We start from the raw sequence: 72,089 nt of genomic DNA, 5'->3' as shown, positions 1-72,089 counted from the left end.
CAAGATTAATACAGATTTTTATACTTAAAAATTAAACACTAAGCAACCAACAAGAACAAGCTCTCCAATCAACTTCCTAATTGAAAGTCGCAATTTTCAGCCGCGTTTCACTCGTTCCCGTTGGATGACGAACCTTGCAGATGAGCGTTTTACCATTATCGCCGGGCAGAACCTTTCGCTGCAGCACCTGCTGGACCGTGGTCCTTCCGAAGCTCGAAGACAGAAACGGAACAGACAGCCCCTCGTAGATCAGTTGATCATCTGATGGTGGGGTGATATTTATTATTTATTAAAAAAAAAAAAACAGTAAAAAATTGAGAATTTCTAAGTTACCCAAGAACCAGAGAAAGCTGGCAGCTGGTTTTCCGTCTCTGGAAATGCACTGAACAACCATGTCCGATCCAACTCGGAAGGCTCCGTCCTTGGTTTGGGTACTACTGGACACCAAAAGCTTTGGCAAAGTTGGTTTCACCGGAACAACTTTTGTTTCATCAACTCGAATGGCATTTTCATTACCGTTTGCTAAATATGAAATCAAACTGTTAATAGAAATTTAAAATTACATTGTGAACTGATAAACATACATTTCCGAAGCTTGATGGGCAGCTCAACTTCCATGAATCCATTAGGATATGCAACATGTTCGGCGCGACAAATCAAGCGTTTCCGGTTGTCCTCAACTGTGATAGGCTTCCGGAAGTACTGTTGAACTGTCGTTCGTCGATTGAATGTTTCAGAGAAAGGACCTCCTAGATCGGTGGTGACTGGAGTGCTATCCAAGTACCAGGAAAGTTTAGCACCTGGCCAACCATTTCGAGAGATGCATCGAACTGTTAGTGGTTTGCCGAAGTCCAACTCTCCATTGCTGTTGTCCACATTGCTGGATACCTCGATTTTCGGAGGCTCAGGGGCCACTGAGAAGAATAAGATTTTTTTTTCATAAATGATTTTGAAATTTAGAACTTAATCAAACCTTCACCTTGCACCACAATATCGATCGAACCCTTGTACAGCTGACCCTTGATTGATACCGAACACTCAAAAGTACCGTCATGTTCCGGCTTGATACTGTCCAAGGTAACTCCACAAGATCCTTTGCTCCAACCCTCGCCATAGAATTTGATTCCCTCGACTGGTGTCGGTAGACGATCTGAACTAGCGAAAGGGGCCTTAACTCCAGGAACATTCACACTAAAACATTGAGGAAACTTGTTAAGTTTATTCAAAACTAATATTTTCTCAACATCAGCTTACATGCAGAAGTCAATCGATTCTCCTCCAGGGATTTTGCACAGTAAGTTCACATTTTTCTGGTTTTCTGCGACCGTTGCTGTTCTCGGGAATGTCAGTACTTGTAACGCACTCGAGAAACCTTTAAAAAATTTAAAAACAAGTCGTCAATCACAACAATGGTAAAGAATTCGTTTTTAAATAACCTGTTGATGCTAGAATCACAACCGATAAAATAACCAAGCGCGACATTTTCACTTTCTGATCCTATTTTCGATGATTCAACACTTTTAAAAATACCCAATTTGCTTCACAAATAACTGATTTTACTAAACTGTATGTGAACTATCGCCCGGTTCAATTCGACTCGACTGGGAAGCGTCGCTCGATTGAATTGTTGGCTGCTCGATAACCTGTGGCTCTTAAATAGTACTTTGCTGATCGCGGGCTGCGGAAGTCAACAACTAATTTTGCATAAATCACTAAACGACGGAGGATCCCACGAGGATCGATATGCTACTGGTATTGGTGGGGATAATAGGAAACTTTTTTTTTTCGGGCATATCTTTGGCAGTCGTGGGTAGTGAAAAAAGCTGTTATGAATGTTTTCTAACTACGATTAGGGCAAATAAATATTTTTATGTATTTTTGTGTGAAATAAATAGTAAAGTCTTTGAAAATACAATAAGTTCTTTTCATATATTGGATTGTTCATATATATAAACTATCCAAGTTGGTAGCAAAAGTTCCTAATTTATTTCTTCTTACTTAATCACTAAGAAGTCATGCACACAGTATGCACCGTTCTATCCCACAGAATTACGTAATTTTTTGAATTATTTTTTATGAGGAACATTTTCGTACTTCCAAAAGTATTAATATTTTTGCAAAAAAGCAATCTTTTTTCACTTTACAGATATATTTAAAAAAAAACACCAAGGTTCTCCAGTGACGAAAATATTATTATTTTTGAGCACCGGAAAATAAGCACTTATGATCGTTAAATGATTATGATCAATAATGCACGCACTGCAACATGATGCATCTACACATTGTTCCTCAATTTACACCATCTTAAAATTTTGATTTTTCGCTACAATCAATTTTAACAGAAGTTTTTACTTTAACTTGTTTACCTGGGGGAAAACAGAGCCCCAATTGGTTGGGGTACGATAATCATTTTCTACCGTAGAATCTAGCAACAAATTCAACTCGATTAAATCAACTGAAATAGAGAGCTACAGCTTGACTAGCTTATACATGGCGATTTAGCCTATTAGAAAGGTGTAAGAGAGGCAAACAGAAAACTCGAGTTCAATTCCTGGTAAAGGCGATTTTTTAAATTTACCGTTCATAATCGAATATTCGTCGAGAATATCGACGAGCGGGGGCGCAACGAGCGAGGGGTTAGACGAAGTGGAGCGTGATCTGGCGAACGTGGGGTGCCCGAGAAATTGGAGAACGGTTGCCATGGACCGAGTGAATTATAGGAATTATGTTCGTCAAGTTATGTCGTGAGACGGTATACTATGTAAATAAATAAAATCGAATATCGAATAGTATACGGCTAGTATAAAGTTTCCAGAATTTTTTCAGCGCCTATCCAGGCCGGACAAATTTGAGCAAATTTATATTCAAACCAGGCAGAATTCGGGCATTTGATTTCAAAATTGAAGACCAACAATCTGGTCAATACCCGGGAGAATTTTGTCAACATCCAGGAGTTACTCAAAATAAACCAAGAAAAAAATTTAAAAAATAGTTCCATTAAAATTCATTGACATTGACATTGACAAAACCTTTCATATCTATTTTTATACAGCAGGCTCCTCAAAATTTTGTTTTTGAGGCATAAATAAAAACATTTTACAACACTGTTGAGGATTCAGGGGGTAGCTTACCGCTTAATGTTCGAATCGGAGGCTTTACCAATTGCTGCTTCCGTGTCACAGCAAAAAACGACAGCAGCGGGAGCACCTACTAGGCCGGTTAACTTCTTCTGTGCTTGATACGGGAGTTTGTTCAGCACCTTTGGACCAGTTTGGTTATGCCGCAGTACCACACAGCAAACGGGTCGGGAGGAAGATTTGTTGCACTCGATTGTTTCAGTCCACACGCAATTCGCGGCACAATAAACGTTGATCAGGGTTTCGGATGCGCTTTTGGAAACGCAATTCAATGCAACCGGTATACACAAAACCAAACAACACTTTATTTAACTATCACTCGACCGACAAAACAAATAAGTACGGAGAAGATGTTATCACTTCGAGTTTTATCTCAGACTGACTTATGCTGACTTTTTTGTTGCTTTGGTCAGCTGGTTGGTGAGTTACCGTTTCCAAACAGTTCATTCGGTAACTCACTGGTATGTTGTTTCTTATACTAGACTGGTTCAATATTTAAAGTTTTAACATTAATACAAATAATTTAAAGAAATTTAACATTTAACAAATAATTGAATTCTAGGTTTGGTTACAAACAAACACTTTTTTTTTGTTTGATTTGCCAAATAAAGTGGCTAATCCGGGAAAAATCCAGGCATTTTTCAAAGGGCCCGGGAAACCGAGTCGGGCCGGACTTAGAGAACCTTACCAATAGGTCAAATGAAACAAGTCAAGCTGAAGCTCTATAATTTAGTTGACTTCATCGAGTTTAATTCGTTACTAGATTCTACGGCAGAAAACGCGCATTGTTGCCCGATTAATGGTGCCCATACTGCCTCAGGGGAGTTCACATTATACTCCTACAGTGACTGATTTTCAGGTTTCGAAAAAAAAAGTTCAAATGTATCTTTAAATGGTTTTGGCTAATTTTCGAAGCCGATTGGAGGTTTTAGACAAAACATGAGGTATCAAAGAAAGAAAGATTCTGAAGTATCTGTTCAGTGGTATCTGTTCAGTAGTCTCTGTTCAGTGGTGAAGTATCGATTTAGATTTTCGTTTGAGACGCATAAATAAAAAAAATTAAAACACAATATTTGTTTTTTTAAATTTGATTTGGAAAAAAGTGAATAATTCCGACCAAAAAGTTGACTTTTTCAATGAAATCCAGACAACCGGGTCGGACTTTTCCCAAGTTTTGTTTTAAATATTTGGGTAAACCCGGATAAAACCAGGCAATCTGACAACCTGTAACCAGCATAACCTGTACTGCCTAGTTCAGTAGGGATCTGGAAAAAAAATGGAAATTACTGTCTTAAGTCTTAGTATTATACTGATTTCTAAAATTCATAACTTGACAACAACCATGGTTCCAGACAGTTTCACGTTAACAGACTTTCAATGTTTCATAATATAATTCTACTTGAAAGAGAAATATTCTAGAAAAATTTGTTCGGGATGAGTCGTTCCAATAAACAAGTATGAAAAAGTCTGGTCTCTACATCTACCTCTCTACCTCTACCTTCCTATCCACTTGCTGAAAATAAAAAAGCGATTTTTCTATCATGAAAGGTAAAGAACAGCAAAATAATAAAGTTAAATGTTTTCTACTTCATTTTCCTATTTACAGTTAATTATGGATGGTTCGACCGCCATGTGAATGCACATGTGTCGAACGGACAAAAAATTTTTAGCATGTGGTTGCTCTGTTAAGTCTTCTATTGTGCGTTATCATTCGTTTCCTATTTACTTTTTTCTCAGATTTTTTTTTCTTCACATTATTGAAAAAACTGAACACCCTAGTTAAACGGAAGATTTTTTCAGAATTTCTTGAATAATGTTCTCAAGTTTATATTTTACTTACGGAATGGCTGTATGAAGCTTTTTAAAACACAAGTTTTGCTGGAACACATGAAGTCATTAAAACAAAAAATAATGATTTTTAACAGCTCTAAAACGCATCAATATTCGAAATGAGACTGGGCAAAAATGTATGCAACTTCGTTTTTCGTGTACACGGATGTCCAATACACGGTTTGAAAGATCTGTTTGAGATGAGAAAATATCACTTTGGGCTTAAAACAAATCTACCATAGGAGCAAAAATTTATGAAACATAGAAGTTATTTCGGGCTTGAGATATAGCTCAGTTGGCAAGTCAGTTGCTTCCTGAGCATGTCCGTGAGTTCGAGCCCAATAGTAAACATCGAAAACAGTTGTACGGGATAAGTTTTTCAATAACTTTCCGCCAACAGCAACGTTGATAAAGTCGCGAATGCCACAAAGATGGTAAAACGACTATAATCGAAACAAAAAAAAATAGAAGTTGTTTTCAGTTCAAAATCAGTAAAAAAAAACAGTACAAGATTTGGAAATTGGCCTAAATGGGCAATTTGGTTTTTGGATAAACACAAATGATTTGATTTGATTTGAAATTCGTTTATTTGAAAGGGTGCCGTGTGCTTTTCCGATTAAGCACTCTTAACACTAGAAGGACCGGCAAATTGAATATACCTATTCGGACCGTGACCAGTCAAAATGACTGGTAAAGGGGAAATTTTTTCTATCAAAATATTTTTAACTTTTTTCTTTTGAAATTATTTTGTTATTTATTCGATAACATTTTTGTTATAAAATGGAAATATTTTTTCACCATGGGTGCCCGGAATCACCTCATTTTGGCATAGTTGACGAATGCGTGTATGTCATAAAATGAATATGTCAAATAATTATCAAAAAATTAAAACACATTATCAATCTTATAATAAAAACATGTTAAATGGCTATGAGTATTGACCATGGGTGCACGGTTTCACTTCAGTTTTGTTTTAGTAGATATTTTCTAGCATCCATCGCTCTGAAATTTTTCAACCCGATGCCTATAAATTTTACCTGATATTGTTGGTTTTGAAGCATATTTTTTATATAAGTAGAGCAATTTACCATGGGTGCACGGATTCACCGCCATTTATCCAAAATTAATTTTTTTGCATGTTAAAGGTAAAGAATAAAGACTTTTAAAGATTCAAATGAAAATTTGTGTTATATACATGGTTTTTCACTATGGGTGCACGGATTCACCGCGTTTTAATCAAATATTGGACTTTTTGCAATTTTTTAAAAAGCATTATTACAAATCTTAACTAAACCAAAGTCGAAACCATGTCTTTCATGTTGAGACACAATGATTTAAGTTCCGTTTTTTCATTCGTGGAAAAGAAATATTTCAATTATATCTTGAAATAATAAATTTATTTATTTATTATTAAAAAACAGGTTTTTGCATTCGTATATTTATCTGATAAGATCTGATCAACATCCAGTGAATTTTAGGAATTATATGCATCAAGTTATGTCGTGCGACGGAAATAGTGGAAATAAAAATAATGAATCAACATTGTCAAATGTACACATTGATTTGTTTTTCCTTAAAAGATTTTCGATAGACTAATATTGCATTTCAAATGCCTACAATATCTAACTCAAAAATATTTTGTGGTCTGAAGCTAGTTAAATACTATTTATTTCTATATAATTAACAAAGGCGAATTTACAGCCATTCCGTGCACCCATGTTGAAATATCTTAGCGCCGATGTGGTCTATCAGATAGACTGGCGTGAGTCTAGTTTAGGTATGCCAGGTGTACTGGGTTCGAGTCCCGGTATCGGCAAGAAAACTCTAGGGTTCAAACCCCATAAGTTGCCGACAGGTAAGATGTGTTTCCTCTTATAATAAGAATGTTCAATCAGTTGTCAGCTGGCCATTTATATACACGGGTGCCGGAATACCTGTAAGTGAACTTGCATTGGAAATTTGTCGAGCCTAATAATCTAAGAATGCAAGTGAATACATACTTGGGCAGAAACTGCGGTGATTCCGTGCACCCATGGTGGGTAACCAACATATAAGAATATATCGTGCACCCATGTTGAAATATCTTTTTAATTATTCAGTTTCATAGCTGACGTCTTCAAATTTGAATAAATAAGTACTCAATTCATAATTATTTTACTCATTCTGATTTAGTATAAAACATATTTATCACCTAAAACTACTCGATTACTCGAATGGACATGTATTAAATCTAACATAACTTTTACAAATCTTGATAAAATTTCGCCAAATTTTGACAGAAAGTTTGATTAAAGCTGGGCAACAAAACAGACAAAAAAAATTGGGAGTCAAGTGCTTGAAGCGCCACACAGCGGCCAATCCGAGAACTTTTTCTTCAAATTTTCATGACTTCGCATCGAAAATCAATAATTTCATAACGAATGACAAACTTCTGCCCACCATAAATTAACTAGGACTCATTGTCTTGAATGTAGCTTGCATATGAAACCAAAAGCAAGCGAAAAATTTTTATCTTGTTTGAGTTATAGGGTTGTGAATTTTACCAGTCATTTTGACTGGTCACGGTCTGAGTGTCCATGGCGAAATTTTTCTCGCTTACTAAAAGAGCTAGTGAAATAAAAAATACACAGTTTTGTAGAGATTCAAAATTCATGAAAAGTCGTATTTTTTGCGAATTTTTAAAGCGAAGTATGCAAAAGATATTCAACAAACAAAGTGTCCAACCAGTCATTTTGACTGGTGCGGTCTTTCTAGTGTTAATAAACACAAATGAGCTCTTACGGTTCGAAAGATCTTGTTGCGACTAGAAAAATTACTTTGGGGTCAAGAAAATCTACCGTGGAAGGGCAAAGTTGAAGAAATTGTATTATTTCGACGAAAGAAGTGGCAAAAATGTTCAGTGGGAGACCACGGTAGATTTTCTTGACCTCGTTGCAACTTTTTCATGTCTCGCCAAGATCTTTCGAAATCAATAATAAAAGCAAATATCATCATCGTCATCAGACGAAAACAATAATTTGCTTGTCTATAAACTATTATAATTGGCAATTGCGTCAAATATTACATTCTTCCCTTATGACCTATATTCGAAAACCTACTCTTTTTCTGTGTGAAATAAAAAGTCTTTTGAACTCAGCCAAAGTATGAGCACATTTGATTTCTCGCGGTAATGAATTGAAGTCGCTTATTCCTTCATATTACAATGAACTTTGAGTTGCGCTGAGGATAAAAGTGGGTGTTCACACTTCCGAAGCATTTCTAGTGTTTTATCTATGGATATCACTTCCTCTGATTATACGGTTACTTAAATACGATGGCAATAAATTATTTAGGTACTATTTTGTAAATGAACACCATTGTCAAATATTTGATTCTTTGTTTAATAGACAACCATTGTAGAGCGTCCAGCATGAAACGAGAAGAAGTATTTCGACTACATTTCAAATTCAAACGCATTGCGCATTCTGTAAGCGCTGTAATCGTGATAATTGACGAACAGAAATCAATGTGTGGAGATATTATAGATTTATACAACTGAATTTCACTGGCAATCGTTAAATCATTCTTTAATCGGTATAATACTCCATATTTTTAGCTAATTTTTTGATAACATTGTCGATGTGATTTTTAAACGTTAATTTATCATCAATCGTCACACTAAGATACTTAATTTCACTTACTCGATCAATCGGTTCTCCATGAAGGTTGACATTGAAATTGGAAACATCAAATCGTGACGAGATTACCATATATCTACTTTGTTTGATTTACATTCAATTTTAATTTTTTTTAAACTTGAGCCATTTAACTAGATAACGTAAACTTCATTTAGATGTGACAAAACTCTAACCACGTCGCGTTCTGCCATCAGTGTTAATTACTGGAAAAGTCAAAAGCCTTTCTAATTTAATATAATTATTGTTTTTGAAACATGAATGATTATCTTCAGCACCACTCGATTTCGCAAATAATAAACCATATACTATATAAAAAAATCAAGTTGAAATGTCTTATAAACATTATAATGGTAAACATGAAAATTTGTGCGAGCTGTGGTTTTAGTTTCAAGTTTATTCTTAAACAAATCAAATAACGCAACCGATTTTCCGAAAAATTATTCGGTATGGAGACAAAAGCCTTTAGAAATTTTGTTTTCCTGTCTTCATTAAATTTTTGTTTTTACTTATGTATCCTTAAGAACAGTTTGCTAAAAAAAATCAAGTCTTTAAAACTCCATCACTTCGTTCAAACTTTCTAAACAGTCAAAATAGGGTAACGTGTAGTAATACTAGTACGCCAAAATAAAATGTATGAAAAAGAATGTGTTACTTAAAGACAAGTTGTTTTCATCGTCAAAAAAATTATCTGCAGATTAATCTTTCGAATCTTTTTCCTTGTTCCGCATTCCTGTATGAAGAATATTTTTAACGGTTGTCCAAATTCGCGACGCGATTCTGCTAATAGACCGGATGTGTCACGAGCAGCAGACAAAAAAGTCTGATATTTTAAGATCCCACTTCGTCTGCTTCAGTTTCCTCCAAAACAAAAAAAACCTATCCAGGGTTGATCCCCTAAGCCAATCAAGCGGCCACACAACCTTTCCCAAGATCTATGGTCACCGATCATGGAAGCAGATCAAACGTCGATGACACAGGTTGACAAATGTCGGCGCTTGGGTCCACCTCAATCTGAATATTAATTAGCACCTCTTAGGTATCTTCCTTCAGAACAAAAAAAAAAAAATACAAAATTGATATCAACTCATCAAACTTCTAAGAGCTTGTATTTTAGTGGCATTTTATGGGTTCCCATTGACTCACACCGTTAGGATCGGTCGAGGGGGCAAAACAATCAGTTTCTCTTCAAACAAACGGCGGAAGAGACTATTTGGCAAATCGATCCTCAAACTAGTTCCCGATGAGACGCAAAAACTTTTTATCGAATATTTATCGAGAATGGTTTGTTTGTTTTTTTTTCGGCCAGTGGGATCATCATAAGTTTTATTCCCTTGATGATTAGATTTTATAGGCGATTAGATCTTAAAATCTTCGAATAAGATCGGATCGGAACGATTGATTGCACCGGCATGCGATGTTTTTCTGAATCGGAGCATAAAATCTCGAATGTGTTGCGACTAATGGTGTCCACGCAGTGTCGATCTTGAACCTGATTAACAGTCGTAAGGAACCGGAATAAATTTTACGATGCTTTAATTTTGCATCCATTATTATCTGCTTCCAAGTACGCCTCTGGATTGGGCCCCAATAAATCACGGTCGTATGGTCGTTGGATGCTTAGCTCTGGTTAGTTCTCATGAGTTTATGGCGTTGATATTAACAGTTCTTTTGATTTGAGGAGATTTTCACGCGAACTAGCATTATCTCTAGAGCCCTTCTGGAACAACTCATCGGCTAAGAATAATCACTTCGTAACCCTCATAGAACCGTAATATGTACATTGAAGTGGAAAAATTTAGATCACCAAACATTAAGAAGTAAACCTTAACATGAAGTATGAGTGACCGAAAGGTCATGGTATGGGTCATCGGGTCCAGAAGATTTCCAAAAGAAAGCAATATTCTGCGGCGTTGGAAAAAAGGAATGGCACAACAAAAATTAGAACAAAAATTTTCAATAATAACGCATACGTAAGCAAAGTGATGCGAAATTTTCGGTTTTTCCAGAGCCAAACGACAAGCCGACTATTTTCAGGTTAGCTAGCTCAGATTCTACCTTCATCTAACTCGATATCAAATAAGCAATCAACATCATCTCCCCTCAATTCGTAAATTGAACATGCTGAACAACTTCGTATGCCTGACCTTCGGTAGCGCCTTCGTGAACGCATCAGCTGGCTGAACCTCAGTCGAAATGTGTCATAAAGATAGCTGACCGCTTCTTAAAGCTATACGATCTCCCTGATGAAAGCATCCAAGTTCTTTATCCGCTGATGGGTTCGCACCTCCTTTAGATACTGGATAGATGGGATGTTGTCCTCCATAAATGTGAAAAGAATGCTGACCACACCGAAATAATAGACTCCGGAAATTTGACAACCAAAAACCTTCCTTGACTACATGGCAAAAGGCTCCTATCTCATCTTCGGTCGATGATAGACTGACCGTCTGCTGACGTTTCGTTGACCACGAAATAAGATTCACGAAGATCATGTAAGCGTGACCCGTTTTCGGTTTCACGTTTTTGCGGTATAACGACGCGATATCGGTCATATGTCGAAAGGTTCACAGAATATGCTTCAGACCTCCAGTGGATATCCGCCGGTCTAGTCTGGTATATATTTAGTGCGTTAACCGCCTCAAAATTACTGCAAAACATGGATCAAATCGTTGAACAGCTACTCAGTGATAACCTCACTTAGTCCTGCCCGAGTCTCGTTCTCCTTCGTGGCTGCCATTCTCTTGTTGATGGTGGTCATTCGAAAAAGTAGTCCCCTTGGCCCTTCAGCTTGCTATCGCGTTTCTAGGCCGGTTCGGGATTGACGAAATCTTGATGATCATCGCATATTCGTCATCGCTATTCTCGTAGTTGCTCGCGTCTCGCGCCATACGCTGACTGGAACTGGAATCGATGATTCTTACCGCAGCGCAGCTACCAAGCACGAGAATAATCCTCACGATTTCAAGGTTCAGAGTTTTCGTTCCGCTGTTTCAACGCTTCAAGCGCTCTAAAAAGCCGGAGACAATGCTCAGCAGCATGAGTCCGATCTGGTTCTGATGCGTTTCTGAAGATGCTAGCAACTAACCGTCGCCCAAAACACCTACTCCAAAATCACAGAAAAATCGGTCTGTAGGCTTAGATGAACTTAAGCGTACTGATCACAGCGTAGCTCCACATCACAAGAGTAACCCTCACGGCAAACAGCTTCTTCCAATCTCCGACTCGGGCTGATTCTCCATCTGTAGCATTCGGACCAATCCTTATTGCAGATCCCGAGAGTCCTCCTCCTGGCAGTCGGTAATGATCACACGCTGCTAACCACATCGTGGCTCGAAAGTAGCTATCTCAAAACCCGACTCCCCTGCCTCGAACTTCAGGAGCACCTTGTGGCTGACCTAGAGCATACCGTAGTCGTCGTCTGTGCCTCTATCAGTTCCTGTATACTGACCACAGCGCCAAACCAACATATGAGAGTAACCCTCACGGCTATCAGTTTAACCTTTTTGTTCCGGGGTGGACTTCCCGACCTTCGCGCTAAACCATTCCGGTAGGAGATCTTAAGATGCTTCCGTGTCGTTGAACTTGAGCTCACGCTTGCTAACTGCGAAGTGGCTCGTGACGGCTTGGAGAGTAACCCTGTCAATCCGTGAATTGAGGAGAGGCGTTTAAACCCACGATTTGCAATACACGTATTGACGATCGCTCTGGTGAAATTCACAATCGCTAGTGTAGAGTGTTGTAGCCATATATTTAAGGACCTTACTGAGATAGCAAATAAACGATAACTCTGTTCCACCACTGAAACCTGCGTTTTTCACAAAATTGCTTAGCACCTGTTCAGACGGGGGCCGGACATTCGGCCGAAGGCCGATAGGCTGAAAGATGTTAGGCCGAAGGTCACTAGGCCGAATGCGAATGGGTTAAAAGGCCGACGGATGTTCGGCCGAATAGGACAAAAGGCCGAATGCGACATTAGGCCGAAGGTTATTTGGACGAATATTATTTGGCCGAATGGATATAAGGCCGAATGGTCATCAGGCCGAATGGACGATAGGCCGAATGGACGATAGGCCGAATGGACGATAGGCCGAATGGTTATTAGGCCGAATTGTCATTAGGTCGAATGGTCACTAGGCCGAAAGGTCACTAAGCCGAATGGTCATTAGGCTGAATGGTCATTAGGCTGAATGGATGCTAGGCCAAAAGGTCGTTAGGCCGAATGGTCGTAAGGCCGAATGGATGCTATAAGGTCATTAGGCCGAATAGCAACTAGGCGGTTGGTTGTGGCCGAATTTATGCTGGGCCTATAAGACATATTATCTCTTTCTTGCATATTTGGCCGATCAGTAGTTAGGCCGAATGGTCGTTAGGCCGAATCGTCATCAAGCCGAATGGTCATCAGGCCTAATGGATGAAAAGCCGGATTTGCCGTTCATTCGGCTTTACGACCATTCTGTCTAATAACCATTCGGCCTTGTAACCATTCGACCTAGTGAACATTCGGCCTAACAGCCATTTGGCCAAACGACCATTCTACCTAGCATACAGACAGCTGTAAAAGATTTCTCTTGGACCTAGCAACCATTCATGACGATCAATCAGCCTTATGACCATTCCGCCCAACGACCTTTCGGCCTAGCATCCATTTGGTCTTACGACCATTCGGCGTTGCGACCATTCGGCGTTGCGACCATTCGGCGTTGCGACCATTCGGCGTTGCGACCATTCGGTCTTACGACCATTCGGCCTTACGATTATTCGACCTTACGACGTTTTGGCCTTACGACGTTTCGGCCTTACGACCATTCGGCCTTATGACCATTCGACCTAATGACCATTCGGCCTAATGACCTTTCGGCCTAGTGATCATTCGGCCAAACATCCTTTTGAGCCTTGCGTCCTTTCGGTCTACCAGCATTCGGCTGGATAACCGTCGGCCGAATAACCCATTCGGCCTAGTGGCCTGTTCGACCAGATAGCCCATTCGGCCTAACGTCCATCGGCTGAATGACCTTCGGCCGAATGGCTTTCGGCCTCATGACTTTCGGCCGAATGACCCAGCCTCGTTCAGACATGTTTTGTCCAGATTTCACTGGAGTTCATTCTTTCTTTTCAATAAACGCCCTAGAAGCGACAAGAGAAGTGATGCCCTCCCAGTAGTTGATGAAATTATGAAAACTATTTGATCATTCCATGTAAGTGCGCTGATATGAATTTTTAAAATCTTGGATGGACGAGATATCCATTTTTGAAGTAAATTTAAGGCAATACAGATCGAGTTGAAAAAAATCGACTAAAAAACTTAGATGGAAAAATAGAAAGAAAATGGAAGTAATCGCTTTTTCTCTTTTTAAAATTTGACAAAAAATTTGACCGAATATTCGTTTCACCTAAAAGTTGGAAAGGGAAATATTCATTATTCGGCAAATGGCTAAACAACTACATCTCTTACTCTTTACTGAAATACTGCTAAAAATTGTAAATACATTTGAAAAAATTTGGAAAAGAGTTTAGGTTAAAAACTAATATCTAATATATAAAGATGAGTTGGACTATATATGTTTGTTTGTTTGTATGCACCTTATACAAATCCACACCGCTGAACCGATCAGCCTGAAATTTGGTACAGAGATGTAGTTGAACCAGGGTAAGGTTTTAGTAATAGTTATGAGCCCCTCCCACCTAAGAAAAGGGACCCTCCCATACAACTTTCGGTTTTATTCACACGAACCAAAAGTCATGGCACCCGTTTTGGCAACCGCTTTTTTTCCTTTGGTGGGGTTATTTTCACCATTCACCATCACCAATTTTTGCGGGTGTTTTTTGTACATGCTACTGCTGAAAGCACGTGGTATTGGTACGAGATTTTTGGATGCAATCATGAGCTTACATTTTGGATTGATACAACTAGCCTGTTAATTACTCACTTATTGACTAGGACTTGAAGTGGTTTTCAAAGTACTGGGGGACTTCGAAAGTCTACAAGAATATACAGTGAACTGAACAGTGAACAGTGAACTGATTTCTTCAGCTGAATAACAATTTGGACTGAGTGTTGAAAAACTATTGAACAGCTTTTAAGAACAAACTATTTTTATATTTTTAGAGTTCCTCAGGGATAAAGAAAAAATAATAAGATTTATAGTTAAAAATTGAAGGCTTCGATTTCAACGCTTTGATAGCCGTTGGGGAATTTAAACGGGGAATTAGAAAATCGATGAGATAATTAAATCTGAGATTTTTAGTGGTAGGTATACATTTCAAATTCATTGACCAATTTATAATTTTTGAGTTATTTTTGGTTATCAATGTGTTCAATTCTACTTTCCAATTTTGAAAACACTTATTGTAAAACCATGTAGAACTACGAATTCAAACAAATTATATCTAAAAAATTTAACATTGAATTTAACAAGAATAGAAACTTTGAAATAAAACTCAAATAAAACCTTTTTCATAACATTATAATAGTATCTTCAGTTAAGATGATTCGTTTTCGAAAACTTCCAAAAACTATTAGTGGAACTTTTAACATTTAAGAACAAATACTCATAAAACAGTGTGAAATTAAAAAGCGGTAAAGGCAAATATACAACTGAAAACTTGAAAAATGGGTTTTTAACATGATTCCACAAGATTCGGAAGTCTATTAAGAAATTTTTCAGTTAATAAAACTTTAATATACCATTGTACAGAGAACCATCATGAAAAGTAAGAGACTTTTTTTGAGGGGGGATGGGAAAAATAAATAACAGTTTTACCATTTGCAGATAAAAAAAAATAGACGAAATGAAACAAATAAGCGCAGTGAAAACGATAAACACAGTGACTTACCGCAATAAAAACTTTAGAAAGACTAACAAATTTCTTATAATGATGAATATCTTCCAAAGTTTTGAAAATTCAAACGACTCATTTTGATTTATATTTTATGTGAACCCGAGCTAGGCCGGGTAAAATCTGCTAGTTATTAATATTTTATAAACGACACAATACGCGTGGAAGTTTCATGGTAAAAGGTGTCTACGATGAAATTGCAACAAACAAAGTTGATTCGCAAAATTCGAGTTTTCATCCGATTGCCACCAAATATTCAGGGATTGAAAAATAACTATTAAACTTCAACTTCAGGCTCGTTGAGCGACCCCTTCCCGTGATCCGATCTGGCCCAAATTTGGCATGAGATCTTGTCCTAGGTCTAGGATCAATTTTAGCTTGCAGCGCATAACTTTTTCAAAAGTCGGGTCATTTGGGGCACTCTAGTTTACATGCAAAAAACGGTTGATTCACAGGTTGTGCAGAATTTTATGGCCGGGATTAAGGCCAAGATGTGGGCATTTGCGTATGGACTGTAAATAAAATAAGAGTAAAATTTTAAAATGAAGTTTAATAGTTATTTTTCAACCCTTGAAAATTTGGTGGCATTTGTATGGGAAATTTAAAACCTGTAAAATGTTATACGCTGCAGGCTAAAATTGGTCCTGGGCCTAGTACAAGATCTCATGCCAAATTTGGGCCAGATCGGACCACGGGAAGGGGTCGCTCAACGAGCCTGAAGTTTGTATGGGATTTTGAGACATTTTGTTCGAGAGGAACATGAAAAACCAGTTTTTCGTCAATAACTTTTGTCTCCCTCGGCCGATTTCTTTCAAAAACGGGTTTTCTTTAAGTCTAAACTATGACTAATATTTCATCTGAAGGTTGAATTTCAATTAAAGTTAAGATAAAAAAGTTATTAAGCTTCAAAAATTGGTTAACTTTTTTAAGGGTGATATTCATCACTTTTTTAATGAGGCGAATAAAGTCCGACCAGAACACTCAATGTGAAATGCATGCCGTTTCGTCAAATAATGACCGATTTTAACCATTGTTGTTGCGCTCGATTGCACTTTTTAATGTTTTTCTAATATTTGAGTTCGGATGATATTCACTTGATAGTTCGGAAAGAAGTAAGGGCGGAAAAATGCTTGACAATTTAAATAAATTGCATAACCACAGGGGCTTAGGAACCTGACTGGACGATTTGTGATGTCAATAAAAAAAAACAGTTTTCATCAATAACTTTGGTTCCCGTCAGTCGATTTCTTCCAAAAACGATTTTTCTTAAAGCCTAGATTATGAAAAATATTTCATCTCAAGACTGCATTTCGATAAGAGTTTAGAAAAAAAAGTTATGAGGCTTCAAAAATAGGCTAACTTTCTACGGTGGTATTCATTACTGTTAATGAGGCGTCAATATGTTCGACCGGCCCAACTCATCAACAGTTATGAATACCATCCTTTAAGAAAAACCGTTTTTGAAGAAATCGGCCAATGGAAACCATAGTTATTGATGAAAAACAGGTTTTTCATGTTTCTTCCGAGCAAAATGTCTCAAAATGCCATACAAACTTCAGTCTCGTTGAGCGACCCCTTGCCGTAATTCGATCTGTCCCAAATTTGGCATGAGATCTTGTACTAGGACTAGAATCAATTTTAACCTAAAGCGCATAATATTGCACAGGTTTTAAATTTTCCACACAAATTTGGGGCAGTCTATTGTACATATATCCGCCTTTGGGCGGGGTTTATGTTTCATCTTTTCTACCTAACTCAGAATCTTTTTTTTCTCAGAAAATCTTTTCAGAATTGTTGTTATTCTCAGAACCAACCGCCAACATTTTTTTAGATCGAAAAAGACATGGACCAACGTTTTATGATGCCAATGAAATGATAATTTTTCGAAAAAAGGTCCTTTTTTTATTTTTCTCACGTTTATATTATATTAGCTGTAGCTTTCTTTTGATACAGAATGAAGGTTAATATTGTTAATTGATTTCAACAAAGTGTTTTATTCGGTTTAGAGTGAATTGTGTTTAAGTTTGAAATTTCTTTTTTTTTAATGTACGCATTACGTTTCAAAGAAATTTATTTGAAAACTCTGTTACCGTACATGCTTCGAAAAGAAGCAATTGCTACGATGTTGTGTATAATTTGAACTTTGTTAATTATTCTATGAATAAAAAAAAGATTTTGAATAACTTCACGTGTCAATCTCATTATTTTTTGTAATTAAAAACACTCTTAACATCTTTTAATTTAAATTTATCTTTTAATTGGCATCACAAACCGTCCAGTCATGTTCCTAAGCCCCTGTGGTTATGCAATTTATTTAAATAGTCAAGCATTTTTTCGCCCTTACTTCTTTCCGAACTATCAAGTGAATATCATCCGAACTCAAATATTAGAAAAACATTAAAAAGTACAATCGAGCGCAACAACAATGGTTAAAATCGGTCATTATTTGACGAAACGGCATGCATTTCACATTGAGTGTTCTGGTCGGACTTTATTCGCCTCATTAAAAAGTGATGAATATCGCCCTTAAAAAAGTTAACCAATTTTTGAAGCTTAATAACTTTTTTATCTTAACTTTAATTGAAATGCAACCTTCAGATGAAATATTAGTCATAATTTAGGCTTTAAGAAAACCCGTTTTTGAAACAAATCGGTCGAGGGAGACAAAAGTTATTGACGAAAAACTGGTTTTTCATGTTTCTCTCGAACAAAATGTCTCAAAATCCCATACAAACTTCAGGCTCGTTGAGCGACCCCTTCCCGTGGTCCGATCTGGCCCAAATTTGGCATGAGATCTTGTACTAGGCCCAGGACCAATTTTAGCCTGCAGCGTATAACTTTTTCAAAAGTCGGGTCATTTGGGGCAGTCTAGTGGACACCCTTTATTTCTCTTGTTTCCCAACCGATTTCTAGTTTTGACAGACAAAAACACAAGCGTCGGCGTAGATTTCTCGATTTATAGTTACGAAAACCTTCTTTTGTAACTCAAATATGTTTCTCAGACATTATTCACCTACAACTCTTGAGTTTTCCGTTATTTAAAGTCAAATAAAAACAATCCTAAAAAAATGTTTGGGAAAGGATTGTTGATCAGCTTCAAATTGCTAAAAGAAATTCACTTAGTGTCCAAGAATGCTGAAGTTAGGCGCTAGAAGGTAAGGTTTTTAGAATTTTTTCAACACGTATCCGGGCTGGACAAATTTTATATGGGAGAGTGGGGAATCATGGGTCACTTTTTTTCATTGTTCCATAACTTCTTTATTATAAAAGATAAAAAGAAAATAAAAAATGGTATGGTTTTCTACATTTTCTAGGTATCATAAGGTATTTTTCTAAGTTTTTTAATAAGTTATTTTCCCCGAATTCTGACTGTTTGAAAAAAAGCATTTTTTTTTGGATTTTGAAAAATGGTGGGAAATCGTGGGCCATCAAATCCAAATTGACCAAATAACATGCAAAGCTTATGAGTTGATCCAAAACTGTGATTTCCTAATTCATTCCGTTATTTTAAAGCAATTTCAGATGATGAAATAAAAAAGAGCGCTGCGTATGATCGCATAGATTCCAAAACCTGGCTCGCGAACGTTTTGGCAAAATTTCTTATATAGGATGGACAAAATATTTTTCATTACTCTTCATTTTGCATAAGAAAACTTTACAGATAGGAAAAACGTATTTTAAGTTCTGAATGTGTATAAAAACATAAAAATATAGGTGATTCAAGATGTGTGGCCCACGATTCCCCACAAGCTATGATTTGCAAATTGGTTGCGTTTGCGTGACTTATTGATGCTTCATCAAAAATTCCTTTTCCACGTGAAAGATCATGACAAAAGTAAGATCATAAGCGTATGAGCATATTTTTGTTATGTACTTTAGGTTCCCCATCGATGAAATTAGCGGGTGTTTTTTTAATTATGTAAGTAGATTTTTCTAACTTTTTTTAGCTTGATAAATAAAAGAATCAGATGATGCGTATTTCAGTCAACAACATATAGAAATATATGCTCACGCAAAGCGACGGCGATGACAGTTGATTTGAGATTTTTATCTCAACACTCATCGGAGATATTAAAAGTGGCCCACTTTTCCCCATGGCCCACGATACCCCACTCTCCCCTACACAAAACTTGCATAATCCGGGTATTGATCTGAAAATTAACGAGCAAAAATCCGAGCAATATAGGCGAAAATTTGGTCAAAAGACAGAAATAACTCAACAATAGAAAAAAAACGCAAAATAAATTTAAACACCAAAATTTATCGACAGATTTTAAATCGTATTTTTGGTTTCCAAAAAAACCTTTCTTTATTATTTTTATAAAACTTGCTCAGAAATTACGTTTTTCGAGGAATAAATAAAAAATCGTTACAACACAATTTGTTTTTTTTTTATTTGGTTTGCCAAGTAAAGTGAATAATTTCTGACTGTTCCCAAATTTTAACATTTTGTATCTGAGCAAACCCGGATAAAACCGAACAATCAAGCAGCCTTAATAGAAGGATATATATTTTTTTTAAAATTTGAGGATTATAAGCACAAAAAATGAAAAAAAGTGGTGCAACCCGTACTTTTAAATCAATGAACCGTCAAAATTGCTTAATTTATACCAAATAAATTTTGAAAAGAGGATTGAAAAGTTAACTTAATTTGGCACAATTTCGCATCTGTAGATTTTTAAAATAGGAAACACATAATTTTTAAAGAATTTTCAAAGGAAGCTGTTTTTCTACTTTTTGTAATTTGCAATTTCTCAGATTTTCTTGCACTTATATTCTTCTTTGCACTGGATTTTGAGTGCCAAGTGTGCAAAATATATCCTTATGTGCAACGCTTAGCTTCTAACTTCAGCTTTGTTGGACACTAAGCGGATTTTTTGAGCATTTCGTAGCTGATTTACTATCTTTTTTCAAAGCATGTTTTTTCGGTTATTTTTTCAAAGACTTTAATTGACGGAAAACTAAAGTGTTGTAGCTGAATAGTGTCTGAAAGCATATTTGAGTTACAATACGAGGCTTTCAAAACTGTAAATTTAGTAAAATCGGTTGAAAAACTAGAGAGTTATATTGGTTTTAGTCAGGAGTGTCAAATTGGCACTCCAGGGACATTATGGGGGTTAAGGTTTAAAAGGCGTCCTTAAACGTAGAAACGAAACCGGTCAATGATTTAATACAGTTTATATGTCATCATCTGTTTGGAATGCTCGATTTGAAAAAATTCTAACTGACCATCATGTAAAATAAGTCGCATGAATTGAAAAAGTTCTAGAATCATCCGAATCAGCGATCGAAACAGCGATTAGCATCGTCCAAAGAATCCAAACAATTGACTCCCAAAATCCTAATTTATAAACCCCATCAATTGATCGAAACACCATCCAGTCGAGCGACGATCGTCGAGTCGAGCAGAAGTCCCAAACCCCAGCCATCGGGTCGTGAATTTTCGTTGTGAAAGTCTCCAAAATTAACACAAAATAAGATCAGTGAATTAATTTGCCAACAGAATGTGGAGCTCAACGTTAAGCTTTGTGGCCCTGATGGCCCTAATGGCGAATACGCGTGCCTTAGAACTGCTAACGGAACCGAAAACAGCTTTCGTGGTGGAAAATGATAATAATGTTAATTTGCTGTGCAAAACTCCTGGAGGGCAGCCGATAGATTTTTGCGTGTAAGATAAGCCGGTTCTTGTTATTTTTTTTTTGTTCGAGGGTTCAACTGCTGCTCTTAATTTATGAACGCGGATTTTGGGTTATTTTTAGGGTGAGCATCCCCGGAGTTAAGGCGCCATTTGCGGCAAGTGATCGACTGCCAAGTCCAGTCGATGGAATCACGTTCTTTGGTGACGGTTGGGAAAAGGGATCCTGTGGAGTTACTTTGGCCACGGTTAAGAAAGAAAATGAAGGATCCTTCGAGTGTTCGGTGTCGATTAAAGGGGAGCTGGTTAAGGGCAAAATTGATATCAGTTTCCAGCGTAAGTTGTTTTTTTTTCTACTTGAAAAACCAAACAGTCATTAAAGTGTTTATTCCGATTTGAAGCAGTTCCTCCGGAGCCCCCAGTCATCGAAGTGTCTAGCAACGTGGATGACAGTAATGGCGAATTCGATTTCGGAAAGCCGCTGACTGCTAGGTGTATTTCACGCAATGGTTGGCCAGCAGCAAAATTGTCCTGGTATCTGGAGAGCAGCCCAATCACAAACGAAATCGGTGCTCCATTCTACGAAACTGCCAATCGAAGGACAACGGTTCAGCAATTTTTCCGGAAACCTGTTACAGTGGAGGATAATCGAAAGCGATTGATCTGCCGAGCTGAACACGTGGCCTATCCAGGTGGTTACATGGAAACCGCGCTGCCGATCAAACTCAGGAAAAGTAAGCTCTCTTCGGATTTGTGTTCTCTATTAGGTGTAAGGACTAAATTTTATACATTTCAGATAACAACAATGTCCTGTCTAAGAGTGATGACTCTAAGGATAGTCCTATTCAGCCCTTGAACCCACAACTGCTTGTTTCCAGTGATATTAAAACGCAAAATGGCGCATTCAAAGTTGGATCGGATATGGTGGTAGAATGTGTGTCTGAATACGGACGTCCAGCTGCCAGTTTCCTGTGGTTTTTGGGTGACAATAGACATGAAATAAAAAATATAGGAATATTTAATCACTTTAAAACCTATTCACAGATGATACACTGATCTACGAGGGTCTATCGGCGCCATTCCTAACGAAAATTCCCCCGGGAGCGATCAGCGTTCAGCAGGTTCTCAAACGGAAGGTACAGGCCAGTGACAACGGAAAGACTTTGATCTGCAAGGCCCGACATCCCACCGGAACTACCGAAACGAGGATGAAGATTTCAACCTTTTAAAAAGGATCAGATGACTTAAAACTCTATTTATTCTAATTTAGTTTTAGGAAATAAATCAACAAAATAATCCTTATTTTTTTTTTATTTTGAACGTATTTTTAAAATTTTTATTTTGCGTTCCGATGAGTTGAAAAAATCATCTAAGTGTGTGAGAATAAAAAAAAATCATCATGAAACAAAAAAGACAAAAATGACAAAAATGACAAAAATGACAAAAATGACAAAAATGACAAAAATGACAAAAATGACAAAAATGACAAAAATGACAAAAATGACAAAAATGACAAAAATGACAAAAATGACAAAAATGACAAAAATGACAAAAATGACAAAAATGACAAAAATGACAAAAATGACAAAAATGACAAAAATGACAAAAATGACAAAAATGACAAAAATGACAAAAATGACAAAAATGACAAAAATGACAAAAATGACAAAAATGACAAAAATGACAAAAATGACAAAAATGACAAAAAAATGACAAAAAATGACAAAAATGACAAAAATGACAAAAATGACAAAAATGACAAAAATGACAAAAATGACAAAAATGACAAAAATGACAAAAATGACAAAAATGACAAAAATGACAAAAATGACAAAAATGACAAAAATGACAAAAATGACAAAAATGACAAAAATGACAAAAATGACAAAAATGACAAAAATGACAAAAATGACAAAAATGACAAAAATGACAAAAATGACAAAAATGACAAAAATGACAAAAATGACAAAAATGACAAAAAAGACAAAAATGACAAAAATGACAAAAATGACAAAAATGACAAAAATGACAAAAATGACAAAAATGACAAAAATGACAAAAAATGACAAAAATGACAAAAATGACAAAAATGACAAAAATGACAAAAATGACAAAAATGACAAAAATGACAAAAATGACAAAAATGACAAAAATGACAAAAATGACAAAAATGACAAAAATGACAAAAATGACAAAAATGACAAAAATGACAAAAATGACAAAAATGACAAAAATGACAAAAATGACAAAAATGACAAAAATGACAAAAATGACAAAAATGACAAAAATGACAAAAATGACAAAAATGACAAAAATGACAAAAATGACAAAAATGACAAAAATGACAAAAATGACAAAAATGACAAAAATGACAAAAATGACAAAAATGACAAAAATGACAAAAATGACAAAAATGACAAAAATGACAAAAATGACAAAAATGACAAAAATGACAAAAATGACAAAAATGACAAAAATGACAAAAATGACAAAAATGACAAAAATGACAAAAATGACAAAAATGACAAAAATGACAAAAATGACAAAAAAATGACAAAAAATGACAAAAATGACAAAAATGACAAAAATGACAAAAATGACAAAAATGACAAAAATGACAAAAATGACAAAAATGACAAAAAATGACAAAAAAATGACAAAAAATGACAAAAATGACAAAAATGACAAAAATGACAAAAATGACAAAAATGACAAAAATGACAAAAATGACAAAAATGACAAAAATGACAAAAATGACAAAAATGACAAAAATGACAAAAATGACAAAAATGACAAAAATGACAAAAATGACAAAAATGACAAAAATGACAAAAATGACAAAAATGACAAAAATGACAAAAATGACAAAAATGACAAAAATGACAAAAATGACAAAAATGACAAAAATGACAAAAATGACAAAAATGACAAAAATGACAAAAATGACAAAAATGACAAAAATGACAAAAATGACAAAAATGACAAAAATGACAAAAATGACAAAAATGACAAAAATGACAAAAATGACAAAAATGACAAAAATGACAAAAATGACAAAAATGACAAAAATCACAAAAATGACAAAATGACAAATGACAAAAATGACAAAAATGACAAAAATGACAAAAATGACAAAAATGACAAAAATGACAAAAATGACAAAAATGACAAAAATGACAAAAATGACAAAAATGACAAAAATGACAAAAATGACAAAAATGACAAAAATGACAAAAATGACAAAAATGACAAAAATGACAAAAATGACAAAAATGACAAAAATGACAAAAATGACAAAAATGACAAAAATGACAAAAATGACAAAAATGACAAAAAAATGACAAAAATGACAAAAATGACAAAAATGACAAAAATGACAAAAATGACAAAAATGACAAAAATGACAAAAATGACAAAAATGACAAAAATGACAAAAATGACAAAAAAATGACAAAAAATGACAAAAATGACAAAAATGACAAAATGACAAAAATGACAAAAATGACAAAAATGACAAAAATGACAAAAATGACAAAAATGACAAAAATGACAAAAATGACAAAAATGACAAAAATGACAAAAATGACAAAAATGACAAAAATGACAAAAATGACAAAAATGACAAAAATGACAAAAATGACAAAAATGACAAAAATGACAAAAATGACAAAAATGACAAAAATGACAAAAATGACAAAAATGACAAAAATGACAAAAATGACAAAAATGACAAAAATGACAAAAATGACAAAAATGACAAAAATGACAAAAATGACAAAAATGACAAAAATGACAAAAATGACAAAAATGACAAAAATGACAAAAATCACAAAAATGACAAAAATGACAAAAATCACAAAAATGACAAAAATGACAAAAATGACAAAAATGACAAAAATGACAAAAATGACAAAAATGACAAAAATGACAAAAATGACAAAAATGACAAAAATGACAAAAAAAATGACAAAAATGACAAAAATGACAAAAATGACAAAAATGACAAAAATGACAAAAATGACAAAAATGACAAAAATGACAAAAATGACAAAAAAATGACAAAAATGACAAAAATGACAAAAATGACAAAAATGACAAAAATGACAAAAATGACAAAAAAATGACAAAAAAATGACAAAAAATGACAAAAATGACAAAAATGACAAAAATGACAAAAATGACAAAAATGACAAAAATGACAAAAATGACAAAAATGACAAAAATGACAAAAATGACAAAAATGACAAAAATGACAAAAATGACAAAAATGACAAAAATGACAAAAATGACAAAAATGACAAAAATGACAAAAATGACAAAAATGACAAAAATGACAAAAATGACAAAAATGACAAAAATGACAAAAATGACAAAAATGACAAAAATGACAAAAATGACAAAAATGACAAAAATGACAAAAATGACAAAAATGACAAAAATGACAAAAATGACAAAAATGACAAAAATGACAAAAATGACAAAAATGACAAAAATGACAAAAATGACAAAAATGACAAAAATGACAAAAATGACAAAAATGACAAAAATGACAAAAATGACAAAAATGACAAAAATGACAAAAATGACAAAAATGACAAAAATGACAAAAATGACAAAAATGACAAAAATGACAAAAATGACAAAAATGACAAAAATGACAAAAATGACAAAAATGACAAAAATGACAAAAATGACAAAAATGACAAAAATGACAAAAATGACAAAAATGACAAAAATGACAAAAATGACAAAAATGACAAAAATGACAAAAATGACAAAAATGACAAAAATGACAAAAATGACAAAAATGACAAAAATGACAAAAATGACAAAAATGACAAAAATGACAAAAATGACAAAAATGACAAAAATGACAAAAATGACAAAAATGACAAAAATGACAAAAATGACAAAAATGACAAAAAATGACAAAAATGACAAAAATGACAAAAATGACAAAAATGACAAAAATGACAAAAATGACAAAAATGACAAAAATGACAAAAATGACAAAAATGACAAAAATGACAAAAATGACAAAAATGACAAAAATGACAAAAATGACAAAAATGACAAAAATGACAAAAATGACAAAAATGACAAAAATGACAAAAATGACAAAAATGACAAAAATGACAAAAATGACAAAAATGACAAAAATGACAAAAATGACAAAAATGACAAAAATGACAAAAATGACAAAAATGACAAAAATGACAAAAATGACAAAAATGACAAAAATGACAAAAATGACAAAAATGACAAAAATGACAAAAAATGACAAAAATGACAAAAATGACAAAAATGACAAAAATGACAAAAATGACAAAAATGACAAAAATGACAAAAATGACAAAAAAATGACAAAAAATGACAAAAATGACAAAAATGACAAAAATGACAAAAATGACAAAAATGACAAAAATGACAAAAATGACAAAAATGACAAAAATGACAAAAATGACAAAAATGACAAAAATGACAAAAATGACAAAAATGACAAAAATGACAAAAATGACAAAAATGACAAAAATGACAAAAATGACAAAAATGACAAAAATGACAAAAATGACAAAAATGACAAAAATGACAAAAATGACAAAAATGACAAAAATGACAAAAATGACAAAAATGACAAAAATGACAAAAATGACAAAAATGACAAAAATGACAAAAATGACAAAAATGACAAAAATGACAAAAATGACAAAAATGACAAAAATGACAAAAATGACAAAAATGACAAAAATGACAAAAATGACAAAAATGACAAAAATGACAAAAATGACAAAAATGACAAAAATGACAAAAATGACAAAAATGACAAAAATGACAAAAATGACAAAAATGACAAAAATGACAAAAATGACAAAAATGACAAAAATGACAAAAATGACAAAAATGACAAAAATGACAAAAATGACAAAAATGACAAAAATGACAAAAATGACAAAAATGACAAAAATGACAAAAATGACAAAAATGACAAAAATGACAAAAATGACAAAAATGACAAAAATGACAAAAATGACAAAAATGACAAAAATGACAAAAATGACAAAAATGACAAAAATGACAAAAATGACAAAAATGACAAAAATGACAAAAATGACAAAAAATGACAAAAATGACAAAAATGACAAAAATGACAAAAATGACAAAAATGACAAAAATGACAAAAATGACAAAAATGACAAAAATGACAAAAATGACAAAAATGACAAAAATGACAAAAATGACAAAAATGACAAAAATGACAAAAATGACAAAAATGACAAAAATGACAAAAATGACAAAAATGACAAAAATGACAAAAATGACAAAAATGACAAAAATGACAAAAATGACAAAAATGACAAAAATGACAAAAATGACAAAAATGACAAAAATGACAAAAATGACAAAAATGACAAAAATGACAAAAATGACAAAAATGACAAAAATGACAAAAATGACAAAAATGACAAAAATGACAAAAATGACAAAAATGACAAAAATGACAAAAATGACAAAAATGACAAAAATGACAAAAATGACAAAAATGACAAAAATGACAAAAATGACAAAAATGACAAAAATGACAAAAATGACAAAAATGACAAAAATGACAAAAATGACAAAAATGACAAAAATGACAAAAATGACAAAAATGACAAAAATGACAAAAATGACAAAAATGACAAAAATGACAAAAATGACAAAAATGACAAAAATGACAAAAATGACAAAAATGACAAAAATGACAAAAATGACAAAAATGACAAAAATGACAAAAATGACAAAAATGACAAAAATGACAAAAATGACAAAAATGACAAAAATGACAAAAATGACAAAAATGACAAAAATGACAAAAATGACAAAAATGACAAAAATGACAAAAATGACAAAAATGACAAAAATGACAAAAATGACAAAAATGACAAAAATGACAAAAATGACAAAAATGACAAAAATGACAAAAATGACAAAAATGACAAAAATGACAAAAATGACAAAAATGACAAAAATGACAAAAATGACAAAAATGACAAAAATGACAAAAATGACAAAAATGACAAAAATGACAAAAATGACAAAAATGACAAAAATGACAAAAATGACAAAAATGACAAAAATGACAAAAATGACAAAAATGACAAAAATGACAAAAATGACAAAAATGACAAAAATGACAAAAATGACAAAAATGACAAAAATGACAAAAATGACAAAAATGACAAAAATGACAAAAATGACAAAAATGACAAAAATGACAAAAATGACAAAAATGACAAAAATGACAAAAATGACAAAAATGACAAAAATGACAAAAATGACAAAAATGACAAAAATGACAAAAATGACAAAAATGACAAAAATGACAAAAATGACAAAAATGACAAAAATGACAAAAATGACAAAAATGACAAAAATGACAAAAATGACAAAAATGACAAAAATGACAAAAATGACAAAAATGACAAAAATGACAAAAATGACAAAAATGACAAAAATGACAAAAATGACAAAAATGACAAAAATGACAAAAATGACAAAAATGACAAAAATGACAAAAATGACAAAAAATGACAAAAATGACAAAAATGACAAAAATGACAAAAATGACAAAAATGACAAAAATGACAAAAATGACAAAAATGACAAAAAATGACAAAAATGACAAAAATGACAAAAATGACAAAAATGACAAAAATGACAAAAATGACAAAAATGACAAAAATGACAAAAATGACAAAAATGACAAAAATGACAAAAATGACAAAAATGACAAAAATGACAAAAATGACAAAAATGACAAAAATGACAAAAATGACAAAAATGACAAAAATGACAAAAATGACAAAAATGACAAAAATGACAAAAATGACAAAAATGACAAAAATGACAAAAATGACAAAAATGACAAAAATGACAAAAATGACAAAAATGACAAAAATGACAAAAATGACAAAAATGACAAAAATGACAAAAATGACAAAAATGACAAAAATGACAAAAATGACAAAAATGACAAAAATGACAAAAATGACAAAAATGACAAAAATGACAAAAATGACAAAAATGACAAAAATGACAAAAATGACAAAAATGACAAAAATGACAAAAATGACAAAAATGACAAAAATGACAAAAATGACAAAAATGACAAAAATGACAAAAATGACAAAAATGACAAAAATGACAAAAATGACAAAAATGACAAAAATGACAAAAATGACAAAAATGACAAAAATGACAAAAATGACAAAAATGACAAAAATGACAAAAATGACAAAAATGACAAAAATGACAAAAATGACAAAAATGACAAAAATGACAAAAATGACAAAAATGACAAAAATGACAAAAATGACAAAAATGACAAAAATGACAAAAAATGACAAAAATGACAAAAATGACAAAAATGACAAAAATGACAAAAATGACAAAAATGACAAAAATGACAAAAATGACAAAAATGACAAAAATGACAAAAAAATGACAAAAAATGACAAAAATGACAAAAATGACAAAAATGACAAAAATGACAAAAATGACAAAAATGACAAAAATGACAAAAATGACAAAAATGACAAAAATGACAAAAATGACAAAAATGACAAAAATGACAAAAATGACAAAAATGACAAAAATGACAAAAATGACAAAAATGACAAAAATGACAAAAATGACAAAAATGACAAAAATGACAAAAATGACAAAAATGACAAAAATGACAAAAATGACAAAAATGACAAAAATGACAAAAATGACAAAAATGACAAAAATGACAAAAATGACAAAAATGACAAAAATGACAAAAATGACAAAAATGACAAAAATGACAAAAATGACAAAAATGACAAAAATGACAAAAATGACAAAAATGACAAAAATGACAAAAATGACAAAAATGACAAAAATGACAAAAATGACAAAAATGACAAAAATGACAAAAATGACAAAAATGACAAAAATGACAAAAATGACAAAAATGACAAAAATGACAAAAATGACAAAAATGACAAAAATGACAAAAATGACAAAAATGACAAAAATGACAAAAATGACAAAAATGACAAAAATGACAAAAATGACAAAAATGACAAAAATGACAAAAATGACAAAAATGACAAAAATGACAAAAATGACAAAAATGACAAAAATGACAAAAATGACAAAAATGACAAAAATGACAAAAATGACAAAAATGACAAAAATGACAAAAATGACAAAAATGACAAAAATGACAAAAATGACAAAAATGACAAAAATGACAAAAATGACAAAAATGACAAAAATGACAAAAATGACAAAAATGACAAAAATGACAAAAATGACAAAAATGACAAAAATGACAAAAATGACAAAAATGACAAAAATGACAAAAATGACAAAAATGACAAAAATGACAAAAATGACAAAAATGACAAAAATGACAAAAATGACAAAAATGACAAAAATGACAAAAATGACAAAAATGACAAAAATGACAAAAATGACAAAAATGACAAAAATGACAAAAATGACAAAAATGACAAAAATGACAAAAATGACAAAAATGACAAAAATGACAAAAATGACAAAAATGACAAAAATGACAAAAATGACAAAAATGACAAAAATGACAAAAATGACAAAAATGACAAAAATGACAAAAATGACAAAAATGACAAAAATGACAAAAATGACAAAAATGACAAAAATGACAAAAATGACAAAAATGACAAAAATGACAAAAATGACAAAAATGACAAAAATGACAAAAATGACAAAAATGACAAAAATGACAAAAATGACAAAAATGACAAAAATGACAAAAATGACAAAAATGACAAAAATGACAAAAATGACAAAAATGACAAAAATGACAAAAATGACAAAAATGACAAAAATGACAAAAATGACAAAAATGACAAAAATGACAAAAATGACAAAAATGACAAAAATGACAAAAATGACAAAAATGACAAAAATGACAAAAATGACAAAAATGACAAAAATGACAAAAATGACAAAAATGACAAAAATGACAAAAATGACAAAAATGACAAAAATGACAAAAATGACAAAAATGACAAAAATGACAAAAATGACAAAAATGACAAAAATGACAAAAATGACAAAAATGACAAAAATGACAAAAATGACAAAAATGACAAAAATGACAAAAATGACAAAAATGACAAAAATGACAAAAATGACAAAAATGACAAAAATGACAAAAATGACAAAAATGACAAAAATGACAAAAATGACAAAAATGACAAAAATGACAAAAATGACAAAAATGACAAAAATGACAAAAATGACAAAAATGACAAAAATGACAAAAATGACAAAAATGACAAAAATGACAAAAATGACAAAAATGACAAAAATGACAAAAATGACAAAAATGACAAAAATGACAAAAATGACAAAAATGACAAAAATGACAAAAATGACAAAAATGACAAAAATGACAAAAATGACAAAAATGACAAAAATGACAAAAATGACAAAAATGACAAAAATGACAAAAATGACAAAAGTGACAAAAATGACAAAAATGACAAAAATGACAAAAATGACAAAAATGACAAAAATGACAAAAATGACAAAAATGACAAAAATGACAAAAATGACAAAAATGACAAAAATGACAAAAATGACAAAAATGACAAAAATGACAAAAATGACAAAAATGACAAAAATGACAAAAATGACAAAAATGACAAAAATGACGAAAATGACAAAAATAACAGAATTAATTGAATGACAACATTGATTAATTTCGCGTTGTCTTTTTTGTAAGAATTAGTTAATTATTTTGAATTTTGTTACCTTTTTAATTTTTTTTCTTATTTTGCCAATTCGGTGAATTTAAACAATTTTGACTTATGTCAATTTTTTTGTTTCATTCTTGTCGATGTTGGTTTATTTTGTCAATGTCGTCTTTTTTCAAATTTCGTAAGTTTTGTTATTGATATTATGGTAGTAATTTGGTCAATTTTATCATTTTTGTTATTTTTATTAATTTTTATCTCATTTTTAGATTATTTAAATTGTTGTTTAGCTTTAAATTTTCCCATATCTGTCAATTTTTAACAAAAATCAATTAATAAAATGAAATAAAAATACAGAAATGACAAAATTGTTAATTATAACTTAATGTGCAAAAATTTAAACATTTAAAACCTCAATTAATATACAAAAATGTCAAAACTACGAAATTGGAAATAGTTGACAACATTTTTAAAAGAGTCATGATTATCAAAATTTTAAAAATCAATAACTAATTCAACCGATTTTTGGACCCTTCTTTACCGCATCGTATTTTAATTCGGCGATTTTAATTTAAACCAATTGTGTTTTCAATTTACTCGATTTGCCCACTTTAGAGGTCAATCCGAGAAAACGTACTATTATTTAAAATACATGGTTGGGCTGTTTTTTTTAATTGTATTCTTTATTCCTATTTTTGAGTTACCATTTGCTGTAACTCCAAACAGAGTTCTTGAGATTATACTTACTTAAAAAAAATCATAAAAAACGGGATCGTACAGGATATTCCAGGATTCAGTTGTTTAAAAATCAGCCAATAAATAACAAATGAAGTTTTTAATATGAAAATTATGATAATTTTCAAAAACTTTTATCTTTTAGACAATTTGGAATTTTTAAATTTTCAATCATCATTTGATGATTAGGAATTGAGAAACCTATCATTTGGTTATGATTTTGAATAATATGTGTAATAAGATTATCAGACTATAAGAAAGGCTTTAATCCACTGTCAGGTGTATTAAACCGAGGCTTTTTTAATGTTTCAAGCATTTCATGTCAAACTATTGAGACTTATGATATAGCTTAGTTGGCAAGTCCTTTGCCTCCTTAGCCGATGTTCGAACCATATGGAGCGTAAAAGTTTTCATCTGTCAATAGTTTTTGTTGATAGATTAATCTACAAATTTTCATCAGAACATTCCATTCTATCTTTGTTATCAGGTAATAATGGATAGATAGACTGGCATAATCAAGTGAAAATTTCCAAGAAGTCAGAACTTGAAGTTATTTTTTTCTGAACTTCCTACTTTTAAAATGACAGAAATGTACACGAGCTCAGCAAATGCTCGCAATCGTTTGGTGTCAGAGATTTTCATTGAGTGGTTGTTGAACAATATTGAAATAAATTTAATTTTGACCATTTTCCTTTTTGCGCTTTCTCTCACAGCCAGAGACGCCAACTGTTTTTTAAGAAATATCCGGAAGATTTTGAAAAAAAAATGCCTGGAAAAGTCTGGATAGCGAACTTTATAGGTGACGACATTTTTTTTTGGTCGTCTGATCGCAATATTGCAGTGTTGGAAATAATACTCATAACTTGATTTTGTTTATTTTTTTTTTATCATTGGGATTTTAACATCTATGGGGTCATTCATCCCTCATACATAACTTGATAATAATCATACATTCTACACACTACCAATGCCTGAAACCATTGTGGTAGTGTCCTTTGGTTAACTTTCTGTTTTACAACCATCTTCGTAGCATTTCTCACTTTTCAATTACTAATTCGTATCATTTCCTGTCATTTGGCAACAAAAGTTTTGAATTTTGACTGTTTTGTCAATAATTGTATGTAGAAACTTAAAAGTCTGGAAGTCTGGAAACCTAAAAAAATATCTGGCAAAACTTCAAAAAATCTGGAAGATCCAGAAAAAAATCTAGAAGATTGACATCACTTCGCAGCACGTGGAACAGCGTTACACTGTGCATTTGATGGATAACGCTCCATGTCAAATTTTCATAGCCTACCTGTAGGCGCATTCTAAGACCAGGGGTGAATTTGATCGAGTGGTGTATTTCTTTCTATGGGATTTAGACCTCAGTAAGATCACTTATATTGGATTGTTATCAGTTTAGAGAAATTATCAAAATAAAACAACAGTAGTGACGGATAAGTTATGTGTGACTTCAAACTAGAATAAGGACCATTCTCATAATCGAAACACAATAAATGCAAGATTTTCGTTATGTTTATTTGTACCACTTTCTTCTCGTAGCATCTCCGCTGCTCTGCTCGTCGAAATGAAATCTTTATTTTATGATGCCCCCTAAAACTTGCATTCGATGTCGCTGCATTCGGTGTGTTCTCAGTCAGTCGGTATTATTGTTACTTATACACTTTTTGTTTTAAATGCACGTTCAATAAATAACTTATCACTATTTTTTTTTTCTTTGATTACGATTACTTACAAAAGCGTTTTCTGTAAATGATGAAGTTCACGCATATGATGAAGATAATTCCCATGTTAGAAAAAACAGTTTTTTTCGAGCTTCCTTTAATACTGTTCATGTGTAAAACCGTTAACCGTTGAGCAAGTTCATTTGTATTTTTTTTTTTCAATTAAAAATGTTTTGAACATTTTTCCAACCTTCAAATGACCAAGCTAAACGGTATGTTGACAACAATTTTGATTAGTAAATTCTGTTTCGACAAAACAACAAAAATCAGGATAGGAACGGGAAGGAGTTTGACTCCCAAGTTTGGTTTTCCGCTAGATTTCCCCACGTATCCCCAGATAACAATTCAAAAACAGGAGCTTCACAACAGACATGTTACTATCACAGATGTGAAGAAGGTCCATAAACTGATGAGCCAGAATCTGGCTCCACTTCCACCCTCGTCCTGCTGATCGATCCGCGATTCCAGCTCGTTGTCCGACTCCCGATATTCCGTTGCCTTGATCACGTAAGTCTGGGTGCCCAGGTCGTTGGTGGCCTCCAGCTCGTAGATTTCCGTTTGCTTCGTGTGCTCGTTGATCCTCAGTCGAACCAGATAGTTGCCGTTATCCTGATGCGGTAGAATGAATTTTATCAATGATGGGGGAAAACTGAGGATTATGTATATTCTTACCATATCTCTCGGCACATAAGCTTGGTAGGGTCCGGAAGAGTGTCCTTCTTCTATCGTGACTCCATTAACTTTCCAATGAGTTTTGGGCTTCGGGTTGGCCTTGATAGTTACGTTGACCATTCCATAGGATGATTCGCCAACGTAAATTGTCGGTAATCGTTGAGGAGGAACTAGATAAAATATGGGAAATTACAAACAATCAAGTGGATTCAAACTTCTTTTTTACCGATCACAAAATAAAAAAAAATTACTTACACATAATATCCAACACGAGTGAAGCTCTAAAATATCCTTTTCCGAAAGCCAAATGATCAGCCTTGCAGACGATTTTTTTACCATTGTCTTCAGGAGTAATGAAGTAGTTCAACTCTTGCTCTACCGTTGTAAGTTTCTTTCCTTTTTGGTTGACCTTTTCTCTGGTCTTCAGGGGTCCCAACAAACTCGAGTCCAGCGGCTGGTCATCCAACATCCAACTGAGACTAGCGACCGGAAGACCGTCTTCGGAAATACATTTCAGCTTCAAAGTTTGGTTCTGCGCAAATCCATCACCTATTCGAACGGTTTTTTCGCCAAGCTGTAGTTCAGTCGGTTCAGGAGCTATGGGAAGGACCACATCGATGGTTTGTCGAAAAACTTCTCCACCAACTGTCAGATTGCATTCAAATTTTCCTTCGTTACTGGTCAACAGTCGCCCGATGATGACGCCACAGTCTCCATTCTGAAGTCCCATGCCATATTCTCCCAATCCATCGGGCAGTTTAGTCACGTCATACACCTTAGGATATCCTGGCACCTTAACACTGGAATGAGATCATTTTGGGGTTGAGGTAATCAATGTTTGAAAAAGTTCCCTTAACGGAAAGACATCTGACTCACCTACAACTTTCGACAGGTTTGTTACTCCGGCAGAGCAGCTTGACATCATCGGTTCGACTTCTAACGTAGATTAAGGATGCTGGAATGGTTTCGATTGCCAATTCCTGAGAATAAACGAGCGATGCAAACAGAGCTGCAAATGGAAAAGAGCATGGAAAATTTGATTAGCCGTTGATTGCCGAGGATTGTGAGGCGCGTTTAAATTAGATGTTAATTGAGTTGAGTTTGACACCTTGATGCTACACGCCTCTTGATCGTGCAGGTAGATCGGAAGATAGCAAAAACAAACTTTGTTGTGGGATTGTATTGACATAAGGCGGGATTGAGCACTCCCTCAATTTTCATTTTTTTTTCTGGTGAGCGTTCATTGCGTTCCGAAACGGTGATCTCGCGGAACGACCCACAAACTTAGTTTCCGAAACTAAACCTATCACGATTCTACAACTTAACGGCGGCATTCTCGTCTAGTACCATTTAAAACCATCTTTGCCGCAGCAATTCTATTGTTCTCTTGATCGGTTTAGCATATCGAATTCCTAAGTCTGAATGACAAAAAAAGTGAGGGAAACATGTGTAGGTAGGTCGCATAGCTGTTGTCTGTCATAAGGTTTCAAATTGAATGACACCCTTCATTCATTTTTGAACTGGGTAGTCATCTGGTTCGCAATCACCTAGAATATGGATTATTTTCTGAATTACTACGCTCATATTGTGCTATTAAGTTTAATATCATTTATGGGACTAGTAATTTGTCCCATACAATATAAACCGTTAAACTACAGTATATTTGAAAAAATATGTTTCAAAATGGAAATTCAAATAAATAGCATCGAACAACTTGTTATTTGGAAAATGTAGAAAAAAAACTACAAAAGGAACTTTGAACCCGCAATCTTTGGCATTCTAGGCCAACGCATTACCGACTATGCATAGGAAAGAATTTGGGGCAACAGTAAAATACTCTGACATTCTAAACTATCCTTATGGACTCATTTCCATTAAAAAAAATCTAGGACTGAAGTTAACCTCAGTAAAAAAAAGAATAAAATTTAAAACAAAAAATAATATAAATGGCATTTTTTGCATTTTTCATATTTCAAGAGGGGAGAGGTGTACTTTTCTAAATCGAAGCAATAAGCGCTTAGTTCGTTCCTTGCTCTGCCAGAAGGCATCGTGTAATATTTCAGCTCATTTGGTTAACTCTGAGGGGACGCTCGACGACGCTTAAGTTGGTATGGAAATTCGAGATCACTCGTTACAGGCCCGTGGGAAGGGCCCGTCTCTGGGGGCCGGAGGGGGGGGGGGGGGTTTCGAAATTCAAATTTAGCTAAAAATGATAACAATACCAAAAGCAAACAATAAAAAAGGAAAGGAATTTCTAACACTGTTTCTCACTTATGATAACCATACAAACTAAAGGGCTTGTGATATAGCTCAGTTGGCAAGTCTATTGCTTCCTGAGCCGATGTCCGCGAGTTCGAGCCCAAGAGTAAACATCGAACACAGTTGTACCGGATAGTTTTTCAATAACAATCCGCCAACTGCAACGTTGATAAAGTCGCGAATGCCATAAAGATGGTAAAACGACTATAATCGAAACAAAAAAAAATAAAACATACAAACTAAAAAAATTGACTGATAAAGAAAAAAAAAATTTCAAATTATATCACAATGGTAAGTAGTTTAAAATTTTCGGTAAGTCGTTGATTATTTATTTCAAATGATGTTCTTTATTTCAATTTGTTTCATAAAAATTTCTAAGCAAATTCAACATAATCGTTTCCAAAACACAGAGTTTCAAACAAATCTGAATTCTCAAATAATGGATAATAATTGTTAATTTTTTTCATCTTAATTTAATTTTTTTTTTCATTTTCAACTAAAGGGTTGGTAGAAAAGTTCCGCTGTAGTATTTTGAATTTTAACAGAAACAAATTTAATCTCGATTTAAAATTCAAATTGTTGATAATTTAAAAAAATCCACTTTGGATTTTGGAGAATTTTTACAATGGTTGACGGTTTGATTTAATTTGATAGAAAAAAAACATATATTTGTTATTATTTCAAATTGAGTTTTGGATTTATCACCGCAATTGTTTGTTCTTCGAAATTATCGACGTTTTTCGGTGAGTTTTAATAATAATAATGAAACAGATTTACCAGTTGTCCATCCGTTTCGAGCTACTCTGGCATTCGCTCCTCCTCAGTGGACACTCAAATTATATTTTACTTTTTAACATTAAACTTTAAATCTAAATTTTTAATTTTAACTTACAAATGACTGGCCATCGTCTGAAATATTTTGATTTTGGACAGCTTGTTTTGTTTTGCGTTTACATTTGTTTGTCAGTGTCTGTGTCAATTTTGCGATTATGGGGTCGTAAGCGGTCTTAAAATGTAACGAGTCTCTCTGCCTATTAAATTTTAAGACCGCTTACGACCCCATAATCGCAAAATTGACACAGACACTGACAAACAAATGTAAATGCAAAACAAAACAAACTGTCCAAAATCAAAATAGTTCAGACGATGGCCAGTCATTTGTAAGTTAAAATTAAAAATTAAGATTTAAAGTTTAATGTTAAAAAGTAAAATATAATTTGAGTGTCCACTGAGGAGGAGCGAATGCCAGAGTAGCTCGAAACGTATGGACAACTGGTAAATCTGTTTTATTATTATTATTAAAACTCACCGAAAAACGTCGATAATTTCGAAGAACATATTATTTCAAAAGTGCCAGTGATAGAAGTCAGAGATAAAACCGTTTTAAAAAAAAAATCCTCCAGTTATCAAATTAAACGACTTAAAAAGTTCATTTATAAAGTTCAAAATAATAACTTCGTGTTCAATTATACTGACAAGGAAATGTTGGGAAATGGGTAATTTCGTGAATAATCAATGAAAACTGAATAACAGAAAAACAAGGAGTTCCAAGTTTTGTTGTTAAAATTGAAAGAACAAAGCAGATACAAAGCTAGTTAACATTTCGCATTTTAATTAAGTTTAGAGTTGCTACTTCAAATCATTTTTAAAACTTTTTGAGATTTATTTAAAATTCATAATCGATCCATAAAACACGATTTTATTTTTAAAAATTATTAAAAAGTATGTACATTTTCAATCGCAGGTTTGAAAGTTTCAAATTACAAGCTTAAAGTATTTTGTCACTCTTAATTGAAATATTGGGTCCTGGAAAGAACAAAACGTTAAAATTATGTTTTTTTTATTAAAAATTTATATTTAAGGGTTTATGTGTCTAGTATAGAAAAAATTAAAACACGAAGACAAATTTGTAAAAGTTATTTCTAAAATTTAAAAAGTTTGACTCAAAAATTCGGCAAGTTAATAAAAGAATTGAAAAAAAATCTGTACTTAACGAATCAGTAAATTTATTTGATAATTTGAATAAAATATGAAAATGAAAAAAAATTAGTGTTATGAAATGTTTAAGAAGATTTTTTTAATAAACACGTTTTACCGTAAGCATTTACAAAATTTAATCGATGACTCAAGGCAACAGTTCTTTAATGTTTTTTTAATGATTGATTTGGTAGATTTTAGCGTCCTGAACTCAAATTTTTTCTCAAATTTGTTCAAACACTTTTAGTTTTGGTGATAAGGAGATTTAAAATGTATCAGTTTTAAGTAAAATCAAACATTGATAACTGTTTAACCAACAAACCTACATATATGAAAAAATCTGATTCTGATTCTGTTTATCATACTTCATCCAATCAAGGAATAATATTATTTTAAAAGTGATGCATGATCCAAAAAAGTGAAATTTAACTATTTAAAAAAATGGAAAGATTTTATTACAAGTATTTTTGACATTACTGCAGAAAATGTAAATAAAACTTGATTTCATTTATCATATTTGTTGAAACCTGCAGAAAGATTACATGTAAGCATAAAAAATATTTTAAATTCAGTTTGGTTTTAATCTTCTTTAAAGTTTGATAAATGAGAAAAAGTAAGAAAAAACATAAAACTTCCATTACTTTTTTCGCAGAGCTCAAAATTACTTGAGGTCTTGAGGAAAGTTGATAGAGCATTTTAAACATTTTTTTTTAAGTTTTTGTAAAAAAAAGAGCAGAAATTTCTCAATTACTTTTTACTTATTTTCAAAAGTCATTTCGATAACAAAAGCTGATAGTAAGGTTGCATATTAGGATTCAGGGTCCCTAATTAGTCGAAATTACCTTTTGAACTCATTGCACCTCAGAAAATCGTAAATTTTGTGGCCTTGTGTAAATGATGTGTTGTGTTGAGCATTTAGAGGAACAAAAAAAAACAAGATAAAATTTAGTCTGAAACTAGTTTCTTGAAGAATATTTCACTTCAGCATAACATGTGTAAAGAAATAATCCATTATTTTAAACAAAAAAAAAATGGTTCGTCTCAAATTCTTTTCTTATTTAGTTTCATTTCTTAATAAAAATCCATTCTGAATATGTAGGCAGGTAGGGTTTTTGTAAGTCAAGTTTTGAGTTCCTATACAAAAGATTAATTGTAATTAAATTTGAATTCGTTAACGTCCAATACTGTCGTTGATCGAAATGTCTCAAGCCAAGGGTGATTTAACTAGGCTAAATTCCGGCGGAGGCGAGAAAAATTTCTGACTTGCTTGTTAATACTTATTGTCAAATACATTTGAGATCAAGGAATTTGCCGTTACTACGGTGAAAAATTTTTTAAGGAAAAATCTTCATGGGGGGTTAAATCCCTAAAACCATCCATCCCCCCCCCCCCCCCCCCCGTTCGCACGGCCTTGATTCGTTATATAGATCAAATCAAGCCACAAACTTATGTCTACAGCGATGGTCCAATAATCGCTTTCAATGCAAAATTTCATGATTTTTTTTTGCTGAGCAGTTAACCAACAGAACCCACTTTTTTGCTCATATTTTGATGCTTATGCATCGATATCTATACAAATTTGATTTCCGAAATCTAAACGTTCAATTTCTTTAGACAGTTTGATGATACGAGTTCCAAAAAAAGGTTGTTAAGAGTTTGTTTAATGCTTTAATTATATACTTAATAAATTTCGCAAGTAGCAAAAAAAAAAATACCACAACAACAAGGCCTTTGAACTTGTTTAGTGGCTCAAAAATTTTAATTTATCAACCTTTCCCTTTCCATGAATGATTGACATATAGAGCTTTTGGAGCCAAAGGGGTATAAGGGCAAAAACTAGGGTGAGTGCTCCTGCTCTGGACCAAGAGCCTATTTTAGTTCTGAAATGCCGAAAATTGTAAATAATTATTTTTTCTAGCGTAAAATAGAGATACTCTTAAGCACACAATGAACTCTTATTCTTCCTGAATCCTTCCATACCGGTTTTTGCCAAAGAAAGTCTTTCTGATTCAATTTTTAACGTTTTTAAAAAATGTTCCTCCTAATCAGTGGTAAATCAGACAGCTCAATTAGTGGGGCGCGTTTTGAGAAATAAGATTGAATAAGGAAAAATCACGTTTTTTACTCCAAGCCAAAATAGATGTAAATCATTTAAAAAACACCTGGAAAATTTGTAGGAATAAGAGACCTTGAACTTTGATGTTTCATTTTTAGACCTGACATCACCAAAACTTTGTTTCAATATCAACAAACCTGGAGCATAACTCAGAACCAATATTGAACAATTCTAACATTTTTTTTATCAGCTTCCAAGCAAGACTGTCCCATGTGATTTTTGGGTCATTTTCACTTTTTTGCTGGAAACACACTCTTTTAGTGTTAACTTTCGAATGAAAACACAAACAAGTATACTTTGTTCTGAACTTATATGAGTTTTCATCAAGGTGGTTGTCTCTATGTTGATGTTTCTAACTTTTGAGTTTAAACTTTTGAATACAATGTAATTCACCGAAAAGAACACTAAAATAGAAGGTGGAAGAGAAACGAGAAGCCTTGAGTTTTTTATTTATAGAAATTTTCACGAAACACTTTTCGGTAGGCACTGCTTATAGGATCCAAACTCAACTAAACATTTTTATAAACAAAGAGGAACGTATTTTTCAAATTACGGTTTAACATTAGTTTTTGATTGTATGAGTGCACCCTCCCACCATAAAATTTCCTCACAGAAAGAACAGAGGGTTCTGAAAATTTCATAGAGACATTTCTCGTATTCAAATACCATCCCATGCCACATTTAGATCCATATGCTTCAAAGGTTTTCCAATAATGCTGGAAAATGTAAAGGAGCCCCCTCCCCCCTCTTATCTCTCCACGAAAAGAAGAGAAGGGTATCAAATATTCATTGAACCCTTTCTCGTACCCGAATACTCCTCCAAGCCAAATTTGGTTCCATTTGATCGAATAGTTCTCAAGTTATGCAATAGTAAATGTATAGAAGTCCCCCTTTCCTGTATATATCCCCACTGAAAAAGGGAGGGGTCAAAATAACCATAGAAACATTTGTTGGGTTCCAATGCCCTCCCATGCCAAATTTGGTTCTCGAGTTATGTAAAAAATTGTAAGGGAGGCCTCCTCCCTCCTTTCTGTCTCCCCACTATAGTGGAAGGAGGGAGGGGTACCTTATATTTGTAGAAACATTCCTTGTTCCCAAATACCACTACAAGTCGAATTTGATACCATTTGCTTGATTGATTCTGGAGTTATGCAAACATTTGTCTTTTGTTTGAGAAGCACCTCCCTCCCCTCCTACATGAAAGAGGGAAGGATTTTAAACCATAATAGGAACCTTCCCCGGCCTCCAATACCCTCATATGCCAAGTTTCCCGTAAATCGGTTCAGCAGTTTTCGAGTCTGTAAGGAACAGACAGACAGACAAAAATTCATTTTTATTTATATAGGTAGACTAGCTGACCCGGTGTGCTTTGCTACACCTTTCAAAATCAAATGATATTTTCAGAAATTATTCAAATTTTTATTGTTTTATTGGCATTACTTTAAATCAAATTATAACATAATTTATAAGCAATCGCTATAAAATGAGAGCTGCAGCTAGAGTTTCGAATTTCAATACAAAGATAACTTAAACGAATATTCAAAATCTCGCTCTATAAATTTGTGTTAAAGATCTGATAATTTCAAGCTGTCTAGACGATCTCAAATTAATCGCAAATCATCTAACTTATAAAATATGGCTGTTTTTTCTTGAAATGTTCTGGATTTATGCTGGAAAACTGATAAGAGAGCCCCTCCCCTGTCCTTACCTTCACCCCCTGCTGAATGCATGTCGTGATTTTTAATTATCATACCTAATTTTTTCGTTCCCAAAAATCCTCTTATATCAAATATAGTTCCATTGGTTGATAAGTTTTTAAGCTTTACAACAAAAATTTATATGGACCCTCCTCCTTTCTTCCCCTCTCTACACTGTAAAGCGTAAGGATCTATAACAATCGTAGAAAGATATCTCGTAACCAAGTACCTTTCCATGCCATATTTGTTTCCATTTGTTGGCTTCGTTAGCATAAATTGAGAACATATGCTAACACAATTGTATTGGGCTTACCTCCTCCTGCTATGTACCTACTCACTGAAAGGAGGATGGTGTGTCAGATAATCATAGAATCATACCAAAATGATTTTTCATGTTAAGTTTTGTCCATTTCTCGTATTTAAAAAAAAAAAAAAAAGAGTTGAATGTAAGCCTCCTCTTCCCTTCCTATATTCCCAATTCTATCATCTTACTGCAAGAAAGGAATTGTTTCACATAGAAAAAGTATTTTTCGTACTCAAAAACTTTTTGATGCCAAATTTGGTTTCATTTGTTCGATAAATTCTCGAGTTATGCAAAAAAAATTACATGGAAGCTCTCCCTTCCCTTTTAATATCTTTCCGCTGAAAAAAGGTTTCTCGAATCCAAATACCCTCATATGCCAAATATGGTTAAATTTGCTCGATCCAGTTATACTGAAAATTGTAAGGGAGACCTTTCCTCCCCCTTTTCATCCACCTCTTTGAAAGAGTGAGGGATACCAAATATTCATAGAAGCACATCTCGTACCCAAATATGGTTCCATGCCAAATTTGGTTCCATTTGCTGTTGTAGTTTTTTAGTTATGATGTAAAAATTGTATGAAACTCCCATCCCTCTTTCCTTTCTCCCCACTGGAAGAAAGAAGGGATCTCAAACAATCATTAGAACATGTCACGTTCCCAAATACCCGCCTATGCCAAATTTGGTTCCATTTGCTTAATAAGTTTTTGAGTTGTGTAAAAAATTATAAAAGAGGCCCCTCCCTTGTTTATTTCTCCCTACTGGAAAGAGGGATGGGTTTCAAATAATCATAGAAATATTTTTCATATCCAAATACCCTCCCATGCCAAATTTGGTTCCATGTGCTTTATTAGTTTTTGAGTTATGTAAAAAAATATGAAAGAGGCCCCCTCCCCCTTTCAACAAAAAAGGGGGAGGGGTCTCAAATAATCATTGAAATATTTTTCGTATCCCAATACCTTCCCATGCCAAATTTGGTTCCAATATCTTGATTAGTTTTCGAGTTATATGAAAAATTGTAAGGTAGCCCCCCTCCCCCCTTCCTATCACCCCACTGAGAGGAGGGAGGGGTATCTTATATTCATAGGAATATTCTTCGTACTCAAATACCACCCCATGCCAATTTTGATACCATTTGCTTGATGGGTGCTCGAGTTATGCAAAAAATTGTCTTTTGTTTGGGAGGCCCCTCCCTCCTTTATTGAGGGAGGGAGGGGTCTCAAACCATAATAGGAACCTTCCCCTGCCTCCAATACACCCACCTGCCAAGTTTCACGCAAATCGGTTCTGTAGTTTTCGAGTCTATAGGGAACAGACAGACAGACAGACAGACAGACAGACAGACAGACAGACAGACAGAAATTAATTTTTATATATATAGATTAGATGGAAGAATACATTTTTGATGAATTAGTTTATATATTTTTGAAGATTATAGCTTTTTCAGGAACTTAAGTTCTAGGTCCAATGAAAGGTATCAGTTCAGTTCCAAAATAGGAATAGTAGGTTCAATGATGGAATTTTTGTTCATCCATATCTTTGCAAATCTTTCATCAACAGCGAAACTTGTGTTGAAAATTTTCATTGAAACTTGCAGATGAGATTACGAGCTATAAATAAAATTCCTGAAAAATTTAAACCTCCCGTCTATTTACAAGCATAATATGATTATTTGAAAATCACCGATTTAAGGGGGGGGGGGGGCGGGGGGTAGGGTCTAAGATTTTCAAAAAATCGATTTTTTTATTTTTTTATTTTCTTATTGTAAAACATTTCAAGAATGTTGTGTCAAATTTTCAAGTCAATTGAAGCAACACTGTAGAAATTATAGGCCTTTATCTCCTCCTATCTAATACTGCAAGAAAGCAAGAGCAGAAACTTCAAACGCGTTTTTCTCGAAAGCACATTTTTAAAGTCCGTGGACATCGTCATTTGAAAACTACTTATCCGATTCTTTTCAAATTTGGAACATATTTTCTATATATAAAATACCAGACCCCAACGTTTTTCTTTTTTGATTTTTTTTATTTTGGGGAGATTTTACAGGTGAAAAATGGCGGATTTTAAAGTGAAAAATCGTAGTTTTTACTTCAAACAGCCACAAAAATTTCATAAAAATATTTTTAAGTTAAATAAAAACGTTGGGGTCCAGAAAAACATCTATCAAAAATATTTTGCTCTGATTTTTTGACTTCAGATGATTCTGTGCTGAGATACAGTGTCCACCGCAAATCCTGTTTTCTAAAAGGCATTCTTCGAAAATGCTCCGTCCCCGGCTCATTTTTCAATATTTTTGTACGAAAAAATTACTACATGTTCTTTTAACAATGCTTTGTATAATGCAAAAAATTTGAATACATTTGTTTGAACGATAGTTCCAGGAAAAAATCGTGAAAATGGTGTTTTTTTATACCCGTTAGACCCTACCCCCCCCTTAAGGGTCCAAAGTAAATAGGGCAACTGACCTTATCAATTCTCCTATCTTAAACTGGTGAAATTTTCAAGTTTTTTTTTTAATTTGATCATCATAGTTCGTAGATTTAATGAAAACTACAACTTACCAACGAAAAAAGATTGAAACGGGTCGAACAAAAAATTTGAAGCGCATTTTCTTGAAAACAGTTTTTATGCACTTACACCCCTTTGACTCTAAGAATTTAAGAAATGTAAGAAATGAATTCAATCGTATTTCAAAACCCCCTTCAGGAAGTTGACAAAAATTGTATAATTTTTAACCACTGCATCATCAATGTGTGGAAAAACCCACGAGAAGTTGCATTTCATGGAATGAAAAAATCACAAAATCACCAGCATAATCGAGTGATTCTTCTTCATTCCACTTTCGAAGTTTATAGACTGATTCATCGAATCCTACCGGTTGGTCAGCAGTTTAACTAAGTTTGATGTCTTCAGTGGAATGAAACATAAACTCTCCCAAGAAGTGTTATCAATATTGATCGTTTCATTGGCAAAAATTTAGTTAGTGTCGAGCATTGAAACGCTTATCTGCTCAGTTTTTAATAACAATTTGATTGTCTCATTAAATATTCTTGCTTTATAAATCTACCGGATAAAAAGACTCCTGCAAAGGTTATTACTAAAGAGGAAACTTCCATACATTCGTCATATTTTTTTAGTTTCAAAACGATCCAAGAAGGATATACCCATGAAGGTAGGATTCATAGCGGCTCGTTATGCAAACATACGGCAAAATTGTGCTTTTTTATTTTTCGGTTTACAACCTCTTGATTGTATTTTGATAAGACTTACACAAATTTAATTTTTTTTTATTTATATGTTTGTATAAGGAGTTAGGAATTTGAGAATACATTTTGTCAATCACCTTACTGTAAGCAAAATGAACCAAAAAAAAACTATGTGAATCACCTAACTTCAAGATTTTTGAGCGAATGTGAAAAAAGTTTCAAAAGAGCAAATATGAAAATTTTAAGAAATCATGAACCTATTGAAAAAATTAGGTTCAGCTCATTCTACATTATCTTAGTATGTAAAAGTTTTTCAAACATAAATTTTTTGATTTCATTTCAAAATATGCTTTTTTGAAATACTTTAGGAAAATATGTTTCAAACGATGCAAGGAGATTTCATTAAAAATTTAATTTTATATTAAATCATTGTCTTTTTTAGCTTAGTTTTCAGCTGAAAAGACTTACAATATAACTGGACCAACCAACGGAAACCATCAAGATACCCTTTGAATGGACTTTCTTTAATCAGAATATTACGAATTTGGTTTTTCATTTATCACAAGGAAAAGTGATCGTTGCATAAAAAGATCCAGAAAATTGTCTTAGTCATACATTTGCAATCTACCGATGAACTAATCGTGTTCTGGAAAAATAAGCTATCAGGCGACGTACGTTGAATATTAATTTCTTTTCGCCGGTCTTAAAAGATCACGCATAATGGAAAAAAAATCCTGCACGACACAGGATTTTCTTTTCCCCTTGATGACGTCGCTGAGGTAGATTGACAGGAATTAATCATAACCGTGAGATATTGATCCGTGGTGACTAATCGAACGCTTTTAAAGAACTTATAATATACGATCGAATATTAAAATGATCTCGCCCCAAAAGGGGGAGAGGCCACACGATCTGTATTTACCCACCGATCGACCATGATGACAAAAAAGTCACGCCCCCACGCCACCTATCAATTCCACGGTTAGAAGTTCCATCTAGGGGTGTTCTACACGTTCAAGTTTTTAACGCGATTTCCCCTTCGTTCGTTTCGTCACGATTTGATCCATAACAGCTGATAAGAAAATGGTAGATGCAGTTTTCGAAGCATAAAACGCTACAGGTGCAAACGTTCAACATTTCTGCCGAGACACGAAGCATGAAGATTGATAGTGTAGTTTGTCAGTACCTTGTCATGTTTTTACTAATAACTCACGTTCATTAGCGGATCTGACAACATGATTAGAGACTGAGTTCTTAGACAAACTTCATGACATTAGCTAACAGCAACAATGTGTTCTTTGTTAAGGCAATACTGATTTATGTATTTGCAGGAGTAAATCAATCGATAAAAGATTGAGAAAACAATTCAACGTCCGCAAATAGGAGACGTCCGGGATGATCGGACAAAAAAAATACTTGACAAAAGGTTAAAATTTGTAGATGATCGTCAGTGAGGAAAATCCTTCGACAGACTGAATGAACTGGACAACGATCGGAACGAAGGCGAGGCAAATGTTCATGTGGGATTGTTTTGTTGACACAGCAATTATGAAAACGCTTATTTGCATCGCGGCACATGTATCGTTCGTTTATGTTTACTTACGTTGTTGGGTTGGGCAAGAAAAGAAAGAAGGTCGCAGGACTATGAAAACCAATTGAAAAACGAACATGATTCTTTTTCATATTTTTAAAGATTTTTTATTATTACTTTCACTAAAATTTGAAGCTGTTTGCTACGTCAACAATTTAAAACATTGCCTTTATTATTTCGTTCAATTTTATGATTGATAATAAAAGTTTATTACATTTCTCCTTTTATCGCTAGATCCGAGGTGATAATTGTGTTAAGTTTAAATAAAAACGAACCTGCGCATTACAGATGACAGTCAATAGTGAGAGACAATAAAACAAATCTTATAAATCACGACGTTTTAACTTGTAGGTTCAAAAGTTCAACACTAATCGATGTTAAGCAAACGTTCACTTGACAGTTTCAAGTTATAAACTAGATCCTTTTAAAAGGCGATATTACATTTAAATATGCATGATGTCCCATTTGAATAATCGTTGAATTAATAAAAGATTTCCATATTGTGATTGTGATGTGTTTGAATTTACGTCTGAATGTTATACGGATAATTTGAAATTAATAGTCATTAAATAAATAAATAAATAAATAGTTTAAGGTGGCCAAACCATGGCCCAACTTTTTGTGGCCCGCGAAGCTCATTTTGGAAAAGCCATGTTCTAAGAACTGAACATTTTCTTTTCTTATTCTTCATTTATCATTTGGATAAATATATCTGAATAAGCACAAGCTAAATTCAGAACAAAGATGTAAAAACTTCTTAGAAATGATATAAGCCAAAGAAATAAAACTGTGTAAAACCTAATTCCATGAAAACACGCTTTTAAATGGTTGTGTTTGGCCATTTTCCACACGTTTTTCAATCATTTGCAGTTTTTTGTCGAACGTAAATGTATTCGAATATAGTTAAAAAAAAACGGAAAAAAATCATCAAATATTGAAACATGAAAAAAAATTTGGCATAATTTACTCAAAATCCATAATTTTTGCACTTATACCCCGTTCGCTCTAAGAGGCTCATATAATTTTATAAAAAAGGTTACTGGCACTAAAAACAACGATTTAAATTTCAATTTTTAAATTATCAATATTATACGGAATTTGACACATTATCTGTAAATTCCATCACACATTTTTCAATGTTTTCCGATTGGGTTTTGGTGACTACATATCATTGAAATGAAAAGCGTTTAAGCGGACTTTAGTTTTAATATTGAGGTGTTTGGATAGTCTCAGAAAGATAGTAAGACTCTATCAATATCGTTCAAATATTTATAAAAAAAATCACCGAACCATGTTAACATCATTACTGAATTTATATTTTCACAACAACTTCAACCATCCGTAACTTGAATTCTATTTCAAAACCTTCGTTCATCCATAACAATTTAATAACTTATGTAACATATCGAAAGTATGCTCTGTACATTTTTACAACTTGTAATTTTTTGCTCAGCTTTTCAGAAAAGGGTATATTTTTGAAAATTAAACCAAATTCAAATATATTTTAAAAGGAAATTATGAAAAACTAGAAAAATTTTACAGTTGGGTATTAGAATTAAACTAGAACCGGTTTGGTACTGACAAATCTCTCAGAAGAACGACTTTTTTTAGCAAAATTTGTACTTAAAGCACCTTCTTTAATCAGTGTTCGGCATCGCCAACTGAAAAATTAGAGCCGCTAGTTAAATCGCTAACTCATTCAAAGTTATCTATCGCTAATTTAATACGAAAAATGTGTCGAAAAAGTTATTATATTTTGTAACACCCTTCCTCCTTAGATTTTTTCAACTCCCCAAGCAGGAATACAGTTTTAAGCATTTCATTTGGATAAATTGATCGAATTTTTTTAAACAAGCAGCAAACTGTCAATGATGGAAATTTTAGCATCTTTCTGTGTTCTACAAATAAAAAAATATATTTTACCAATAACCAGAGCAAAAACCAGAATGTGGAAGATGGGAGCTTTTTTTTTTAATTTTGGTTAAAAATTAACTCAATTTATCGGTTTTGTGCAAATAAGATAGTATGCAATTTTGTTGCAAACAATCTTTTGTGCGATTCATTCCCATTTTTACATGATTATTTTATAATCCTCATTTAAAATCTTTAACATGTGTTCCCTTTTTTAAACTTGCAGGAGCATTGTCAAACGTGAACATTTTTACAATTTCTATTTGAGCTTAAAACGAAGGCTACAATGAACGCATAAAAACTTATCAATGTCAATTCATGCTATGGTTCATTTTATCTTATTTTTATATGAACTGATCTGTAAAATCTCTAAAAAAACTGTATTGTGAAAAGTAAATATCTCAACCACTTAAAAACTAAAGCTGATTCAGGGAGTTCAATCTTTCACTAACAATTCGAGAGATTGATACAGGTAGTTTATGGAAGTTAGCTGTCCTCAATTAGCGGAACTTTTTAATTCGCTAGATCAATCAAAACTTAACGACAAAATGAAACCGCTAACAAAAAGTTAGCGGACTAACCAGCGATAAGCGAATTAGCGCTTTTGTGCCGAACACTGGGTGCAATGATTATAAGACAATCAAATCCGTATTCATTCTGTTTACAGAAGTTTTTCCCAGGTCGAAATGCTGGAAAATTTTAAAAGAGTTGTATTGAGTTGATGTTAAGGTCCGTACTTTGTTAAATCAATATTTTTTTATGATACAACTAAAGTTCGTTGAAATAATTATTCCTTTAAATGTCAAAAGCTTGTGACTGTTACTTTTTTCTACAATTTCATATTGCAGTTTTTTCCTAATTTATCTATCAATTTTAGAAGGAGAACTTGAAAACTTTCGAAAAGAGGACTATTTTTAAAATGAGCGAAATTTGTCTAAATATGCAAATAACAAAAATTACTTATCCAGATGAATCTGGGCAAATATTTTTTCCATATCCGTTTTCAAAAATTTGTTATATTTTTTTTAAATACTCCAGTTTTTGTGGCCCGCCAGTCAACCTCATTTCTGAAATTTGGCCCGCCTGTTGAAAATGTTGGTCACTTAAACTTTAAGTGATTGGAATTACTTGGTAATTCTGCATGACGATTGTATTGGATGGAAATGGAAGATGTTTTTTAAGTCTATCTTTTCTGTTCTGAAACTTAAAGTATCTGTTTTTTACTGTTATTCATTCAAATTTAACGTTACATTTATTAAAGTCGAGAAAATTTTTCATAATCAAAACCTAATGTTTGAACGATGTATTAGTTATTTAAGCTAGTTTCATCAAATTTTTTTCTACTTTTTAGGGGTTCATAAACGATATGAAGTTTTTCGGCGTGTTTCGAAAAAAAAAAAAAAAAATTTGAGGTATCTTTCCTCATTATCTTCATGATTTTTTTTTAAATAATCATTTTATTCTGTTAACACTTGATTGTGATTGTGAGATTTTGTGTTGAAAAATTTTCAGTAACATACGAGAATTTGACAGGTTTTGAACAGAATTGTATTGATTTGCTCAGCCCGCAAAATATTGAAAAAATTCTGCTATGCATGGTACTAGGAGGTCCCCTTAACTGATATAAGAGATAAACTTTTCTTTTTTTCACGGGGGCCTTAGCTATTATACTTTACATTTTCATTCCAATTAATTTCTGTTCCTTAATATATAGAACCTGAAGCAGTATAACTTCAGTAATGTTATAACTCTTTATCCTAGGTGGCCTCCCTTGAGCGGGCTATGACGCCCTCCCCCCCTCCTCCCTTCCGAATTGTAACCATCTTGATACGGCCTAGAACATGACCTAAAGGAAAATATTTAAAAATCTTCTGAAATTCATTTTAATCAATTTAAAACTAATTTTTCCAGTCATTTGTCATCTATTTTAAACCAAAATTATAGACGTTGTTGCATTTTTTGTCTTTCATAATTCTCCGACAAACTGCTAAGCTTACTGTCTAAATTTTAAGTACGCTTTGATAAAGTTTTATGAAAAAGATATCAGATTTCTTGGAGCAACAGACAATTGAGCTTATTCTTATCACGTGATAATTCTAACATACATTTCCTGTAAAATTCACAGGTATTTTAAGAAAAAGTACTGTTGGACGAATTGTTGTCACATGTAAAAACCTGAAATTTTCAATATTTTTGGAACTGCGGTGTTTGACCGAATATTGTGTTATTAAGGAGTGTATTCGAAAAAAAAAATGAAACACACGTTTTGTGAATAACTTTTGAATGCATGAATGGAATTTAATGACATTTTCAGCAAAGTTACCTGGTAATAAAATGTTTACATATACAAATTTTTGTGGTGTTCTGTCTAGTTGTTTTTGAGATAGCGTCCAATGATAAAGATTTTCAACTTTAATTTTTGGGCAACACTTTCGCCGTCTATAATGCATACTATAAACCACCCTTTTTTTAAATCAAGCTTTTTTGATAACGTTTTGTTGACATTAAAAAAACTCGAAATTTTTTATTTTGTCGAAGTTATAACAAGTTTAACCGATTCGGCACTAAAACAACACATTCGACTTTTTTTTCACTCCATCATAGTTTTCGCGTAATTGAACGATTTCAGATCTAGTTAAACAGAGTAGGAAACTTTTAGGACCTTCGGAAGTTTTTTGTAGGGAAAACTGCCGCATTCAGAGGCAGACTTCTTCGTATATTCAGCAATTCATCGTGTCAATCGGCATGAAATACAGAGTGATTTGCAGTTTCCACAGACCGTTAGCCCCCTCAAGTACATCAATTTTTTTTAATTTTTCTCCTTGTTCATCTCCGGAAAACACAGGCGTTACCGCTCAAAATTTCGTTGGTGTTGGTGTCCATTACGAGATTTTTCAAAATATCTTTCCTTAAACAGTTCAAATACTTTGCGCACGATTTGACCACCGTATTTTGTTTATTTTACCGGTGGGCGGCATTTTACTTTAAGAATTCATGTCAGGCCTATTAATTAGTCAGCTAGATAAAACAGTCAGAAAAAAATATCTTTTTTACAATAGTTAAAACTTCTTTGGTCTGCCATCTTGATTTTTTTTCAAAAATCCTAGGGGAGAGTTATTAAAGTTTTAAGTAATAATTTTTGGGAATTGAACGGCTTCGTCAGTCAATTGTGGGAAATAAAAACGAGTGATTTTTATTATTGTCCATAATAAAAATCACTCGGACGATAATAAAAATCACTCGTTTTTATTTCCCACAATTGAATGACGAAGCCGTTCAATTCCCAAAAATTAAAAATTATCCAGTCAAAAAACAATACTTAGTTTTAAGTATGCTATTAAAAATTATAAAAATTTCGAATATTCCTTTAAAACGAACACACACATATAGGATCTCAATGAAACTTTATGTTTCTTTGAAAAGATCTAATTTACTTAACTCTAAGGCGTACATTTTTGTACATAGGCGTACATTGCAATGATGGCTAGCATCTTACAAATGCTAAAACCACCAACCCTCAGAAAGAATACTTTGTATGCCGTGACCGGGATTCGATCTCATGACCTCTGGCTTAGAAGACTTGAACGCTATCCTCTAAGTCACGGTTGGCGGCAGTAACAAGAACGAAACACAAATTGTGAAAGAGGTAAATTCTACCAAATTTCATAAGTCGTTTTGTATTCCAGAATCGTTAAAACTATCGATACAAAATTACTGATTTTTTATGTTAAATAGTGTAATGTGGATGGTAGGCAATTTTTTTACAAACAAACGTTTGTGTGCAGTTTATCGTTCAATAAACTTACTTGTTATAACTTATCCCTCTTTAGAGATGATACCTACAACTTCTCGAGAAAAAAGAGGAATTCCATATTTTTTCAGCCTAACTTTCATGAACACCAGGGCTTTTCTTGGTTTAACCAATCTTGGAGAGTACTCCGAATAAACAAATGAATTATTGTTAAAGAATTCAATGTTCTCTTATGGGGAGATAAGGTTCGTCGAAAGCAATTCTGACTATTTGGATTATTGATTATATTACAACCATTAAAACCATACAAACAATCATTCGAGACTATAATTTTCCTCTCTCTATTTCAAATATTTCAAGTTATGGTTAATATTTTATTGTGTTTTTGCTTGTGCTCACAGGAATCCTGAAATGTCAATAAACTAATCCACTTCCAGTTTAAACCGAAATATCCCGCTGTCAGCTCAGAATAACGAAATAACTTAGTCAATATGTTTTTACAGATGTTTCGAGATGGGAAATTAAAAGCGTAACAAAAGCAAAACAGAATTTATTACTCAGCTGATACCGCGGCGTTGGGTGTTGGCGCATTCCGTGTCTGGAACTTTTTTAAATTTATAGGAGGGTATTAAAAATCGAAAAAATGTCTGATTTAATTAACGAAAAAAAATCTACCGGAAATTCGAGTGATAATATTCATAATAGAACTACAAAACCATTTCAATTTTTTTTTTACAATTTAGTTGAATAGTAAAAATTTAATATCAACTGCTTTGAAGGGTTATGCATTTCTCGTAAGCTTGTAATTTTTATCGAACACTTATTTTCCATATAATTCCATTGAACAGTTCTCAGTTATTGAAAATTTTGTTTACAATAAAGGGACATCCTTTTTTTTAATTATATCATATCAAATCATGTTTTCAAACAATGAGTATTTTTTCCGAATTTCGGCTCATTCTATAGTGTGCAAAAGCTTGGCAAGCCTGGATCAACCGTTCGTGTTTTAAGTTTGATTCTTATTCCCTGTCAACCATTTTTCCACCTTCCCAAAATTAAAACAACAAAAAGCAAATAATAAAAAAAAGCAATCAAAACCCGCCCCCATAAATTGGATACGTTCCAGCAATTAGGATTAACTCGCTCATGAAATCGGAGTGCTTAAGTCTCATCACTCTTGTCAGTTTTCTGTGCCCCAAATGCATGCGGGACACCCGAGCTACTGCACGCCTTTAGTTCTTTTTGAGTTATTTTACCAGTAAACATGAGTCATTGCTGAGTCGAAATGTCAACAATAACACTAGTTTACAAAATTTTAAAAAAATCGTGAACTTGATTAACTGACTAACATTTTTAATGTAAAATCGGGCACTGAATCCGAAAATGAAATTTAAAAAAATTTCAGTAGAACCGTTTTTGAGTTATGCTCCAAATATGAAATTTCGGAAAAATTAAAAAAGTTCTTGTACTTAGATTAAAATATCTCGGACGGGATACTAGTAAATTGAAATCTCTTTTTTGCATATTGAAGGTGAATAAATTTTCTATCGATCATCTGAACACTGTTTTTGCGTTTGACCAACAGTATTGTTGATATTAGTGACTTTATGAGGAAGAAAATTATAAAAAACGATTTTTTTAGAGAAAATTTTGTTTTAACGAAAGTTTTTGACTCGATGGTAGCATTTAAAAAATCTGATTTTCTTTTGCGCTTCAATGTCAATTTAAATCAAAGATTTCAAGTGGTTATTTATTAAAATAGGTTGAAATTTGAAGAAGTTATGGCTACTTTACCATAACTGTAATTTTTGCAGATTTTAAAAATTTAACGAACTGCAGTACACTTATCATAGTATAGGAAGAATGAAACATGATAAATCTCACCCGCTCCAAGTCAAAACTATTATTAGCTTATCAAAAGGTCACATGCCAAGTTTCAGGAAGATCTGACCATAGGGAGGGGTTGCTTGAGTCTCAAACGTGAATAACATTTTGAGGTATTTTGCCCGGAAGGAACGAAAAATACTGGTTTTTCATCAATAACTTTTTTCATCACTAGCTGATTGTTTTTTATGGTTGATTTTCTCAAAGCCTAAGTTGAGACAAAGATTTCGCCCGAAGACTGTAACTGGATTGGATTTGAAACAGAAAAGTTATTGCGGTTCAAAGGCCGCAAATTTTGTCCAACACGCAATGAGTAGGGGAGAGTGGGGTATCGTGGGCCATGGGGAAACGTGGGCCACTTTTAATATCTCAGATGTGTGTTGAGATAAAAATCTCAAACCAACTGTCATCGTCGTCACTTTGCGTGTGCATATTTTTCTATATATTGTTGACTTAAATACGCATCATATGCTTCTTTTATTAATCAAGCTAAAAAAAGTTAGAAAAATTTACTTACATAATTAAAAAAAACACCCGCTTATTCCATCGATAGGGAACCTAAAGTGCATAACAAAAATATGCTCATACGCTTATGATCTTAGTTTTTTCATGATCTTTCACGTGAAAGAGGAATTTTTGATGAAACATCAATAAGTCACACAAACGCAACCAATTTGCAAATCATAGCTTGTGGGGAATGGTGGGCCACACATCTTGAATCATCTATATTTTTATGTTTTTATACACATTCAGAACTTAAAATACGTTTTACTTTCTGTAATGTTTTCTTATACCAAATGAAGAGTTATGAAAAATATTTTGTCCATCCTGTATAAGGAATTTTGCCAAAACGTTCGCGAGCCAGGTTTTGGAATCTTTTCGATCATACACAGCTCTCTTTTTTATTTCATTATCTGAAATTGCTTTAAAATAACGAAATTAATTGGGAAATCAAAGTTTTGGGTCAACTCATAAACTTTACATGTTATTTGGTCAATTGGGATTTGGTGGCCCACGATTCCCCACCATTTTTTTAAATCCAAAAAATATTGCATTTTTTCAAACAGTCAGAATTTGGGGAAAACAGCTTATTAAAAATAAAAAAAATACCATATGATTCCTTGAAAATGTAGAAAACGATACCGTTTTTTATTTTAATTTTATCTTTTATAATAAAGAAGTTATGGAACAACAAAAAAAGTAGCCCATGATTCCCCACTCTCCCATACTTTTTACGCATTGCGTTTTATACGACAATTTTCGATCAAAATACAATCTTTGAACCGCAATAACTTTTCTGTTTCAAATCCAATCGAGTTACAGCCTTCGGGTGAAATATTTGTCTCATTTCAGGCTTTGAGAAAACCGACCATAAAAAACAATCAGCTAGTGATGAAAAAAGTTATTGATGAAAAACCAGTATTTTTCGTTCCTTTCGGGCAAAATACCTCAAAATTTTATTCACGTTTGAGACTCAAGAAACCCCTCCCTATGGTCGGATCTTCCTGAAACTTGGCATGATACCTTCTGGTAAGCTAATAAATAATTTTGACTTGGTGCGAGTGAGATTTATCATGTTTCATTCTTCCTATACTATGATAAGTGTACTGCGGTTCGTTAAGTTATGAAAAACTACAAAAAATACTATTATGGTAAAGTAGCCATAACTTCTTCAATTTTCAACCGATTTCGATAAATAACCACTTGAAATCATTGTTTTAAATTGACATTTAAGCGCAAAAGAAAATCAGATTTTTTAAATGCTACCATCGAGTCAAAAACTTTCGTTGAAACAAAATTTTCTCTAAAAAGTTATAATTTTAAAAAGTTATAGTTTTTTATAAAAACTAAAAGTTATAGTTTTTTATAATTTTTTTCCTCATAAAGTCACTAATATCAACAATACTGTTGGTCAAACGCAAAAACAGTGTTCAGATGATCGATAGAAAATTTATTCACCTTCAATATGCAAAAAAGAGATTTCAATTTACTAGTATCCCGTCCGAGATATTTTAATTTAAGTACAAGGACTTTTTTATTTTTCCCGAAATTTCATATTTGGAGCATAACTCAAAAACGGTTCTACTGAGATTTTTTAGAATTTCATTTTCGGATTCAGCGCCCGATTTTACATTGGAAATGACCTTCAGTTTACTGAGTTCAAAAATGCTGTAAACTAGTGTAATTAGGTTGATTTTGATCCATATCGTGGTAAATTTTGGAAACGAAGGTTTAAAGTTTTATGCAAAAACTTTTTTTTTTTCAGAAGATTGACGGTTTAACATCTTTAAGATTGTTATTTTAATACGATCCCTTTACTCATCAGAGACATTTTTTTTTAGAATTTTCACATCGTTAAATTTGAAAACCTTAAATTTAAAGTCTTGTGTACAAGTTTATATTTTACACGGATTTAAATAAGCAGAAATGCGAATTTCATTGATGAATTGAGTTTCTAAGTTCAACATGTGTCTCTCATTAGTGCGAAAAAAAAACTGTTTGACCACGGAACACCGCTAGCATCTGGACCGAACTTGTTCGACGCAATGCGAGATTTTTTTTTCATTAGTTTCGTTGTATTTGACCTGAACGTATCTCAGAGTCAATGTATATGGAAACCTAATTACTAAGGCGTGGGAGGGAGTCTCGAAAAAGCAGTTAAGGCAACAAAAATGGGGGTAGGTTGTTCAGTGTTTACAAAAATTGCAGTGCGTACAAAAGCCGCGCCAAGATCATGGACAGTACAGACCGGATAGATTTTTTTTTATCGTGGAAGGTATGGTAAACATTCAATTACAGCCTGCGTCAACACACAGAAAAAAGATTTTTTTTTTACAAACACCATTTGTTAAACGGTTCATGAAAAAGGAAACCGTAAGTTTCAGTAAACATTCTTTCAAAAGAAAAAAAAATCAAAATTCTTTTACGATCTTGCACAGAACGGATACAATACAGTCATGAAATATGATGATACATGAGTATGACCCTTATATTCATATCAGTAAATATTCGGCGAACTGTGATTTGTTCTTAAGCAAGGGTATGGACTGGCAAGTGATATCAGAATTCTTACTAAACGGTCGCAGTTGTTTATCTTATGATAAGAAAGTGAAGGCGAAAAACACACCTGAAATTTGAACGCTGATTTGCGGTATTTATGAATCGACGTCTTTGAGTGGTTGATGAGTGGTGCAAAAAAACTGCAATTAATTTTAAAAGTTGCTTATAAACTATCGTTTAATTGAAACCGAAAAAATGACAAAACTGACAAAAATGACAAAAATGACAAAAATGACAAAAATGACAAAAATGACAAAAATGACAAAAATGACAAAAATGACAAAAATGACAAAAATGACAAAAATGACAAAAATGACAAAAATGACAAAAATGACAAAAATGACAAAAATGACAAAAATGACAAAAATGACAAAAATGACAAAAATGACAAAAATGACAAAAATGACAAAAATGACACAAATGACAAAAATGGCAAAAATGACAAAAATGACAAAAATGACAAAAATGACAAAAATGACAAAAATGACAAAAATGACAAAAATGACAAAAATGACAAAAATGACAAAAATGACAAAAATGACAAAAATGACAAAAATGACAAAAATGACAAAAATGACAAAAATGACAAAAATGACAAAAATGACAAAAATGACAAAAATGACAAAAATGACAAAAATGACAAAAATGACAAAAATGACAAAAATGACAAAAATGACAAAAATGACAAAAATGACAAAAATGACAAAAATGACAAAAATGACAAAAATGACAAAAATGACAAAAATGACAAAAATGACAAAAATGACAAAAATGACAAAAATGACAAAAATGACAAAAATGACAAAAATGACAAAAATGACAAAAATGACAAAAATGACAAAAATGACAAAAATGACAAAAATGACAAAAATGACAAAAATGACAAAAATGACAAAAATGACAAAAATGACAAAAATGACAAAAATGACAAAAATGACAAAAATGACAAAAATGACAAAAATGACAAAAATGACAAAAATGACAAAAATGACAAAAATGACAAAAATGACAAAAAATTACAAAAATGACAAAAATGACAAAAATGACAAAAATGACAAAAATGACAGAAATGACAGAAATGACAAAAATGACAAAAATGACAAAAATGACAAAAATGACAAAAATGACAAAAATGACAAAAATGACAAAAATGACAAAAATGACAAAAATGACAAAAATGACAAAAATGACAAAAATGACAAAAATGACAAAAATGACAAAAATGACAAAAATGACAAAAATGACAAAAATGACAAAAATGACAAAAATGACAAAAATGACAAAAATGACAAAAATGACAAAAATGACAAAAATGACAAAAATGACAAAAATGACAAAAATGACAAAAATGACAAAAATGACAAAAATGACAAAAATGACAAAAATGACAAAAATGACAAAAATGACAAAAATGACAAAAATGACAAAAATGACAAAAATGACAAAAATGACAAAAATGACAAAAATGACAAAAATGACAAAAATGACAAAAATGACAAAAATGACAAAAATGACAAAAATGACAAAAATGACAAAAATGACAAAAATGACAAAAATGACAAAAATGACAAAAATGACAAAAATGACAAAAATGACAAAAATGACAAAAATGACAAAAATGACAAAAATGACAAAAATGACAAAAATGACAAAAATGACAAAAATGACAAAAATGACAAAAATGACAAAAATGACAAAAATGACAAAAATGACAAAAATGACAAAAATGACAAAAATGACAAAAATGACAAAAATGACAAAAATGACAAAAATGACAAAAATGACAAAAATGACAAAAATGACAAAAATGACAAAAATGACAAAAATGACAAAAATGACAAAAATGACAAAAATGACAAAAATGACAAAAATTACAAAAATGACAAAAATGACAAAAATGACAAAAATGACAAAAATGATAAAAATGACAAAAATGACAAAAATGACAAAAATGACAAAAATGACAAAAATGACAAAAATGACAAAAATGACAAAAATGACAAAAATGACAAAAATGACAAAAATGACAAAAATGACAAAAATGACAAAAATGACAAAAATGACAAAAATGACAAAAATGACAAAAATGACAAAAATGACAAAAATGACAAAAATGACAAAAATGACAAAAATGACAAAAATGACAAAAATGACAAAAATGACACAAATGACAAAAATGGCAAAAATGACAAAAATGACAAAAATGACAAAAATGACAAAAATGACAAAAATGACAAAAATGACAAAAATGACAAAAATGACAAAAATGACAAAAATGACAAAAATGACAAAAATGACAAAAATGACAAAAATGACAAAAATGACAAAAATGACAAAAATGACAAAAATGACAAAAATGACAAAAATGACAAAAATGACAAAAATGACAAAAATGACAAAAATGACAAAAATGACAAAAATGACAAAAATGACAAAAATGACAAAAATGACAGAAATGACAAAAATGACAAAAATGACAAAAATGACAAAAATGACAAAAATGACAAAAATGACAAAAATGACAAAAATGACAAAAATGACAAAAATGACAAAAATGACAAAAATGACAAAAATGACTAAAATGACAAAAATGACAAAAATGACAAAAATGACAAAAATGACAAAAATGACAAAAATGACAAAAATGACAAAAATGACAAAAATGACAAAAATGACAAAAATGACAAAAATGACAAAAATGACAAAAATGACAAAAATGACAAAAATGACAAAAATGACAAAAATGACAAAAATGACAAAAATGACAAAAATGACAAAAATGACAAAAATGACAAAAATGACAAAAATGACAAAAATGACAAAAATGACAAAAATGACAAAAATGACAAAAATGACAAAAATGACAAAAATGACAAAAATGACAAAAATGACAAAAATGACAAAAATGACAAAAATGACAAAAATGACAAAAATGACAAAAATGACAAAAATGACAAAAATGACAAAAATGACAAAAATGACAAAAATGACAAAAATGACAAAAATGACAAAAATGACAAAAATGACAAAAATGACAAAAATGACAAAAATGACAAAAATGACAAAAATGACAAAAATGACAAAAATGACAAAAATGACAAAAATGACAAAAATGACAAAAATGACAAAAATGACAAAAATGACAAAAATGACAAAAATGACAAAAATGACAAAAATGACAAAAATGACAAAAATGACAAAAATGACAAAAATGACAAAAATGACAAAAATGACATAATGACAAAAATGACAAAAATGACAAAAATGACAAAAATGACAAAAATGACAAAAATGACAAAAATGACAAAAATGACAAAAATGACAAAAATGACAAAAATGACAAAAATGACAAAAATGACAAAAATGACAAAAATGACAAAAATGACAAAAATGACAAAAATGACAAAAATGACAAAAATGACAAAAATGACAAAAATGACAAAAATGACAAAAATGACAAAAATGACAAAAATGACAAAAATGACAAAAATGACAAAAATGACAAAAATGACAAAAATGACAAAAATGACAAAAATGACAAAAATGACAAAAATGACAAAAATGACAAAAATGACAAAAATGACAAAAATGACAAAAATGACAAAAATGACAAAAATGACAAAAATGACAAAAATGACAAAAATGACAAAAATGACAAAAATGACAAAAATGACAAAAATGACAAAAATGACAAAAATGACAAAAATAACAAAAATGACAAAAATGACAAAAATGACAAAAATGACAAAAATGACAAAAATGACAAAAATGACAAAAATGACAAAAATGACAAAAATGACAAAAATGACAAAAATGACAAAAATGACAAAAATGACAAAAATGACAAAAATGACAAAAATGACAAAAATGACAAAAATGACAAAAATGACAAAAATGACAAAAATGACAAAAATGACAAAAATGACAAAAATGACAAAAATGACAAAAATGACAAAAATGACAAAACTGACAAAAATGACAAAAATGACAAAAATGACAAAAATGACAAAAATGACAAAAATGACAAAAATGACAAAAATGACAAAAATGACAAAAATGACAAAAATGACAAAAATGACAAAAATGACAAAAATGACAAAAATGACAAAAATGACAAAATGACAAAAATGACAAAAATGACAAAAATGACAAAAATGACAAAAATGACAAAAATGACAAAAATGACAAAAATGACAAAAATGACAAAAATGACAAAAATGACAAAAATGACAAAAATGACAAAAATGACAAAAATGACAAAAATGACAAAAATGACAAAAATGACAAAAATGACAAAAATGACAAAAATGACAAAAATGACAAAAATGACAAAAATGACAAAAATGACAAAAATGACAAAAATGACAAAAATGACAAAAATGACAAAAATGACAAAAATGACAAAAATGACAAAAATGACAAAAATGACAAAAATGACAAAAATGATAAAAATGATAAAAATGACAAAAATGACAAAAATGACAAAAATGACAAAAATGACAAAAATGACAAAAATGACAAAAATGACAAAAATGACAAAAATGACAAAAATGACAAAAATGACAAAAATGACAAAAATGACAAAAATGACAAAAATGACAAAAATGACAAAAATGACAAAAATGACAAAAATGACAAAAATGACAAAATGACAAAAATGACAAAAATGACAAAAATGACAAAAATGACAAAAATGACAAAAATGACAAAAATGACAAAAATGACAAAAATGACAAAAATGACAAAAATGACAAAAATGACAAAAATGACAAAAATGACAAAAATGACAAAAATGACAAAAATGACAAAAATGACAAAAATGACAAAAATGACAAAAATGACAAAAATGACAAAAATGACAAAAATGACAAAAATGACAAAAATGACAAAAATGACAAAAATGACAAAAATGACAAAAATGACAAAAATGACAAAAATGACAAAAATGACAAAAATGACAAAAATGACAAAAATGACAAAAATGACAAAAATGACAAAAATGACAAAAATGACAAAAATGACAAAAATGACAAAAATGACAAAAATGACAAAAATGACAAAAATGAAAAAAAATGATAAAATTATAAAATCGCCAAAAAGCCAAAAATGACAAAAATGACAAAACTGTCAAAAATGACAAAAATGACAAAAAATGACAAAAATGACAAAAATGACAAAAATGACAAAAATGACAAAAATGACAAAAATGACAAAAATGACAAAAATGACAAAAATGACAAAAATGACAAAAATGACAAAAATGACAAAAATGACAAAAATGACAAAAATGACAAAAATGACAAAAATGACAAAAATGACAAAAATGACAAAAATGACAAAAATGACAAAAATGACAAAAATGACAAAAATGACAAAAATGACAAAAATGACAAAAATGACAAAAATGACAAAAATGACAAAAATGACAAAAATGACAAAAATGACAAAAATGACAAAAATGACAAAAATGACAAAAATGACAAAAATGACAAAAATGACAAAAATGACAAAAATGACAAAAATGACAAAAATGACAAAAATGACAAAAATGACAAAAATGACAAAAATGACAAAAATGACAAAAATGACAAAAATGACAAAAATGACAAAAATGACAAAAATGACAAAAATGACAAAAATGACAAAAATGACAAAAATGACAAAAATGACAAAAATGACAAAAATGACAAAAATGACAAAAATGACAAAAATGACAAAAATGACAAAAATGACAAAAATGACAAAAATGACAAAAATGACAAAAATGACAAAAATAACAAAAATAACAAAAATGACAAAAATGACAAAAATGACAAAAATGACAAAAATGACAAAAATGACAAAAATGACAAAAATGACAAAAATGACAAAAATGACAAAAATGACAAAAATGACAAAAATGATAAAAATGTCAAAAATGTCAAAAATGACAAAAATGACATAATTGATCAGCTTTGATAAAATTTTTTTTTTTGCAAAATTTATAGAAATGTCAAAAATGCAAAAAATGATGTAAGTGTTTTTCAATACCAACAGAAATTACAATGATCATTTCCTGTAAAAGTTTTATTTATTTTTCAATTTTTTTTTTGATTTTGTTATCTAATTTTGTGTATTTCATCATCAAGGATTTTTTACTTTATTCTACTGTGACAACTGTGCGATTTTTATTTTTTTTTCTTTCTGTAGCTTTATCACTGGTTTCGTTTTCAGTTTTTATTCACATGGTTTCTTAATTCTTCTTGATTCTATCTTAGTGGACGGTTAAATTTAGCAAAAAAGACCTCAATTTGCCCATGTGGCGTCAGTCTACGATGATTTATAGCCCACTATCGAATTTATGTTTAAAACAGGTTGCAACGCACTGAACCAGCCATGATGCTGAATAAAATCGGATTCGCTTTACATTCCAGAAGTATGAGAGTGAAAAAAAAAATCAAGTTGCTAAATTTGGCGACCAACCGGATCGTTTTCACGGGAACCAGTTTCTCTCACTCCAGACACACTGCCGTTTGAAAATTTCTGAACAAATCTGGCTAGATTTTTTACAGAAATTTAGTTCGATCCGACGACAAATCATTTAAATCAATGTATTTATTATAAAATAATTTCTATGATGAAGCTTTATTTTTGTTCAAGAAATTTGATCACCCGTGTATGCATATCTTATTAAACAGACATCGACCTTCGAGATTCCAGATTAATCCTTGAATATTTTCCAATCAAATAAACTAACCGAAAAAGGAACTAGTGTGGCGGTTTCTTTTGGTGTTGGTTTACCCAACTCCTCCGAAAGATACCTATCGGAGCTTCAAAGTGTTTGGAACCAAACAAGGAGACCGATTGAATGATTGTTGATACTAGAAAATGCCATTAGCCTGCGCGTCGGTAGCATTAGCTCATATGTGGAGCACGGGCTACTGGTACCAACCTATTTGCTCAGTTGTACTAACAACACACCCTTATTCTGGCTTCCAACTCAAGATGACTCAAAAACTTCAGAACTTAGAGTCGTCAGTTAAAATTTAAAAAAAAGTTTAGTTAATATGGTTTTCCCATCAAATACGAATTCAATAAACAACTTTCACCACCAAAGTGGCTAGAATGTCATGACTCACCCTTATAAGCGCAACATCATCGAAATGAACAGAAACAGATGGTTTGTTTATTTTGCATTCTAGCTTAGAGATTAAGATTAAGACCAGATTCAGTCGGTCGCGCGGTTTGCTGAAATAAACTTCGAATTCAACGAACTGGTGGGGTCGAATTCTCAAAGCAGTCAAATAAATTTTAAGTGTTTCACGTTGTTTTGCGTGCAATGTTTACAATGCAATAAAAAAAGTGAAACATGAGCGAAAATAAATTGGGTCTGCAGAAATGTGTAAAAGAAAATATTGCGCATTTCATTTTCTAGAGTTTTCTCGAATGACTCCGGAAATCCGAGCATATGATCCGAAATTGTCGACCAAAACTTGGTCTTAATCTACGAATAACAAAAAAATCAAGAAAAAAAAAGAATTTATTATCACTTTTATGAAACTTGCTCAAAATATTTCGTTCAAAACGCATAAATAAAAAAAAATTACAACACAATTTGTTTCTTTTTTTAAGTTTGATTTAAAAATGAGAATGAGAATAAACACGGACAAAATTTGAGCTATTCCAATGAAGTTCAGGAAGCCCGGTAGGTACCGGACTTTCCCCAAGTTTTCAGGTTCTGAATAGAAAAGAACAAAATTCACACTTTAATTTTGGTTGAAGCCATGGTTGATAGTTATTTGAGATTCATCTAGCAAAACGATACGATCAACTGCAAGCCTCATTGCCTGAGAGCGACAATAACTGGAGATAATTTTCTATACCGTCAACTGGGGCATCATGCATCACTTTTCAACTTTCAATTTTAAAAACCTAATGTCCACAGATAATCATGCAGCTTGTATATCAAATGTGAAAAAAAAATTGACGTAGTCAGAAAATTTGATGGTTTCAAAAATTGTTTTTAAATTTACCAAAACAAGCGATTTTCACCCTATTAAGAAAAAAATTAAGTTACAACAAACTTGTTTTTTGTTTTTATAAAAAATCAAATGGAAACGTTCGAAAATGTATAGTTTTTGATATATTTGTGATGTCATAACGCATAAAGCAGTGAATGGAGTTATTTTTGGTTTTTTTCGAATAAAGTTTTTGTCAAAAATGTTTTTAAAGTAAAAGCATATGGGTGCTGCAATCAATTAGGGGTAAAAAATACTATCAAAAATTCTACTCGCTGAAATCATAAAAATTAATGTTTAGAAGCAATTTTTTCTTTCAAATTTACAAAGCATGATGCAATAGAATCATTTTCCAGCATATTGAATCGGGATTTTAAAAGGTGAACCTTTGATTTGCATTTTGATGCATTTTAGCCCAGACTGGTATCTGAATTATTAAAATATTTATTTAAAAAAGTGCGATGATTAAAATGAGACTTTTCTTATGTGATTTTTTTCTAGAAATCGAATGAAGGCTGTTTGAGCCACCGCACGCATTGGAAAATGGAATTATGGCTGTTTTTTCCCGCTTTTCTTCACATTTTTCAATGAATTTAGAAGAAAACAAGTTCTGGCTTGAAAATTCTCCTGTGTTTTTCCGAGAATTCAAACGCAGGAACTTTCAACCAGCGTACGCATCGCAAATTGGAGCTGTTTAACCCTCAGTTTTCCAAAAAATCAATTAATTTAGAAAAAAAGCTTGCTCGCACAGAACATATTTAGAACAAATGTTTAGGTACAATCTGATGTGATTTTTTTCCGAGGAATCGAATGAAGGCTATTTGAGCCATCACAGCCATCGGATGGATGGGATTACGGCTGCTTTACCCTCAATTCCCATACAGTTTTCAAATTCTTCAGAGGAATACATGTTCGGGTTTGAAAATTGAAAACCAAATGAGACTTATCTTGTGTCATTTTGTCCGAGAAATCAAATGAAGACTATTTGGGCCACCACACGGTTCGTATAATGGAGTAAAGGCTTAAATTTTTGAAAAATGTTGGAGAATTTAGGGTTTAAACGACCTACACTCCATTTTCCGATGCATGCGGTGGCTCAAATAGCCTTCATTCTGTTCCTCGGATAAAAGCACACAAGATAAATCTCAATTGGTTCAAAATTTTGAAGTCCAAAACCTACTTTTTTGAAATATTTGAAAAATGTTGAGGAATGGAGGGGAAAACGGACATACATATTTCCATCTTCCAATGCGTTTGGTGCCTCAAATAGCCTTTATTCGATTCCTCGAAAAAAATCACACAATATAGGTTTCATTTGATGCAAATTTTTCAAGTACGAACTTACTGTCTTTTTAATAATTATGAATTATTCATCGAAAAATATTGAGGAATCGAGGGTAAAATCAGCCAATACCCAATTCACGAAGAGTGGGGTGGCTGAATTAACACTAGCTTGATTCCTCGGGTAAAAATTACACAAGAAAAGTCGCATTTGGTTCAAAATTTTCAACTCTGAACATTTTTTTCTTAAATATTTAAAAAAATGTAGAGGAATTGAGGTAAAAACAGCCATAGCTCCACTCTTCAATGCGTGCGGTTGCTCAAAAAGCCTCCATTCGATGTCTATGAAAAAACCACACAAGATATTTATGTCTCATTTGTTCAAAATTCTTCCAGCCCGAAAAAGCTTTTTCTGAACTACATATATTGAAAATATTGGGAAAATGAGGCTAAAACGGACATTGCTCCATTTCACGATGCCTATGGTGGCCATCATTCGACTCCTTGGGAAAAAAAATCACACAAGATAGGTCTCATTTGATGCAAAATTTTCAAGCTCAAACGTGCTTTTTTCCTAAATTAATTGAAGAATCTAGGGGAATTGAGGGTAAAAACAGCCATTACTTCTTTTTACGCTGCGTGCGGTGGCTTAAACAGCCTTCTCGGATTCCTTGGAATAAACCACATGAGATAAGTTCATTTGATTCAAAATTTTCCAGGCCGAAGCTTTTTCTGAACTAAACTAAAAATGTTGGGAAATTGAGGGTAAAACGTCCATAACATCATGTCAGCTCGTGTGGCATCTGAAATTATGTCCTTTCGATTTTCCAAACTTTATCATTACTGAAAAGCATATTTTAATTGATTTGGATTATGTAGGACGGAAGATATTGAGTTTCTTCGCGGTTTGTACAAATTTTTTCCCCATTGTGCAATCTTTAAACACCTACTTAAATAATACCACAAGAAAAACTTCATCAAATCACGACCATTCAAAAAGGCGAATTTCCTAGAAAAATGTAAAAAAAACAATCGTTCAAATCAGTTGATTGATGGTAAGCACGGTTGGTTTTTAAATCATACAATTCTATGTTTAAAATAAAGCAAATTCAACTGATAAGGTAAAGTTTCAAAATTTGGAAAATTCTAATTATTAAAAAAAAAACAAATCTTAAATTTTGATTCGTCAATTTGTATAATCAAACGGATTCATCCCTCAAGAACAATCAACAGCTCTAATATTCATCATAATGTACGTGTTCAACATTAGGAAAACATGAATAACGGTGCTCATGCAACTAAAAAACACAAGAAATATCTTCATTCACCAAGCGCCTTCAGCAGCTCGATACACAAATTCAATGTCACCATCAATCGATAAAATGTCGGTTTAGCTTTTCCATTGTGGTTCGTTTGAATGAAGGTTTTTCTGGTTATCTATCATCTAGTTTTTTCTGTTATGCAAATGGCAGCAAACAAGCGCTGATCATTATAACTAAATAAACGAATTTGTTGAGTTTGGTTAAAGGAACAGATAACTTTTATGATTGAGGTTTGCTGGTAATCATCATCTGTGGTTTGAAATGTTCCTCAAAAGTTGATGTAGGTTGCTATATTAATGTACATTAGGGTGTGTCGAATTGCAACTTTTCTCGAAACCTTGTAGTTTAAAAAGTTTCCTTTAAAAAAAACGGCATGCAATAAATCGATTGCAACTAGCTGCACCATTGAAATACCGAAACTGTATTCCAATAACTTTCTTGTTAAATAATAGTTCTGAAAATTGGACGGAAAACCTGTCAGTTTTGCTACTTTTTTATCATGAAAAAAAGATTCCTGTTTGGAGCTATTTTTTAGCCTATATTACTGCCTAACCGTCTTCTGCAATGTTTTTATTTTTTTTGTAAATCTTCTTCAAAGTTGTAGCCAGAGAATTTTCCAGTAAGCTACATATATTGGAATATCATTTGCATCACGTGAGAATAAAGTATTCAAGAAACACAAAAAAACTAGCATTCTCCGAACAATTTTTTGTGTTACTCCATACAAAATTTCAAACAAAAATTCGGGTAGGTAACTAGATCTTATTCAAAAAATCTGCAAAAAATCTCTCGTTACTTTTACCAAAAGCATTTTTGCTACAGGGTTTTTGAAATTCAAGAAAATTTGCAATTCGACAAACCCTGTTGTACATGCTTTCATCTTTCTTTAAATAGCAAAAAAAAAACAAAAACGTTTTGATGCACAAAAATTTTTTCACTTTCCATTGCTAATTTCATGTTGGACTAAGTCTCAAAGGTTGTTAAAATCAGTACAAAAATAAAAAAGCAAGATCAAACACAGAAGACATGACTGACCAAAATAAGCCAAAAATAAACAAACCAGCATTGGTTGAAAGTGGTAAACCTTGAAATGAGAGAACTGAGAAAATAAAACTTACCAACTAGGAGCGAAGAAACTGTTGCCCCTCGGCTTAACCAGCAGACTTTCCAGTGGGAGAGCATAATCATGATCCCCCTTGGCTGTTACAAACTCCGAATTTATTACAGCACACGACTTTTCGCACTTATTAAAGCGTAACCGAAACGAACGATCGAACCGCACAGATGGTGATAGTTCTCGGTGGTTTTGACGTTTGTGATTTAGATCCCAGTCCCGAGTGAGAGAACAGCTCTGCCGGTCTAAAACAAATTGCACTTTCACACTGTTTACAATTTTTTCGGCAAATGCTCACACAGTAAGGTTTCACTCTCGCACCGCGTTTGTTTTGAATTTTATCACCCCGCTTTTTTACTATGCTACAAGCTTTGTTTTTCTCGCATTTAATATTCTACGATTGTCGCAAACCAACGTGTTTCGTTACGTTATTTTACCGGGGGTGTCTCGTTGGTGAGTAACCGAGTTGTGGAAGACTTGAGATGTGTGGTACGACTGGGTCGAAGAGAATATTACACTGTTTAGTTATAATGGTACTGAGGGTCGTGTGGGGTAAAACGCGCAGTATGTTTGTAATTTGAAAAGATAAATGGAACGACAGTTTCAAATCAATTATATGTTTATTGGTTGAACCACCAGATGTCTCCAAGGACATCGAAGAGAACCGTTTTTTGAATAATATTTTTAAGGGATTCCAATTCCACAAGTGCAGGTCCTATCGGCTTCCACAAAATTTTCGTGCATCAGGGCAATTTACATTATCGCAAACAATATTCGAGAGAAAAACAGTCACACTATACTCAACTATCTTTGACAAGAGGCTTTCATCCCTACCGAGAGAACTGTCAAAATGTGAACAAAACAAAAATGTAGTCAGTTTTGAAGGGGTGGTATTGCTGCGTGGAACTGTAAATTTAAAACTCAACTGGATACAATTATTGGTTCCTCTGACTTGTCCAGAGTGATTAGTTAGCGTTTCTATTAATTTAATTTACCAATTTAACCAATTCACAAGTAACATGTTATTGTATTTTGTACTTAGGAACAAATTGAAGCCGTCCATTCTAGTAAGATGTTGGTCTATTTATTTTTGGAAACATATTCGATTGCGCCCTTTCGAGGTACTTGAAAGTTGATTTGTAGCTTTTCAACGGTGCTACAGATGGCAATGTTTCTCGTCAATTTTAAACGTTTTGTTTAAATATCAGCATATGAAATTTTACACAGGTTTCTGGATTTTTTTGAAAATTTGTTTGTACATTCCCAGCAAACATGATATCGCATTAAAAATGTTAACTCAAGTCATAAAAAACGTTACTGCGAATCGTAATTCCAACTAACGCAAGTAAAATGTCGTAAAAATCGTTACTCGAAGTCGTATTAAATGGTTTAAATCTGATATGACAAAAAGTCCGCCATGTTTGCAGATTTTGAAGACGATTTCGTTCCTTTTTTTTTCTCCCGCGTGGGTCAAAAGAGAGAACAGCTTTGTTGTTCTCTTTGCGACTAGCAGTGCAACCAGATTGCTTAAAATAAGATGGTGTATTTTCAAGAATTGCCCAATGACAGAGGCAGCAAACATTGTCGCTGGCAACAGTTTGCATGCGTTTTGAGAAAAAAC

At 32.1% G+C, this 72,089-nt stretch overlaps 3 protein-coding genes across 5 annotated transcripts; 1 reads left to right on the top strand and 2 right to left on the bottom strand.

Moving 5' to 3' along the window:
* Positions 1–76: 76 nt before the first annotated feature.
* LOC129745602 (fasciclin-3-like) lies at positions 77–1,506 on the bottom strand. Its single transcript, XM_055738769.1, has 6 exons — positions 1,437–1,506; positions 1,255–1,372; positions 980–1,191; positions 585–914; positions 334–522; positions 77–261 (listed from the first exon to the last, which is right to left on the bottom strand). Exons 1-6 carry the CDS (start codon positions 1,480–1,482, stop codon positions 77–79), a joined length of 1,080 nt encoding a protein of 359 aa, XP_055594744.1. The 5' UTR covers positions 1,483–1,506.
* Positions 1,507–20,871: 19,365 nt separating this feature from the next.
* Positions 20,872–22,346, top strand: LOC129749915 (fasciclin-3-like). Of its 2 annotated transcripts, none has more exons than XM_055745040.1 (5): positions 20,872–21,149; positions 21,241–21,452; positions 21,521–21,850; positions 21,913–22,098; positions 22,161–22,346. In XM_055745040.1, the coding sequence occupies exons 1-5, from the start codon at positions 20,986–20,988 to the stop codon at positions 22,343–22,345; spliced, it is 1,077 nt and encodes a 358-aa protein (XP_055601015.1). In that variant the 5' UTR covers positions 20,872–20,985; the 3' UTR covers position 22,346. The 2 variants fall into 2 exon arrangements, with proteins under 2 accessions (XP_055601015.1, XP_055601014.1); XM_055745039.1 differs by having other exon boundaries at positions 21,518–21,850.
* Positions 22,347–34,109: 11,763 nt separating this feature from the next.
* On the bottom strand, positions 34,110–71,806 carry LOC129748024 (fasciclin-3-like). 2 transcript variants are annotated; one of them, XM_055742476.1, is made up of 6 exons: positions 70,473–71,806; positions 35,878–36,010; positions 35,257–35,801; positions 35,002–35,171; positions 34,701–34,938; positions 34,110–34,351 (listed from the first exon to the last, which is right to left on the bottom strand). In XM_055742476.1, coding segments are annotated over exons 1-6 (1,158 nt in total). In that variant the 5' UTR covers positions 70,543–71,806; the 3' UTR covers positions 34,110–34,349. The 2 variants fall into 2 exon arrangements, with proteins under 2 accessions (XP_055598451.1, XP_055598450.1); XM_055742475.1 differs by having other exon boundaries at positions 34,110–34,938; positions 70,473–71,795.
* Between the last annotated feature and the right edge of the window lie 283 nt (positions 71,807–72,089).

The sequence above is a fragment of the Uranotaenia lowii genome, chromosome 2 (assembly GCF_029784155.1).
Source record: "Uranotaenia lowii strain MFRU-FL chromosome 2, ASM2978415v1, whole genome shotgun sequence".
Lineage (NCBI taxonomy): Eukaryota > Metazoa > Arthropoda > Insecta > Diptera > Culicidae > Uranotaenia > Uranotaenia lowii.
Note: the sequence above shows the minus strand (reverse complement) of the source record. Positions and strands in the feature narration are given on the sequence as shown.

Excerpts from the sequence above, each read along its gene's own strand:
- LOC129745602 (XM_055738769.1), bottom strand. The coding sequence starts at position 1,482 with ATGTCGCGCTTGGTTATTTTATCGGTTGTGATTCTAGCATCAACAG. Across the intron at positions 1,192-1,254 it reads GAATCGATTGACTTCTGCAT|TGTGAATGTTCCTGGAGTTA; the intron begins GTAAGCTGATGT and ends TCAATGTTTTAG. Across the intron at positions 262-333 it reads CAGCTTTCTCTGGTTCTTGG|ATGATCAACTGATCTACGAG; the intron begins GTAACTTAGAAA and ends CCCCACCATCAG.
- LOC129749915 (XM_055745039.1), top strand. The coding sequence starts at position 20,986 with ATGTGGAGCTCAACGTTAAGCTTTGTGGCCCTGATGGCCCTAATGGCG. Across the intron at positions 21,453-21,517 it reads AATTGATATCAGTTTCCAGC|CAGTTCCTCCGGAGCCCCCA; the intron begins GTAAGTTGTTTT and ends TCCGATTTGAAG. Across the intron at positions 22,099-22,160 it reads CAGTTTCCTGTGGTTTTTGG|ATGATACACTGATCTACGAG; the intron begins GTGACAATAGAC and ends ACCTATTCACAG.
- LOC129748024 (XM_055742475.1), bottom strand. The coding sequence starts at position 70,542 with ATGATTATGCTCTCCCACTGGAAAGTCTGCTGGTTAAGCCGAGGGGCA. Across the intron at positions 35,802-35,877 it reads AAACCTGTCGAAAGTTGTAG|TGTTAAGGTGCCAGGATATC; the intron begins GTGAGTCAGATG and ends ATCTCATTCCAG. Across the intron at positions 35,172-35,256 it reads ACTCGTGTTGGATATTATGT|TTCCTCCTCAACGATTACCG; the intron begins GTAAGTAATTTT and ends TATTTTATCTAG.